We start from the raw sequence: 62260 nt of genomic DNA, 5'->3' as shown, positions 1-62260 counted from the left end.
ACACATGTATAGCGATTTATTATATGTACATATATATTAAAAGCAATATTATTATTATAGCATATTTTTATTAGAAATATTATTACATACATTTATATTGAAATTAAACAATAAATATATACTTATATGACTCATATATTTTATACATATGTATACGAATAATAAAATTTTGAATTTTTATTTTTATTCTCGTTATAATGAATTCAATTGGTATATTCTCTTGATATAACGAATTTCGATGTAACGAACTTTCGATATAACGAATTTTTTTCTCGGTCCCTTGAAATTCGTTATATCTCGAGTTGACTGATTATATAAAATCACTATAATACGATAATGATATTATTATAATAATATGAGTTTTGAATTAAACTATTCAAAATTTGAACATACTACGTACGTATTCTACATTTTTTTTTTGTGCTTCGACCATTTCAGTAAATAAATCATTATACATACCAGATACATTTAAAAAAAAATCAAAACAGCAATAACTATTTAATATGAAAGTAATATAAAAAAAAAAAAAAAATATGAATCGAAGATTTCATGTCCAGGATAACCAGACACTGACATATTTTATTCCGAAAAATTTAAGTAAATGGTCTCAGAATATTAATAGTACTAATATGATATACACGATTACAACTAGTTATCCATTTCTTAATGAAATTAATGATGTACTGTTTAAATCAGAAATTGATTAATGAAATAAAAATGGCATAGCTATGGCTTGAAAGGTAAAAAATTACAATTTATATTAAATAACTTCATAATATTAAATTTAAAAATGTTAACTAATTTTTTTACCGGGAAATGTATTTCAAGTATTAGATGATGTTTTGAAATAATATATCCTACAATTAATTCTTTGCTTAATATACTTGCTGGTTTGCCAATAAGCACGGCTTCGGCAGAACGTAGTTTTTCTACTTTACGCAGATTAGAGAATTAGAATTTACTATAAAATCCATTTTTCAATTTGCCACATTTATGATGTAGCTTATTTTTAATTTTTTTTATGTATATTTTAACAATTTTACTTCCTATAACTTTTCTGCCCATGTTATAACCATATGTTCATATTATGCTTTCCTGTTTTTAATATTTTGCTTATTGCTTTTTTTTTTCAGATTAAAAACGTGGATGAGGTCACGCATAGGTGAGGAAAGATTAATTGGTTTAGCTTTACTCAATACACATAGGGACATACATATTGATGTGGACAAAATTAATCGATTTGCGGCTGATAAAAAAAGTACCATACAATTGTTACTCTAATTAATTATAAGAACATTAAATTTACTAATAAAATATAATACAATATTTTTTTAATATCGAATATAAAGGAGTTGGATAATAATATTGATAAATTTTTTGTGTTTTTAGAACAGATATCTATTGATATCAATGATAATGTAGATATTGAAATATTTATTTTTAGGCTTTTTCTAGACAGTTTAAGTAATTCAAAAATTAATTAATCAAATAATTTATAAATATATACGGAACAATTTTAATGATCAAATTATTGAAAACTAATTTTTGAATCCATACATGTCGATTTGTAAAAGACTAGTGAACTAAAGATGTGTCCAGTTGTCTAGAACTTCCTAAAATTATTCAAAAATGTTTTGGACGTGAAAAATATTATAAATGTATAGTATATCAAAACAAATTTGGACCTTCACTCCTCAAAAAATTTATTTTCAGTTACGTCATTGTTAGTACCTATGAATCTATGATACCAATTCGCCCCCTGCTTCAATAAGCTACAGATCCGCTACTGCTTTCCCAATCAAAGTAAATTGAACAAAATATTCGACAATTTTAAGTTTTCAATATTTTAAAATGGTAATGGAGTTGGCTCGCGGAAATGTTTTTGTTGAAGTATTGTTCCAACGGTATACCGTCAAGTAATAGTCAACGGTGAAAAACCAATGATCGATAAAATTTTAAGAAAAATGAAAACGAACTCTGATAATTTCACTAAGCAATTTTAATGTTCAACGAATCGTTTTTTATACTTTTGTCGTAATTTATGAGTTTGTTTTGTATCATGTTATTATATATTTATTATAAATCTCGTTTTATTATTATTATTATGTACCACCGTCGTTCGATTTTATGATAATATTATAAACATGTGCCGAGTGCCGAGTGGAACATCTTATGCATATATATTAACACTCGGACGATATATTTTCTTCTTTTTCAAGTGTACTCGGAAATAATATTTACACGCACACACACATAATCATGTAAAGTTTTTAATGCCATTACGGTTGGTTTAATGAAATAATGTGAAAAATTGTTTTTAGACACGACACATATATTTATATTCATATATGTAGAATCGGGTAGAAGTGGTTATGTGTGTGTGTGTGTGTGTGTTTTGTGAATTGTAAGGGCGGGCGCGAGGAGCGCGGTGTATAACAGCAGGCGTCGGCGGTCGAGAGTTCCGAGAATAGATGCTGAAGGTCTCCTGAGCGTGCGTAGGAGTTCCGAGAACAGCATACACTTGCCTCGCACACACATTCTAATACATACATATATTTGTACACACAAATACACACACTCGCGCGCGCACGCGCACCGAGTAAGCCGCTCGCTCACATGCACGATCGCTCCATTTCGTACGAAGCATTGGAGCGTTAGCGATATGCGCGTTCTCCGCATGCACAAAGAATGGATAACAATGCGGTTGCGACACGCCTCCAGCAGTGCACGAACGCACATGCATTATAATTGAATATTGTAATATAATAAATAATAATAACAATAATAGATGATGATGATAATAATGACTGTAATCAATAACTTATTCGGATTTCGGATGTTGCTACCGACGGATACCACGCGCTGAATAATGTACCATAACGAAATCCTCGCGGTATCGCGCAAACGGACACCGGTGAGATCGAAGGCGGCTTCGTCCCTCCAAATGTAGTCGCTAATGTCTGGGTTCCGCCATCGCTCTTTTTGGCCGCAATACATGCAGTTGGTACTGTATTTATTAGTTGTAATTTATTATAATATTTATCACGTTCCAAGAGTCCGTCACAGGCATGCTGATTTTCTTAGTCCCGCACTCGAACGACTAGACCGTCCCCCGCATCCGCTTGCCTGATCCGATAACGCCCATCACACATTTTTCGGTACGAGATTCCTTGCGGTCTACGCGCGCCCCGAACACCGATCACCGGTCACGGTCTTCGTTTGTCGCTTTCGCCGTCGCCGCCGCTTGGACAGCTGCAATCGTCTGTCGCATTCGACGGGTGCGTGAGCGTGAGCGAGAAGCGATGTTGGGCGGCCGACGGCGGATACCACCACCGATATAAGCGGTTCACCCGTGTCACACATACGCACGTACCCATACACGCAACAAACGCACAAACGTACGTACGCATATACATACACACACCGCAACGGTAGTGCCACTAACTATATAGTGCCCGCAGTATTGGACCGTCACGCGATCTGTTACGGTCTCTGTTAGCACGGATTGCGCGTCATCGTCTTATGTCGCGCGTGTTTTCGTTTCAAATCGCGGGAACGTCGCTATCGTTTTTACGCGAATTCTATTATTTTCTCGACTCGTTCTTAATTATGAATTTTACTATTTTCGAATTTTTTAGTATTCGCATACGAATTATTAATCCGGCGTAATAATAACACATCATGCGATAAGTTTATTAATAACAATTGTTGTTCCATTGTTTTACGTAATTTCATCTCAGAGTTTCAAAAACTGCACTCGTCGTTTTCACGGAATACAATTGCTTTCATTCAGGTATTAAGATTAGGTTGAAAAAGATTTATAATTTTGTTGGCAGTAATTTGTGTTGTTATTGGTTGTATTTATTTTATTATAGCATGCATTTATAAAATATAACATTATATAATTACGATATTATTTACAACTTTTTGTAATCCAATGGATATATATATATATATATCCGTCGGACTTGTCACGGGGAGATTGTAAATAATTTAAACTTATTATTATCACAGTGAAATATCATTTTGAAACTGTACACGTGAGTGTAGAAACCAATATTTTTTGATTGTTAATAATTGTTGATTGCTGATAAATTACTTATTTCCATGCTTTGATTACCATAAATTAAGACAACCGTACATTTCAATAAAAAACTGTCCAAAATAATTAGAACGATACACATCGATTAGGTCAATTGAAAATTCCTTAAATTTTTTTTAATTGATCTAATTTAAAAACAATAAATTCTATATTGCAATAATAATTTAAGATATGCGTTAAATGGCCGTGAAATTCTTTAAGTATCAGTTTATAACAATTTAAATACCCTGACTAACGTAAATTACGTTATTTATCTAATTATTTTTTTTTCTTTGAATTTTTTAGAACTTTTTTCAAGTTGTTCATTTCAATAAACATATTAGGAAATGTGTTTTCAGTAAAAAATTATAATAGATAATGCTTTTCAAGTAGTGTATAGTTACTGGAAAGTGCAAAGAAACCCACCAACGTCATAAAATACACCGATTCCGAGTAATATTCATATTTGCTATAAATCTCAGGTCTTTAGGCTACTAAAAATATAACATTCGCAATGCTCGACTTGGAAAAATTAAAGAAGGGGACTCTATTTACTTTAAAAAAAAGAGCGTCCCCAAAACTTGTTAAGCTTTATAATTATAACATAATAATAGTAGGGAGACCCTAAAATTTCTGAAAATTAATTGGGGTACTCTGTCCCCTTGCGTCCCCCCACAAGTCGAGCATTGAACATTCGAATGTTAGTCAATCGAGAAAAAAGCTTTGTATTATTTAATTATCACGAAACATTATCATATTATTCCAACCATTGTTGTATCACAACTCTTGAACTATTCAAGCATAATTTATAACTAAGCTATTACACTTTATTGAACAATGCTTCAAATATATTGTGGTTTGGCAATATTGAAAAATTAATGAAAAACACGTATTTAAAAGGGATTTGAATCTTCTGAGAAGGCGTAAGCCCCCAAAGTCCCCTAATATCCACCTATGTTAACGAGTTAATATTTTCTAGCTTTTATTAATCAGCGCTAACTGTAGGGAAGGATAAAAGGGACAGCTGCCCAGGGCCCCATCATTTTAGAGGCTTCACGCCTTTCAAAGAATTTAATGATTTTTAAGTCTTTAATTTTTTTTTTTTTAAATTAAATAACAAGTTTTCCCTGTAATGTGAAAATGTGTATGGTGTTTTATACTCTTCAATATTTTGTTTAGTACTTATGTTGTAACATTGGTATGGTGACAGTATTATTTGTTAAATGTAAAAATGTATTTTTGGTACCTATTCATCCTTAAAAATTGATAATGACTCTCTATTTATATTTAATAGATCATCTTAATTTTTAAAAGCAAATAATAAATGGACAACTGATACCTGACCTTGTATACTATACTTAATAATAGTTTATAGCATAAAAAAAATACAGGAATATTGTGTAACAAATATTGGGATTAGGGGTACCCACCATCTCTTCAATATTTGACACGGGTAATTGACTGTTTTGGATCTATATTCACCACGCCTCTGTATTGTTGTGTAGTGTAATAATAATGAATAAATAAACAATAATATATAATATATTCTTGACTCTTTGATAATAAAATATAATATCCATACAAGGGAAAAATGTTTTTACATAAGTTATGTAAGATAGTTAAATATAAAAGTACTAGGGATTCGACTAGGACGTTCAAAATAATTTTTTTTTGGCATCACAATTAAAAGACTAGGGCCCTGTGAAAAAATTTGTCTCGAACCTCGCAAAACCTATCGCCGTTCTTTCATATATTATTTGTACTAGATACTATCCATGGATTGTTTGTGTAAAAAATGAATCAGTTTTATAAATCAGAAAATATTGCTAATATTGTTCTATAATTTTAAAATGTCTACAAATGCCTTCAAGTGCTCAGCTACTGCTGTCCCCGGGAATAACATTTGTGGAACTTATTTTCAATACATTTTTTTATTATCCTAAGAGTAGTGAACAATTTTTTTTTTTATATTAATGAATGATATACACAATTAATAATATGTAATAAATTATATTTATTGATTATTTACAATTTTTCTTGGTTGAATAGCAATACAATTATCTATAATGTCTTTATATTTAATTTGTTATTTTTGTTTCAATATTTATTATTGCAAGTGTGTTTTTGATCTCTTTTTAGATATTGTGAACCTTAAATAAGTTTTTATACATTGTACATTTAAAAATTATCGTTAGAGGTACAGTTTGAACAGGGAGTACATAAAAACATGTGTAAAGCAATATTCACATACAAGCAAATGTCTTCTAGTTCTTTTATTTTTAACATAGTATTTCTAACGATTATAGTTAATAGAGAATTTTTTATACTTTGGTCATAGCTTTGAAAATGAACACATTTATTAATGAATGTTGCATTTAAATTTCTTATATACATTGAGCACAAATCTTCAGCTGAAACACAGACTTTTGATGGTTTCATCTTTGTAAGTTTAAAAAAAAAAATAATACTTTTTTATAACCATCAGGACCTGCGCTAGCAAATATTGATAAGGGGGGGAGGGATCATAAATATATAAATTTTCTGACTACTTTCTAAAATACAATCCTACATTACTAATATTACTTAATTGGTTGACCGTGCTGTAAATTATTTGAATAAAAGTATTTGAATACTTTTTTAAGTATTGAATATTTTTTAAATATTTTCAGAATTAAGTATTTTCAATGGTATTTTAAATACTTGTTTTTCTATTTATTACTTATTTGTATTGAATACATGGTTTTTTTTTCGAACGTTTTATTTTCATTCAAAATATTTGGTTGGAAAAGTATTGCCAACTATAATCAAAGCCCGTAGGTTTGTGTAAAACCGGTTTCTAAAAATAGATATTCAATAACAAAATTTCCTTTTGTATTTTTAGATAGGTAACTGTTAATATCAGATACAATATCTGTCTAGTTATACGGGATTACGAGAACAACATAGATTTTCGCACAAATCACTATATATGCAGCTGCAAGTCTACACCGTTTTTATTTATTAATACAATTTACTAACCTACTGGCAACTACAATTACTTCAAGTTTTATTATGAGTAATTCTAGCCATAATACTGATGATAAAAGTGATTCAGAACCGCATAATACAACTCTTTCAACTATTTCTCAGCAAAATGTTAGGTTACCTTAGCCTAATTACTCCAAATATTTTTTTACAAAATAATTTAAAACTATTCCAAAGACTTTTTTAAAGTATTTGAGTAGTATTTGAAATACTATACAATTCAAATATTTGAGTAGTATCTTAAATACTTGAAAAAAAAAATGTATTTGAGTATTTATTAAATACTTTTTAAAAGTTTTCTTTACAGCTCTGTTGGTTGATGATTGCCGACTATATAAATATGCCATTCATATTGGGAGAGGGGGGTATTAATAGTGACAGTTACAAAAACTTAGACCTGCAAGTATAGGTATATGAAAATATGTGTTCTGCTTTGAGTTTACCAGTTCTGTCAGTTAACGACATCAAAACTAAAATCAATACAATTTATACAAATTATAAAAGTGTGCATAACAAAATTTTCAATTATCTATTGGGAAAATGATACATATGTATTTACGGGAAAGTATATACAGTAATAAATATATAAGTACTATTTATTGGGAATGTATAGTTAAATTATTTAAATTATTCATTCACAATTCATCATCGTGTAAACGATTTGCTTAAATGAAACAGTCATAATGAACATTTTAATTGACAAGTCTGAACCTACCTTTAGTTGTTCATTATGATGTTTTGACCTTATTTTTTTACGTTTGTAAATCATTTCATAACGATTTTCAGAACATTTTTTCATTGCAATTCTTTATGTTGAAACAATATAATCAGGTTGGAGAGTTATAACATATTTCATCAATGCTTCATATTGATCACACATTGTACATACATCAATATTGACTGATTATAGATATTTATAAACCATATTGAACCGTTGTAAATCCCCTCAAAATAGTGACATAAATGTAACTTCAAAACGATTCATTTATGCGGGCTATGCGGCTATACTACGTCTCAGTTTTATCTACTTGTAAAAATAAATCAACTAATATTTAAAAATTAGGTATTTACTTAGTTACACGGATATAACTTAAATAAAATATAACAGAAAACAGCATAAGCTACAGCAATGTTATTTGGAAATGAAAAAAATAAATAAAACTATTGTAGAACACCATCCACTTTGTGTAAAAAATTAATTGATTTTAAAGTTAATTATTTACTTTAAATTATGTTTCGATTGATATACTTGTATACAAGTATAATAAAAATTAAATTAAAATCTTTTGAAAATCATACTATTTATTGATAATGGTAATAGATAAATTGCGGTTTAAATAAATGGCAAGTCTTTAAGATTATTTGAATTTTATAAAATAAATTTGATTTTGTCGAAATAAACGTGTTCCGTAAACATTGCTGGATTCTTTTTATAATTTTCATCCGTTTTTTTTCGTTTATTTAAGAAACAGCTGTTACCCATTTGCGCAAAAAAAAAAATGGATTCGTTTTGGGTACAGCCCATTTGCGCCAAAATAAAAAAAGTATGTTTTTTCAGACAGCCCATTTGCGTCAAATTTATCTGGTATAATTATAATAAAGTGTTATATTTTTTTCTCAAATAATAATTAATTAAATATTCATGTTTAACATTTTTAGAAGATGTATACGCCAAAATATATTTATGGCCATTTTTAACAACCATTTTCTTCCCTCTTGTGCTTGTCGTGAACTCCGTTCTTACGATTTATAATTCAAATAATTAATAAATTCGAGAATATTATTTAGTGTAACGTAACGAATGTCAGATGAAATCACACTGCGATCGTTCTTTTGATGAATAACAATACAGTCGTTGCCAGATAAATTGAGACTGCGACAGCGGTGCTTTTCATGAACTGTAGCCCAAACTAGTCGCTTGCAGTGTGGTGCAAAGATCACACAGTGTGTTTCGACCGCGTGGCGCACTTCAGTTGCATCAACAATTTGTTTATTATAAATGTATAAAAATAAATGACTCGGCTGACCAATGACAATATTAATTATTAATAGATTTGGACATTATGACATTATGGAATATACTAATATATATGGATATTTACTCATTTATTCCAGTATTGTGTTCGTGTTCTTTTGTACTGAAAACGTACGCTATAAAATAAATAGTTTTATTTATAATGAGTTCAAAAATTAAAAATCGTAAAACTCATAGTTAAGCTAGAAAAATAATTTGGAATATTTTCAAATATTTTGAAGATAAAAATGAATACATGGCTAACTGTAGGTTGTATACGATGACTGCAGAAGCTACTGATAATTCTACAATGCCAGTTAAACGTATTGTGTATGAAGGTAAGAAAAACATGGATTTAACTGGAAATTCTACATCGGCTACATTTATCACTCCTGATAAAAAGGAATAATGTGACAATAATAAAAGCTTTAATTGATGGTTTTGATAAATGTTCTTTAAAGCGAACCATCACAGATAGTATACGGTTGAAAAATTGTACCTATTGTTAAATTTATTATTGAAAAACAAAAAAAAAATTATGAATTTGGGCAGTACTAGATCATTAAACGGTACTCGTTTAATATGTTACCTACCATAAAATGGTATGTACCAAAAAACTGTATGCGTGTAGTATGCTACTTACCGTAGTTATTTTTATTATATTTCATTTTATTACAGGAAATTATATTTGAGTCATTAAGATAAATAATATATTATAGCAGTTTTATAAAATTATATATTAATAGCCATTATGATATCTGATCCACCAACACCCATAATAACTTACTGTTAGATATATTATTTTAGTCTATATTGTGCCTAAGATGTGTTCGCATAAGTATCCTATTCATTGCGAGTTTTACTTTTTATTTTTTTATTTTAAAATAAACAAAAATGAATAAATCAATGCACTATTTGTACGGGCATATACTCGTAATATGTAATGAGGAAACATGTATTAATTACCTTCAAGAAAGAAACCTTCACCCAGAACTTGGTAGTTGTTATAAATTAAAAGATGGTGTTATTTGTGGAGATACGTTGAAAGAATATCAAAAAAATAATCGTAAAAGAGACTCAAATGGTGATTTATTAAAAACTATTTACTTACGATGTCAAAAAAAGGTTGTCAAACTTATCACTCTTTAAGAAAAAAAAGTCTTTTTTTTACATATTACGATAAAAATGGTAAAAGTAATAGTGATTTAGCATTAAATGAAATTGTTGAATTAGTTTGGTATTGGGTGTATCAAATACCAGTTTAAATGACCGAAAAATTTACAACAGAAACTCGTAAAACGATTGTAGACTGGAATTATTTATGTAGAGATGTAGCAGTTGCAATGTTTGATTAACGTAAGAAAATGGGTGGTCCAGGGAAAATTGTTCAAATTGACCTAGTCACTATTTCAAGGCAAGCATAAATATAATAGAGGACAATAGAGAAATGGAGATGTAATTCCAAATGTAGATGACAATGTATCAAATGATGCTGACGATATTGATGATGATCATTCGACTCAAAAAAAAATTATGGTACTCGCATTCAAGGTCCATGGATTTTTGGTATGTGTTGTAAAAATGTTGATGGGGTTATAGAACGAAGATTTTTCAAAGTGGAAAAAAAAAGATAAGGCAACTTTATTACCAAAAATACAAAATGAAATAGAACTAAGATCAATTATTTATTCAGATCAATGGCAAGCATATAGTACCTTAAAAGATATAGGTTATCATCACGAAACAGTCAATAATTCCGATTTTTTTGTTGATCCGACAACGGGTGCCCAAAAACAAATGGTCGAGTGTATATGGAGACATGTCAAAACTAAATACGTAATTAAAACCCGAGGAGGGACAGATTTGTTAAACCGATAATTAATAGAAAAATGGTGGTGATCCATTAATACCCAACACGATTTATTTGAAGTTTTCTGGATTGATGTAAAAATAGTATATAATGTATAATAATATATAATGACATATTGAAATATTATAAAATACTTGACGACTGTAAATTAATAAATTGTTATTAATATTGTTGTTAATTTGTTATTAATCAGTAAATGTTTTTTTTGTAGGTATTATTTCATGGTAGGTAGTATACTAATAGAGTATCTAGAGTATCTATATAGTATCTAACCCGCGGGCCACATCTGATCCGCGAACCTTTTTTATCTGGACCGTACTATGTTTTCAAATTACATCATATAATTTAAAGTTTATCGTCTATCGCAGCGGTTCCTAATCTATGGGCCGCGGCCCACAAGTGGGCTGCGAGCAAGGTGGTACTGTGCCGTGAACCATATTATACTAACATTATTTACACATCAGCATACATGATATTTTATATCAGCAAGTGAAGAAAATTCGTTGATTGAACATTCATGTGATCAGACTCTAAAATAATTTTTTTAAAACTACACCATTATTACCATTCTAGTTAAATATTCGGCAAGAATTTCTAGCAATTTTTAAAATTGCACTTAGAAACTTGATGGGCTATATTTCGATAACCTGTGTGTCTGTCTGAACGAAAAATTACATTAAATTATTTAATTCTTGAACAATCTGGTTCAATGATTTTTTTTTTTTTTTTTTTTGATAAACAATTGTTTTTTAATAAACAGTGATAACTAATGTATGTGCACATTATACATTTATAACTATTGGTGGGAATCAAAGATTTTCTACGAAATTGGTGGTCCGCACTACTAAAAAGGTTGGGAACCGTAGGTCTATCGATATAATAAATGTTATCTGGTATTAAACATCGTTAAATATCATATATAATATCTAGGTATACGTATAGATTTTAACCATAGTTGTTTGTACCGAACTATTTAACTATATCAGTTTCTTCGTATCATTTGAGTCGTGTGTGTTGGATCTATGATTTTCGTATATATAAATGCTAATTAAAATACATTGAATGACTTTTTTTGTTTTCCATACTCTGGCCCGCTTGATTTTAGTTTTCTTAAAATTGGCCATCTAGTAACTTTGAGTTGCCCATCCCTGCTCTATAGTATCGAACGAGATAAATTTTGCTTTCAGACACCGTCCCTAAATTTGATAATTGGAGCAATTATTTAGTTCAAAATCGTGATAATGGAAACAAAAAGAAACTTATACTCGTAATTAGTATTAAGGCAACTAAGGCTAAATGTTTTTTTTTTTTTTTTTTGGAGGGGAGGACTAAATCTCCTCTAATAATTTATAAAAAGTGGCAACACGCAATCATAAATTTACAGCGCAAAATGTTTTGTTAAAATACATTAAATTGAATAGAGCACAACCATGAGTGTCGTGCCGTAAAATTAATGCATGACATTTCAGAAACTATCACGTGCACCATAACTTTATAGCGAGGTATAAATACCGGTTTGGTTTGATAAAGCAAGGGTTTGAATATCTTCAATATAAGGACCAAAAATTAATAGGTTTATAAAATGCACTATTAATAATATAATAATTATGTTTTCTTTTCTTGTATACTTTATTATTTTGTCTATATAAATTATTATAATTATTATTACTATACTATATAATTAATTACTAGTCGAAATAATGCTTAAATTATAAATTTTTATAGCGGTTTCTTGGTTCCACATAAACTGGCCTTATACACACACATATAATAAAAATACATGAGCACAATTTTTTTTATAATGGTTAAAGTCCAAACATTTCTGAAACTGCGAAAATTTGCAAGTTATTTTATTGTTAAAAATACATAAAAATTTGTTTTTTTAAATTGTTGAGATATATAGATAAAAATATAAATATATATTTTATTTACACCCTTAAATTATTTAAAAATAACTTTATCTTTATCTTAAAGTAATAAAAGTTATAATTTTATCTTTAATAGGAAATATTTATTACGTGTCATAATTTTTATGAATTCAATACGGTCGCAATTTATTATGCGTCGGTATTTATTAACATGTTTGAAGTACGTTTAGAAATGTACGGTAAGACTCGTAATTTATTAAGTCAAATTTTTTAGTATATCAATAATCTTATGCGTTAATACTCGTCAATACATTTTAAAATTGCTCATTGATTCGTCAACAGTTTTTGTAAACTAAAAATGTATACTGATTTATGACGACATCGTTACAATTTAAAAAATAAAATATTGTTATTAACTCATCGCAAAAACCATTTTGGCTTTAAAAATTATTATTTTTTATGGCATTGAATTTCTTGAAAATTAATTATTAGTAGTTTACATAATAATAGCGAGTAATAACTCGCTATTATTTTGTAAACTACTTATCTTTAATAGTGTTTGTGACAAACTCCTTGGCCAACATAGATATTAAGTGCATAACAAATAGATATAGTAAAAAAAACTACTAATAGAATAAAAATACCTAATAACCTAAAAAGTAATAAATATCTTCTAAATCATAATAATACACTAAGTGTATTATCAAGTCTTGATAAGTATTTGATTTTTTTTTTTTTCAAAATTATAATGACAAATTGAATAAATAAGTAGTACATAATGCAGCCGAAGTAATATTAAAATAATATTAAAAATTACTTACATCGAGAAATTAGCAATAGAATTGCAATTAGAAACCAGTGCTATCAATGTATAAATAAACTACTAAAATCTAAATTACTATCAAGAATGTCCAAAATCTTGTTTCATGTTATCTGAAACCAATAATAACTTATGTAATAGACTGACAATATTCGAAAAAAAGTATTAAGAAACATTTTCGGCCCAATATATAATATAGAACATATGAAAGAAGAAAAAATGATAACCTATATAAATTGTATGATAAAAACCAATATTTTATCATATTTAAAAGCTAAGAGAATGGAATCGTTTGTGTACGTGTGGAACCAATAACGATATTATAAAAAAAGTACTGACTAAAATCAGAATAAAATACTAATAGGTAGATTGCATACGAGATGGAAAGATGTTAAAGAGAAAGATATTAAAATGTTGGGAAGAAATATGTCAGCTGACCTAGTATTTAATAGGGAAGATGGAGAGAATTACTTGTAGCAGCTTTGGTCCTTATGGACCGTTATGCAATGAGAAGAAGTAAAATCAGTACCGTAAACATAAATTAGTAAAATTCGGTCATAAATAGTTTTATTCCCATTTCTAGATAAACGTGGGTTTGTCGAGAACTTTTTAAATAGTTCCATAATCTAATCATCTGTACTAACTTGAAGAGTACAATGAAAAAAAAAGTTAGATCCTGGAAATCGTTTTAGAATATTGTTACCAATCCCGTGAAACTCGAATTCATGTATTAAAAGTCGACTTGTGAAACAGAATAAGACGTCCATCGTCTGGAGGTTTTTAATAGTATTTGTCAAACACATGATTATTGATATGTGTTTAATAATAGTACTTTGCTATCTAGATTATTACACAAACCGATTGCCGTTGCCTATAGGAATGTCTGTATTATATTTATATCAAAAATGAACTTATCTCAATTATTGTTATTTCGTCTGAATTTAACTATCAATGTTTTAAATTATTATTTTTATTCGTACGAGTATCTAGTTGATAACTCTGCTTACTGACTTCCTTGCTCGTATTTTTCTTTAAGACATGTCACCAAAACGTGTACGCGTATAACGACCGAAAGAATGCGCTGTTTAAGTGTTTTCGCGATCCGCAAGCACGCGACGTATAAAGTACGCCCACTACTTACAGTCGGCGGCTGGCTGTCGATTGTCCTCAGTCGGGACTTTGAGAGAGACATTCATTATTCTATGAACGTTCGTCTAGGATGTTTCGTGTCATTATAAAATGTGTTTACGTAAATGACGTCGTATTATTTTAAATGTCCACGGGTACTCATGATCTATTGAATATAATTTAAGTCACTGTTGACCTTAACATATGTATAATTATATTTTTCATTGACAGAATTTACAAAACCTTAAATGATTAAATAATTTGACCTACTACAAGATATATTAATTTAGTTTAAATAATATCCAAGTAAGTTAAATTAATTATATTAATAGCTTGACACGACATAATTACATAATAATTATTCCGTGGTAAATTCAGTAAAATATGCTGTATAAAGACTAAAATTTATTATTATTTTTTGTTATTATATGACTTCTATATTATTCGTGTATTATTTATTATTATTATTATTACTGTTATTATTTTTAATTGATGATTGTTGATTTTATGCAAAATTTTATTATAGATATTATCACTTCTCGGTATAGTTCGGAATTTTTCATCTGACAATAGAGTTTTATAGATGTTTTTCATGTAGATCGACAAACTTTTATCGTTATTAGTTATTACTTTGAACACTTTGTGGAAACTAGAATAATATTTTTCAAACCAATGCGGAACAAAATAATATTTTGTATAAATAATAATAATATTATAAAATATGCTCAGCTTATTATGTCTTTGTGCGTAAGAGTATAAATATAAAAAGAGTGATTATAATTCAAATATTGTGCGAAACCCGAAAAATTATCAAGGTAAAAAATAGTGTAAAATTTGATAAAAATACTGTACTAACGGACAACTACGAGATGATTTCCAATTGTTAAATTAGTTCTCGCAAGTTTTCATGATAATACAACCTTGTTAAATAACCTTTTCAAATAATTACAATCATTAACAATTTCCTTGTTATTTTATACAGATTTAGGGCCGTCTAGAGTAATAGATTATAAAATATACCTATTTCATATTTTAAAATTAAAACAATATCAAGAAAATCTAGATATAGTTTAAAATATTAATCAGTTTAATATGTACAGTATGTTATCATATATCGACATACGTATTTTCAATAATGATATTTGTGCTTGTAATAAATAAAAAATATTAATAGAATATTGGTATATAATAATATTTTTTCCTTTTTTCAATAATATGGTATAATAAGTCATAATAAATAATATTAAAAAAAAAAAAAAAAAAATTAGTGTGGTATGAATTTACAACGTTTTTAACGAACTGTAAGTTCGAAATTTGGCAGTCTCAATTTTTATTTTTGTGAATAAACTTTACCTTTTCAGAAACTTTTTTTAATTTTAATTTAAGTGAGCTTCTTTGCTTTATATATGTTTCGCATTGGATCGCTTTTAACTGTTCAATCAAGAAAAAAATATTTGGGTGGACGGAATAAAATCGTGAATCCAGTTTTTTATGAAACGATTGGCTTCATTTTGTTATTCGTTCTGAAGTCATCTGCTAAAAACTCTGTCTATATTTTTGTGCAAAATCGCTCTTATTTTCAAATACATTACACAATAATTCATCAAGTTTTTCATGTACTGATTTTATAGTCATCAACTCAACATAAAAGTTTTGTGTTATATCAGTAGATATTTCGGGGCTGAAGGTCTACCCAACCATAAAAAAGTTTAGGGGTTGTAACTACTACCCTTGAACACCTCAATGTGTGTCATTGGTCACATTCGAGAAGAGTTGGAATTTAATATTGTGTTACTCGAAAATAAGTATTTAACAGAAAAGAGTTAGATTGTTTTAGATTTTGAATAAATTCAATGTTCTAGTTAAATAATCGTGTCCAAAAACACTTGAATATTTAAATTAAAAAATGTTTGTTTAAATTTTTGTTCGAAATTGTTTCAAGTTACATACTTTCTTATTCCTCGAACATATATTTTAATTTCAAATTTTTTTAAAGTTTGAACTTCGATTTTAAAATTTGGTGATTTAACCATATTACGCAATACACATTCAATATTCATATTTTACTAATTGTAGTTAAAAATTCAAGAAATGTAGCCATGAAATTTTTTACAAGGACTGATTAATTTAAACATCTATGATATTTATAAATTTAATAGATAACGAAGATCAGTATTTTAAAATTAATCCTTTTTTCTACCTATCATGGTAAAGTTTATAGTTTATAGCCTGAGTAATTTTAGGCATGATGATTAAGCACTGATGATAAATTATTAGTTTTTGTCATATTTTGAAACCGTTGATTTATTTTTTTTATTAACACTGACATTTTGAAATTATTCTTCGAATATTAATATTAATGTTAACCTTAATAGCTAAAATTTGGAACTTACATCAATTTTCAAGTGAAAAGATTAATTGTTGTTTTTAAATTGATGACAGATTTATAATTATTCAATTAATGATTAATTTTATAACAATACCCTATGTCAAAATGTACTAAGCAAAACAAGTTTCTATTGAATCTGTATCCTGTATGCGCACTTTTCATATATGGTTTTTTTTTTAAATGAAATCCTTTTTACTTTGGCTTTTTTTTATATTGATTGAAGTTCCAAAGAAACGCGGCTTCAAGGTATTTACGAGGATGAGAATGATGAGATATATAATGTATAATATACTCCCTAATGTAATAAGACTTGAATACAAAATAAGTGACGGTTTTTTTTTTTGTATTAATGTATTTAGTCTACATATTATATGTATATTAATTTACGTTTGACAAGCTCTAATTTATTAATATACTATAATTTTAAATATGTTCGAAATTGTAAACTATTACTTTATGAGTACCTTAGGCATTGTTATCACCAAAACAGCTTGTAAGCTGCAACTAGATCGAGCAACTCGTTGGGTTGCAATCGAATTCAAATTGCATTGCGATCAATGTTCTCATTGAGGCAACTATTTTTAATTCATAAATACTGTACTTGAGCCCACATGGGCATTTATGCTAATAAAAAAAAAAAAAATCATGTTGTTTTTGGTGCTGGTGTTCAGTTCCCAGGGCTAGGCAAATTAACGATTTTTTTTAACTCGTTAAGTTATTTTAAAATAATAAAGTTAAGTTAAATTAAAAGTCAAAGATTTTTAATATTTAGAATAATTTTTACAAAAAGATGGGGGCTTTAGTATGGATGTAAAATATAAGATTAAATGTGGTTTGAGAGAAAATGGATTCAGATGGTTTGGGCATGTGAATGAGGCGAGAGGAAACAAAAGCTGTAAGATTAATTATGAAAATTAACGTTGATGGGAAAAGAAGAAGAGGAAGACTAAAAATTATATGGTTGGATACGATGAGAGCGATAGAAGGGTTGATGGTGTGTGCGTAAGGGATATAGAAAATCAAGACGAGTAGAGATTTAAGATAAGGGTAGCCGACCCTAAATAGCTGAGAGAAAGACGAAGGAGAAGGAGAAAAAAAAGGAGTTTGTAATCATATATGCGTAAGATGTGGTCGGAAACATAGGAGATGAGACCGAGAAAGGGGAAGAATTGGATGGAAAGGAGCATGTGAGTTTTATCTTACATTTCAAATTTTTTGAGTTATTTTTCTACGATGTTTGGTAATATATTTGAAAGTTAGATAACCTTTGAAGTTGGCTGTGTGGGCATATTAAAAAAGTACAAATTTGACTAGATTGTTTATATCTTTTATATCTTTGGAGTTGTCTTCTATATGTTGATTTACTTGTATGCCCATAATTTTGGTAGTTGTGGAACTGCAGAGGCCAAATCTTGGTTTTTTTAATTTTTAAACTTAGATAACTGTGTTCAGTAATAATGATAATTTTAAGATTTCTTTATTGTTGTTATTTGGTTCACGAAGAAAAGAAGAGGTAGAGGATAACTCCTTTTTTTATAGTTTTCGACGCGTTTGACATAGAAGCCCACCTTTATAAGATCTTCCATAATATCTACAGTGGGAGTTGTAACGTAAAAATTTCAGATAACGGCTGTTAGGGCTAACGTGAAGGAAGGGCAAATGAACAGTAGCTTCTATGCATGTGTACTTATCAGAAACCTTAAAATTAAAGAAAGTTCAAGCGACCTTTGAACGAAAAATCCAAAATTAAGATATTGACTTATTTGATAAACTGATTTGCACTCGTGAGATATAAGCATTTTTTTTTTTTTTTAAACTGTGTTACTATTATAAAATTTGAGTTTACGGATATAACTTGTCTTTAGTTTTACTGCAAAAAAATAGCAAAGGGTTGTAGGATTTTATTTTTAATATTTATCTATTTTTTATCAATTTTATATTTATATTTTTCATTCTCTGTCTTCGATCGATTTAACAAACTTAAAATTTTGATTTCGATTTCATAAATTATACAAAGAGCAGTCTACAGGGATCGTTGTGCTTACTTATACCGCATTATGTTGGCCAAATTCTAACGTTAATTTCCATTAGGAACTCCTTCGTTGAATTCAATGAAATTGCTTTCTCCGTCCGATTTAATACGACCGTCGTTTATTCGTTTTGTTTTGTGTTATTAATTATTACTGTACTTTCACCGAGAAAATCGTATAACGGTGGTTATGAATGAAATATTACATTAAGATTGTGTACTCTGTTTCTTATGTATTAATAACAATAATAACTATAATAATAATAGTAATAAAAATTATATTAATAACAATGAAAAAGACCTATTTGACATCGTTTATCACGCAGATATGAGAAAAAAAAACCATCAAATGTATGAATAACGCGTTTTGCAATGTAAATATTATGTCCGTTACTGTTCTACGAATCACATATAATATATTTAATACGATAACAAAAACGATTCATCATTCTTTAACTGGCGCGGCAATCCGGTCTCTGTTAACTAATTTTACTATATACATATATTATAACATATTTTTAATTTGTGTTGGTAGTTACTAAGTACACATTCATTTCCATTTAAACAATTGATGTATATACCGTAAACCCCATTAATAACAAGCATCACAACAATGTGTACTATACTTCTTCATTAACGCATTTGATTATTTACTGAAAATGTGATGCGATCACGAAATGTCACGTACGTTGACATATTTTATTCATTCGTATAATCTACTCAAATATTCCGTGCACGAAATTCCGTTTTCATAGTGCCGTCAAGAGTTTGTCTTTTCTTTTCATTCGATAGCCAAAGACACACTGAGTGTATACCACTGACGTCTTAGGATTGAAAAACAATTGCGCCACAAACAAAGCAAATTATTTTGTATTTATTTTTGTGATAATATATTATTTTCAAACATGAAGGAATTATTTGGTTTCATAATGATTTATATGTTTTCTATTGACATTTTTGGTTGGAAAATCTGTGCCTTAAATCTATAATCTAGAATTTATTGCGCATAAAATTGGACATTCTAATATTTAACTCGGATAGTAAATTAAGAAATTTAATTTTTATAATAGTTTTCACTTTTCATTAGTTCTATCATTAATATAAAAAAACCGAAAACCAATCTAAAATTAATGTAGTCTTGTCTAGAGAGCTTTTACATTTATTTTTATTAAACGAATAAAAATGTAATTTATTATTGAAAAATTGCATCTGTAATGTTTTAATATTTTTTTTTAAATAAATTTGTAAATTCAATCAGGATAATCATTATTATATTGAAAACGCATAATAAAGACTAGAGCAGTATAAACAGTGTACCTTTATTCAAAACAATATTTGCATTTTTACCATTAAGGATAGTTCGTATAACATTGTACAGGTCCTGCAGAGATAACCCTTCATTAAATATAAACATAAAAAATATCTATGATACAGACATATATCTTTTTCAATCATGTATGATCTCAGACTCCCTGTATTTTAGTCTGAGGTATTTCACACTTCTCAACTGGACGTATGTGTGAAGCTCGTCGCATCACAGTTTATGCGTATACTATATTATACTTTATTATATTTTATTATGTATAAATAAAAACTACATTTATTTATTGTTACAAATTATTTTTATTTATTTTTTATTTGTTAGCTACGTTTATTGAGCCTGAAGACATTTTATAATAATCTTTTATAAATATAATAATGGCATAATTTATAATACATTTTGGCTATTTGTCAATGTATTAATATAAGCTCATCTTGTCGGTAAGCTCGAACCGACGATGTAGTGTTTGATTCGTACAACGATCCGCTAAAGATCGAAAACAAAGCACGTTCCACAAAATAAGTGTAAAAACGTATAAGTATCGCCGGATTAGTGGACGAAGAAGATAAGGAATCCTTGTTTGATTCGTTATAGACGGTGGTGTGCATGTTTTAGTAGATTATTGTTATTTCACGCTTATTATTTAATATTAAGTAGTTTGTCAACGGCAGCGATACCATTAATTGCATGTAATTTTCATCTTCACCGAGCACATGTGCCATTCTCCATCATCGTAATTTCTATAATAATAATAATAATGATAATAATAATTATGTTGTATGACTAATTTCCTTTCAACGATAGAGTGATAATTCATACATGCCCACCGAGTATAAGGCATATACGCGCCGTTATGAACGTAATTTTGAATATACGATGTATATAATTTACGTTCCATTCGATATGTTATTACGACGATATTCAAATCGTCTTCGTGTAGTCACCAGTTAAATGCGTATATTCATTTTATTTTTTATACCATCTATTAATACGAAAAAACCTTTCTTCATGTTTGAAACACATTGAATTATTGCAACCATTAGTTATTATATACAATATGAAGGATAGAGAAGAAAGGCGTCAGACGATAAGCGGATCCTCGTTCTTTTCTATATCTATTTTAAACTTTATCGGTCTTAAAATGTTTATTTTAAGTTTGTCTATTCAAAACAATTTTTATTTTCAGTATTCAATTTTTAAACAATTTAGAATATTGTTAATCTAAAATTATATCGTATTCACCATATTTTCAAATATCTGATACATAACATGTAATAACTTCGATTTTTCTTTTTATAAGACCTATATAATAGTATACTACGGGCACTTGGTTATTTTTATCAATCATCCTTTTCCTCGTTACCCTTTCATTGTGCTTTATTATATGATTTTATAGAATTCGCCATCGTATCGCCACAGAATAAGATTTATCATACGCCTACGTCACATTTTTACCGTCATGTATTACTTTTCTGTCACTAGGCGGGATAAGTTTCCAACAAAAGTTTACCTTTCCCTCTTCCACCAATACCCGTTTCCACCAAATCATATTTCGACCGATATCTATTTCTACCAAAACAATCTATTCTAATTCTATTACAAAACACACTCGTTAAACGTATTTAGCACAATATTATGTGTGTAGGTATTGGTATAGTCTTTATTGAACTCTGTAATGAATTTCATTTTTTTTGACTTGTTTTAACATTAAAATAAAAAACGAAAGCAATTATTTAATAACTCCTCACCAGTATTGAAAAGGTATAGCATTATTATATCTATATAAGCCTAATAAATATATCTGTATATTTAAAACTCATAAACATAAACATAGTACTGAAAAAAAAAGTTTTTCTATGTACTTATTTGTATTTTTAAGTCGATTAAATGAGATAAATCAAAGATAATCTATTAAATTGATATCATACGACTTTATGAGTATTTCAGTCCATAGATAGTGTATTTTTCATATTTATAAAAAAAATAATTCATGTACTCACAGGGGTGGACTGAGAGTACTTCGGCCCGGGTGGAGAAGATTTGAGCGGCCCACATTTTTTTTATATGATAAAAAAATTTGGAACTCACTGTGCTCGTTTATCATAGGCTAAATTCTCCTAAAAGGGTGTTTAGCACCACCAATATATTCTAAAAGTAAATAATACTTATCATCAATCATAATGTTATATGATATCGTTTACTTAAAATCTTTTATGTCTATATTTAGATATTACTGAGACAAAAATGTATTATGTACTTATTTTTCAGATAACTAGTGATATACTAGTGATCATTGTGCATTTGTGCTGTTTTGATCTACTATTATATAATAAAATTCTTGATTATATAATGTACCTATTATTATTTTATAAGTAAAGTTTTATTTTCATGAATTTATTTCTGTTTATTTTAATATTTGTTTTAAAGATTTGGCAGAGTATTTGAGATTTATGGGGAGTGTGAGTGTCAGAGCCCCCCCACGGGTTACTGATAAGTTAACTTTGGAGGAACTTGAGCACCTCCAGAGTACTAAGTGGATTTGCGCCAATGTCGCTTATGATTGGCCAAGCCCGGATTATGATAATTTGGAGCCCGGCGCCAAACAATTTTAGAGGCCCATAATCATAATCAAAATATTGATGATCCACACAAATATACATCAAAGACAAAAAAAAAATTATATTCTAATTTATAAATTTATTTCTAGCTTTTTTTAGTACAAAAAATAAAAATATTATTTATATAAATAAATTTTTCTTTCTTTTTGTGAAGCAAACCCTTTAATTATATCATCGGTATTAATTACCTCTAAAATATTACTCTGAACACAAAACCATAAAATTATATACTATTTTTTACTTGTTTTTTATACGAGCTAAAAAAAGAGTTAACAAACGAAAAAAATCTATTATCCAACAGGGGCCTACTACTGTTTGATATTCGTTGTAGGCCCGGGACCACGGCTCCCCCCCCCCCTTAATCTAGGTTTGTGATTAGCAAATTTTACAGCCTCTACATACATTTATAATGACCCTAGATGGCTAGGTATTTTTTTACGTCAAATATAATTGTAGCACAAAGATTCATTAAATACATTATTACCACAAAATAGTGAATTTCTTATTTGCGCATAAATAGTTTATAATAGTAATACGAGTATAATAAGTAATAAATGAATGAATGTAATATCAAATGCTTGGAGGTATACCTCGGGTTATTATTTAAATTTAAATTCATAAATTCAACATTTGATGCATAACGGTGTATGATTCTTTTAAATAGTTAACGACTTCCGACACATCTATTTCGTCCAACAGTTTTTTTTAGTGATATTAAAAGCAGAAACTTCAAATTTTCCTGATTTAAATTGGACCTTAATCTAGTTTTAATGAGTTACAGCTTAATCAGTGGCGTAGCCAAGGGGAGGCTAAGGGGGCTATAGTCCCCCCCCATGGGCTGTGTTTATATGTATAGTGTATCTATCTACTAAATTAGTATACAATTATTTTTATTTAAGTATTTTAAACCTTTGGTATAAAATAAATTTTGACGATTAATGAATAACAGTTGTTTGTCTTTGGCATAGATATTACAGATTACTAAAACTTCTAGTTTCTACCATGAATATCACTATCTTTTTGATGGTTATCTGCAAGGTTATGGCGAATCACTATCAAATATTTAATGACGTTGTCAATATGGAAAAAAGTGTTAATATATTGAATATAAAATATTATATATTATATAAAATATTGAAATAAAAATGCCACAAGTATGTAAAAGACAAACTCAGAGAAAAAACTTTATTTCTGAAAATCCAGAAATATATTTTAAATGTTCTACTTTTATTCCTTTTCTTGACTATTTAATAAAATCAATGGATGCTCATTTAAATCAAAAGCTTATTGATGTTATGCCACTTGAAGGACTTATTTCGGCTAATTTAAATATGCATGACGATGAAAATATTATTAAAGCTGCTAAAATATCTCCATGATGATACCTCATCTACAATCAGAGCTGAGCTGTTCATACGGAGGCAACAATGAAGTCAAGATACTATTCCAAAACCGAATTCTGCTGTTGATTCACTCTCTCATTACACCAATCTTCAACCTAACATTAAAATACTTTTACGATTATTCGCCACGTTACCAGTTACCTCTTCCACTCCGGAGAGAAGTTTTCTGCACTTAATCGCTTAAAAAATTATTTAAGAAGCACCATGTCAGAAAACAGACTGAATGGATTAGCTATGGCTAATATAAATAAAAAATAGCAATTCGATGAAAGTGAAATAATAACTGAATTTGCCAGAAATTCACCTAAGAGAATACAGCTTTCAGAGTGAAGCAAGTGACTGAACACTGAAACCAAAGTTATTATTATTATTATAAATTATATATTAATAAATATTTTTAAAACTATACTAAAATGCTTGAATTACATTTAAAAACTTGGTGATAGATGGTGGGGGGGGGGTTAAGGGTGAATTATCATATCCTCTCTTACTTTACGTACTTACTAAAAAAGTGATTAGCCCCTCCCATTTAAAAATCCCGGCTACACCACTGAGCTTAATAAATGTACGTTCACACATGTATACATTTATCGGAACCATGCTTGAAATACAAATTACTATTATACTAATTGGCTCGTTGAAATGTGTCTCCAAAAAATTTTTCCAGTATAAATCGAATGTTGAAAATTATACAGTTAAATAGAATATATTATAGACATAGGAATATAATGGACGTTACAATGTTAATAGAAAAATATCTATGATAACTCTATATTTTCAAAAAATATTTTCCTGAATATACTTAAACACTTATTAGTATATATTATTGAAGGATATCAGGGAAATAGCATTATCTCCCCTTACCTTTTATCCTTTCAACCTTTAAGATTTATGATGTATAATCTCGGTGGAGCACGCATATCCAGGTGTGTGCGCACCAGTCCGTGCACACCCGTTTTCGAGAAATCTTTTCTCTTTCCATCCAACCAATATTGCAATACGTGTATAAAAAAAATAACAATTGAAATAAATTGAAAACGATTTTTTTCATTAAATGTTCAACGTGCAACATACGAGCGCGTACGCGCGCTCGCACACTTAAACATAGATATATGCACACATACACATACACGAAAACACATGCGTTAAACAAAACCAATTCAATCGCTTGATGTACACGTCTGTCAGCTTTTCTCCGTATTCGTCGGCTTCCCGAGGGCCGTGTATTCAATTTGCACAAGACGAAGGTTAGGAAGTATGTTTATGTGTAACACTGTATACACACGACATTCGTGATGTCTAAAACAATATATAATACACGTACAAAAATATCCACTGCGGTATCTAATACGAAACACGTTTCGCTGGAAGTGAATAAAAAAAAATAAATACATTTTTTTTGTCTTCTCAAAAACGTTACTTGTGCCGGAAAGCAAAATAACAACAAAACTGAATATGCCGAACGCAGCAGTCGTTCAGTAAATAAATAATAATTATAATCGTAAAATACGTTATCTAACCGAGTGTGTGTAAATGTATAACTCGTTATGTTTGAATAAAAATCGAATAAGTCATGGCAAAAATCTCAGTCAAATAAATTCCGTTCATAGGTTTGTGTGTGAAATACACTAATAAAATAAAAATATTTTTTATAAGATACTCACGCACTGTATAAATTTTAGTTTTGATTTTGTACGAATTTCTCTAACCCGCTTCGTCGTCACCGTCGTAAAAAGGTAACAACAGAAAAACTTGCGATTTTGTGTTGAAATCAATACCCAGGACTCGTGTGTAGTATGACTTCGAAATGGTTGGTAATTTGTTTTTATGATTCACGAATATATACGGTAGTACTTTAGACCACGAGAATTAAAGTTTTAAACGCTCTTCACATTCAATCTACGTTTTATTTGAATGCATAAGGTTCCGAAATAATTAGTCATATTTTCTGAGATGGTTATTTTGCACCTTGATTACATTTTAATCGACCAAAATATTAACAAAATGAAACTGGTTTGGGTTCGAGCGATGTGAAATTTAAATTCGTTTACCTTTATCATAATTCATAATACTCTAAGTCAGCGGTTCCCAAGCTATGCACCGCGGTGCCCTAGGGACACCGCGAGCACTTTCTAAGGGCACCATGGTCTACGGGTTATAACAAATAGTTTAAAATGTTTAAAATATTTTTCCTTATTGTTTTTGTAAAAACTTTATATCAAATAATGAAATATTTTCTATTGTATATTTGGACATTCTAATTTTAACCTTATAATATTTTTATGTAATAATTATAATAATGATAACAATAATTTTATTTATTTAATTTTTAGGTTTAAAAATGTATTAATTTATAATGAAGTTAATTTTAATAAAATTAATTAAATTAGTTATCAATGAGTATTTTTTTTGTTTTGTCTTTCATGTTATTCACAGCAGGGCAACGTGGCTAAATTGAGTCCAAAAAAATGCACCGCGGAAAAAAGTTTGGGAACCACTGCTTTAAGTACTCGATACTCGTGTTAACATGTCATAAACAAAGAATAAAGAATAAACAAGAACCTGTCGTCGCACTTTAACTTGTGTACAACCAACCGACCGATATTATATCTCATGTGTCTGCCCGTTACAAACCATGTTCTCCACGAACCGTAATAGTATTGTTGTATAATATGATATTGTTATCATCATTATATTTTATTAGCTTAACGATCGAATCGACACGATCAAACTATATTCATTATCAATTATATATAGCTTGTAATACTATCAAACGTTTTATATATAAATAGTACTTACAAACTAATAGCGATAGTAAATAACAGGGTCCTTTCTAACGATTTTTACCTCCTTGCCCAAACTAACCGAAAAGTTTGTTTTATGTAATTTATTTGGATTATAATACTTACTCCTCCCCAAATAAATTTTTTAATAATATTTTAGAATTTTGACCATCGCATGGTAAAATATAAAAAGAAATACGGATCTTTTCCGTTTTACGTATACCACTATTTAAATTTAAATTTCATAGATTAAACTCATACTTGTGCGTACGGTACATAGAATAATGTTAATCATATATATACTTATAATATTTTACTGATGTGTTGCCGATGTTGTTTTTTCAGTGGCGACAACGACCGTACAATTATACACCACCACGGCTGACCCACGGCCGAGCGCCGTGGCAGCAAACGTGAAATATTGACGTCGGCTGTGTAATACGGGCCATGGCCGGAGCATGTTAAACACTTCGTGTTGGGAAACGGAGCGACAGGACAGCGACCATAATGCGGTGGTACCGCCCGTCGTTCTCCAGGACACAGACAACTCACTCCGATTGCAGGCGTGCTGGATCAGGCTGTGGGATAGGTGGGCGTGCGAACAACGCAACCTGGTTCTGTACCAGATGCACATTAATCACGCGCTGTCTCGGGAACGGTCCAAGCTAACGTTGGCCGGCGGTCGCGTGGTATCGTGCAGACGTATCAAGCAGCAGCAGCAGCTGTCGTCTGCTGGAACACGGTGCAGGTCGTCTATGGCGGCGGCGGCCGCAGTCACGGCCAGCATCACTGTTCCTGCCGTAACCGCAGTGAAAGCGCCTGTCTCGGATATCTTGGTTGGTGGGCCGGACGCGGTAAGTGCGCGCGATCTGCGAGTGTTATCTACTGCGGTGGATCGGCTGCGCACGTCCGGCTGGTACTACGAAGGTGCAGACGCTCGGGTCAGTGCGGCCGGTGCATTAGCCAACATGCCGGCTGGCCGGTTCTGCGTACGTGACTCCAAGCACTTCGGGCACCTGTTCACGATGGACGTGCAAACGGGCCGCCGCGGTGACAATCGACTGATGAGCGTGCGGTTCTCTTACGCGGACGGCTTGTTTGGGCTGGACTCGATGCCACGGCGGGCCGGCGCGCTCCGCGTGCCCAAGTTCCGATGCCCAATCGAACTGATCGACTATTACGTGCGGCTGTCTCGGATCGAAGCTGCCCGCCAGATGATCGTGTACCCTGTGTGGATCGATCAGTGCGGCCAATTTTTCTCGTGGATGAACCTCTGTCGACCAATGATCAAGACCGACGCCACTGGGTTCCCGTCACTTAAACACACATCTCGGCTGGTGATCAACCGGCACAAGCGTCTGATCACTATCACTCCTACATCACTACCAAACGAACTGATCGAATATTTACTTCAATATCCATATAGCCTGTGATCTTGCATAATTTATCATCATTATTTATTACTCGTCTTCTTGTTAATTTTACTTGTAGCTATCATAGCGAATATATAAATTATTATTATGTATTTATACTTTATATATTATATAGAATACAATATTATCGGTTTTATACAATGTATAAATATGAATTTATACTGCAGAGATTTAAAATTAATTTATCATCATATCGTGTATTGATTAATATATTTCGATGTTGAATCAACTTCACAGTGAATTTGTATTCACTCGTATGAAAAATATGTACGCTATTTATACTTATGTATTTTTATGTTAAAGCATTTCTGTTTATATTATTAGTGTTTTATTTTTTATTTTTTAGATATGCGTTATACGCATGATACAAAATAGACCCACGTTCCAAATAATATGTTTTATTTATTATTAATTTGCACATATTCTTTTATTCCTATATATATATATATATATATATATTTATATTATATATTTATTATCGTATTAATCCTATCCTATATATATTATATACGAGTATATATATATATATATATATATTTATATACTAAATATTTATTATTGTAAATTAGTATTTATTTTTATTTTAATCACCCAATTTTAATGATATTTTTTTGTTTTGAAAATATATAAACACTCGCGCATAGCGATGAAGATACAATAAAATGTTAAATCAAATTGAGTTTTAAAATGTTGCATATTTACTTTTATATTCCCAATTATATTATGCATACACTTGATTCAAAATAATGATGTTTAGTTAATCTAGTTTTGTAAAAATATATAAACTACATAAAAAAAAAAATCTTGCAACAAAATAATTCTATTTCGAATTAGTAATTGCTCGTATCAGCTATATATATATGTATATGTATATGAATACATAAAAATAAAATAATGTTTGTCATCGTATCCACTTTTAATTATAATTGTTATAAATTGTTCTTTTTTACATAAAATATAAATAGAGAATATTTAATTTATTTAAATTATTAAATTAAATATACAATTTTATTGAAACATGGCTTCCCAGAAGAGATTTTAAATGAACTGATATTATTCAAATAAATACAAAATTTATCTACCAAATGACGATAGTGTGGTCACTAATAAAAATTCATATTATTTGTATTAAGCGTCATTTCAAACGAATTTTACTATATACTAATAACTCTTTCTCTTAATAATATACATAAAGATATAAACTTTTAAATATATTAAAGTTTTCAACTTTTTTTCTATGTAGGTACCATTCTAAATTTTTGAGATATTATTCAAAATATTTTTGCCGCCCTTAAATAAAATTCTACTCTTACTAAGTGGTCGGTGGAATATCTGCTTCTTTTTCACGCCCTTTAATATGCTCCTAATCATTGAATACATTTAATTAAAATATCATTATTTTATTAGAAGTTTTACCGCAGAAAAATATATGAATCAGTAAATCGTGTAAATGAATCAGTTGTCAATTTCAATTATTATTAGATTTATGTAAGTCTTTAATAAGGTCAAGTTAATTTATTTATTTTATTTTTTGAAAAAACTTTCTGCACTGCTACTGTATTATTTATTACGTAATACTACACTATAGGATATCCGTAGAAATACAAAGGATAATATATTAAAGCTCAGTTTAAGTGAAAAATATGTTGGGTCTTGGGTGTAAAGATAAGTCGTGTGTCGTGTAATGTGATCGGAGAAATGGGAGGAAAAGGTACTTCAATTATTCGAAAAGTCAACATTTTTAAATTGTTTTAAAAAGTTCTCTGATGGTACTTTGGCCCGGCTGTCTTTGGATTACCTACGTGTTCTCAAGTATAACTACTATAAACCGTTGAACGCCTAAAAAAAAAAAAAAAAATATGTGCACCAATAATACCAAAACAAAACTTATATAAATTACGATCATTTCAGATATGTTAGTAATAATTGTTAAAAATAATGTACACGGATCATAAAGCATGTGAGTAAGGACATCCATTTGGTGGGGGAGGGGGCATTTCCCCTGGGTTTTCCTATTATACATTTATACATAAAATATTATAATTATTAATTTATATTAAATATATAATACATTTATTTTGTTAGCTAAACTTACAAAATAAAATTTTACCAACGGGACAACATTTTACCACGGGAAAACGAACTCTGTGAGTCATAGATACATATCGATATAAATATATCGATGTCGATTGACCAGAGGTACTACATCTGTTCCCAGTGGCATGACGATAGGGTGGCATGATGGGCAATGAGTCATAGGCCCACGACTCTAGAGGGCCCATCAAGAATAAAAATCGTAAATTCAAAAACAAATCACTATTATTGCAAAATTTATAAATACGATTCTCTTTAAAAATAATAAATATTCTTGTAAAATTAAATTGTTTTAAAATAAAATAAATTGAATGACTGACCACGATTATATTTATAGATTATTTTATTTACCAGCCCGTCGACGTTGGCGATATTACTATATAATAATATTGAAGAACGGCAATAATAATAAAGCCTATCGCAATCGCAGAAACCGAGCGTATACATTTATATTTTATACTTAGATACTAAATTAGAACTATTCTATTGTAACCGCAAAGTTTCAATATGAAAAAAAAATTCTAGGAAAAGGTGACCATCGTTGTTACTCAATGTTCTTTTAATTTATTTTATTATTAGTCTATGAAGTTTCGTTAAACGTTGCTCAGCTCATAATTTAAATTTAGTTCTCAATGATGCTGTAAAAGAAATAACAGAAATGACAATCTTTTTTGATATTCAACGAGTTTTTGTTTTTTTTTTGGACATAGTGTAGCATGATGGCGGGTGTCGGGTTATGTGTTCGAAAATGATATGTTCGAATAAAATGTGTTCGAATGAAAAGTGTTTAAAAAAAGCATATGTTCGGATGAATTTTTGTTCGAAAACTTTGTAATTATTATTTTGATATTATAGATATTAAGATATATATTATCTATACTATAGATTCTATAGTATATAAAAATTAATAATCGTTATTAATCGACTATTATACCGTTAACCAAGGAAAGACAAACGTGTATTTTAACATTAATATAGTATCTGATATAGAGCAATATATTTTATCTACTCGTTATGTTATCGTAAGCGTAATCACAAATCATAATATGGGTTTCTGTAACATAGGCACCGACTGTAATTTACCGACTGCTGCAGTATATTTTTTATAATAATTATTGACAAATATATATATATATACTAGCTGAATTACCCGTCGTTGCCGGGTTTAAGTATATAAATGTATGTAACCTGCCAAGATTAAATTTTGTTAAATCTATTGAAATTTAAATTAATTAAGAATTTTGAAATAATATTTTATACATATTAATTTAGTTTTTAAGATAATGATTATTATCATAACCTATTCGATAAGTTATAGCTTACAACTACCTGAACCTCTCTACAGTTTGGTATTCTGTTGAATACATATACCATCTCACTTCTCCGAATATTTTACCTTTTGTCAATAAGTTCATGGTCTTTTTGACTTTGAACCGAAACACTCTTGCAATTATATCATGTCGATCATATGATCTTTGACCAGGAAGTAAGAGCTCTTTTATCTCGTCCCAGCAAGGATTACATGTAAAAGTAATAAAAAGGTCAGGACGACCGTAATGTCTAACGTAGGTCATAGCATCTTGTGTTCTTTCGTGCATGTACCTTGGCCCACCAGTAAAAGTTGACGGGAGTATAACCATTTGGCCTAACTGATTAGCTTCTATGTCTCGTCGTCCAATCGCATCTTTTAAATGAATATAACTATCTGCACGCAATTTGGCTTGGTTGTTTTTGATGTAATTTAGTCTTTCAGTTTCAATTTTGGCGTATTCATCTACCAAATATTGACTGAAAAGAGAACGATAATTAACTAAATAGTTGTCTTCCCCTTCTCTGACCATTATTCTATATGAGTAAAAACTTGATGCAGAGACAGTTTTTTTTAAGCGGTAACTTGGTTTTTGGATCGCGTTGTGGTATATTGATTGCATACCCATCATCCCCCCAACAAAACATTAAAGGATACTGCAGTGCGTCGTATGCTCGATGTATCTCACTGATACGGTGAAGTGAGTTACTTCGGTTTTCGAGGATGATGTCTCTTCGATCAAACTGTTGATCTACTAACACTAAAGCAACTTCATTTGCCGTTGGTGCATTATACCTGCCTCTATGTTCTTCTGGTGGTTTTTTATCTGCATGTATTACAACTTTAAATGACTCTGAAGGAGGTATTTTATCGATGGTAAATTGTAATGATTAATTGTAAATTATGCGGTGGCATGTCTAGTAAATCCAACGAGTTTAAAAACTCTGTTGGATAATTTACAACTTCAGTAGCATCGCAAACTGTATCTAGATTTGTATGACACCAAGTTTTCTGGTAACAAATTTTGTATCTTGAGATTCAATTCGTTGACCTCCACATTTTTTGCTACTAAAATTGCTCTTTCTGCCAGCCACTCATGATTTGTGTATTGTCTGTTTACACTGGAACATATCTGGTCAATGAGAGCATCTTGCGAATAAATGATTGTGCAGAAATCGTTCGGTAATTTTATACATCCCGTTTCATCTGTAGTAACTTTCCCATATCCAATATCTAACAATTGTTTTGAGAATCTTTTGCACGCAGCTTTTTTTGATTGAATCGAAATCGAAGTATCGAAATCGTTCGCTATCTATCTTTATATATATTTCGACCATGAATTGTTGACAAAGCTTATGCATCGTAAAATAACTTAGTCCTGATCGCGTCTAATCATCAATCGATATGCATAATAATTTTTTGAACTAACATTCTTATTTGTTTTGGCACCTGTTGCGGGATCTTTTTGTTTAATATTTATGCAATACCCGTCATTTACTACCAAAAATAAAATTAATAGTTTTTAAATAGTTTTTAATAGTTTTTTAATAATTTTTTAATAGTTTTATTTAATATAATTCATTTTCAAAAGCGCAGTTATCGACCTGGTCAAAAAATATTAAACCGATTTCAACCCTATAAATTCAAAATTTCGAAAAATCCTTTCTTAGCACACGTCTACATCATAAAAGTTATCTGTATGCCAAATTTCAGCCAGATCCGTCCAATGGTTTGAGCTGTGCGTTGATAGCAGTCAATCAGCTTACTGTTTTATATATACAGAAGATATATATTTGTATGTTAAAATATAATATATATTCATAACACTTCTTCAAAAAATTCAGAACGAGAACGAAAGCTTAATTGAACAATTTATTCAAGGCAGAATTGCAAAAAAAATTTAGGTATCCCGATAACAACATGAAGATAGAATTAAAATATTAGTTTTAAGATTTAAAAATAGTAATCAAAATAATATAGTTTTTAAGAGGTATTGCGTACAATTTAAACATTTAATAATTTTTTTACAATATAAATAATAAAGAAATAAATAATTTAATAGATGTTTTTTTTTAACAATGAGTTTAATTATTCGAACTAAAACCTATTCGAACAAAAATTCATTCGAACATATTTTTCAACGAACACTTTTCATTCGAACAAATTTTATTTGAACACGTCATTTTTGAACACATAACCCCTCGTCATGATGGCGTGTATTATCAGACTTAATTAAGGAATCTAAAAGTCAAAAATTCAAAAAGCTTTAACAAAAGTTAAATTTTGCAGCTCTAAGTTAGATGAGCGAAATAAAGCTGAAAGGATTAAAAAACAAATTGAAAATTATAACTTTACTTGCACTTAAGTTTTTCAATGTAAAATTTTACAAATTATAAACCTAACTTCTAAAATTCTCCAGTCAAAATCAGTCGATTTATATAATGCATCAAATTAATTGAAAAACTGTTATGAACAATTAAAAGAATACAGATGTAATTTTAATGATATTTTGTAAGAAGCAAATATGATTGCTAAAATTTGGTCCATCTCTACAGAGTTTGAAAAAAAACGCCGTAAAGTTGTAAAAAGATATTTCGATGAATTATGTACTGATATGCGTTTAACTTGTCCAAAAATCTTATTTCGTGTTACTATTTTTAATAGAACGTTGGACATATTAATAAATCAAATAAGTAAACGTTTTACAAATTTTCATGAATTAATGCTAAATTTCACATGTTTACAACCATCTTTTCTTACATCAGCAACTGATTTAGAGCTTTTAAATGAAGCTACAAAATTGGTTAGCAAATATGATAAAGACATATCAAAAACATTTACAAGTCAATTTTAGCTGTAAGATCAACTATTAAAAATCAAATAAGTCAACTTAATTAAATTAGAGATCTTGCTCAATTTTTAACAGTCAGTGTCCCAGAAGTATGTACTACTCTTTTATTATTTTTGATAATTCCTGTTACATCTACAAGCGCGGAACAGTTATTTTCTAAGCTGAAAATTGTTAAAGGATATTTAAGAAGTACAATGACGCAAGATCGTTTAAGAGGCCTGGCATTAATTTCAAATAAACAAGAAACAGCTCGAGAAGTTTACATTGAAGATTTAATCAATCATTTTCCCGAAGCAAAACCAAAAAAAAAATGAAATTTTGATAAAACTGGCTGAATATTACTTTAAATTTAAATATTAAATATTTAAATTTTGTTTTGCTTTGTTTATTTTATTTAAACCGCAAAAATGTTTAATACAATGTGACTATAAAAATAATATTATACTTAACATATTTTTAATTATTTGTAACCTTAAAGGGCAGAATTTTTTACGTGGCTATTTTTCGTAGAATATTCCTTATATCTCCTTCTTCCAAATTTGTAAAACTAAGGGCCAGTTGGATTATTTTGCCACGGACCTTTAAAGTTCTAGGTACGCCCTTGCCTGTCTCCCTAGATTTTTGATGATAGACGTCCATATAATACGCCATAAACAGCGGATTGTCGACAGAAAATAAAAATAATAAAAAAATACAAATAAATCAATATTAAATACAGTTGGCGTTGTCAATTATTGTTAAAAATCATTCGATAGCGGAAACCGGTGATACTAAAGACGTGTCTTCTTAACGGTGAAATTACAAGACACAATTTTCGTTGATTGGGCGTTAATTCAATGTTGTTACGAATAATTCACAGCAGCAATTGACATAAATTTTAGAAAATAACGGGAATCGGTTTGTATACGCGTAATATACGAGCAGTACATGTGTACAAAATATAAATACATAAATATGTGTTTGTCATAGTGTCATAAAAACTTTTCAAAAAACGAAGTGCGATGAGAATTAAATAATGTTGGTTCCTATTTTTCTTTCTTTTTTTTCCGAATAATTCACGTACAATATTTGTAATGCAAATTTTACGAGGTGTGGGATTTGCCGGAAAGCGAATTCCTGACTTTGTTGTATTATAATAGAAAACAAAATTAATGTTAATTTCATGCAAAGCTTTTAGTATACACATTACATACATACACATATTTATTATTTGTGTGTGTGTGTGTGTGTGTGTGTGTGTGTGTGTGTGTGTGTGTGTGCGTTTGTGTGTACGGCGTACGCTCACACCCATATAATCCAAACATACATATTCATTGTGTTATACATATTTATACGATAGAAGAAAACAATTCAATGCCACCGAAATCTATTATCTGTACATTCTAGACTGAAGATATTATTATTTACAACGAACGTGTATGTGTATGAATATGAAGATTAATGAGACTAATAAATTACATAATTATATTACTGTAATGCGTGCGATTATCGTACGATTATGCTCTCTTGCACTAGCAGTTCAACGCATCTATATACAATATTATAGTATAATGTACCATGTATGTAAATATAACCGTGTACTTAAATCCTATTTAGTATTCATCGACAAGCGGACACGATCAGTGGCTTCTAAAAAATTTTTTACGAATTAGGATGAATAAAAACTCTGAAAATATTTAGATTTTCCAGCTATTAATATGGATAAGTTTATACTGAGCTTATATTTTAAAGAATAATATTATTAGGATTTATTCTATAAACGTATTACTCCTGGGTAATGGCCCACACTCAAAAATTAATAGAGGTAGCATACTGAATGGAAAAATACCACCTATCCACAAAGTCACTTTCAAAAATAAACCCGCGGGAGCTTTACTTCCACACATTCTTAAATATAATTTTATAACCTTGTTAATAATTATAACTATAATATTAATAACATATTTAATTAGATATTAAATGTATTTTTTTAATCTTCAATTTAATCAACTTAACATTTAAGTATTAAGTATTATAAAACTTGTGAAATAGTTGGAAGTTTTTTGCGTTTTAGACGTTCACTAAGAACATTGCCTACGAATCTACACACAGATAAAGAAGATCCGACCAACCAGGGGCGGATCCAGAAATTTTTTACGGAGGGGGCGCAAAATAAATTGTTCTTATACTTACGACTAAGCTGTCTAAATTGTAACATAATATGTAAAAGCAACAAAAATTATGTTAGCCCATAGCTTTTAGTAATATATAAAATAAAAAATAGAATCAAAAAAACATTCTCAAATAATTATTTTTAAGTAGGTACTTGAAATATAAGGTGTACTAAGAAAAATAAACAACAATACAATCTTATTATTATTATTTATTGTTCACAAAACAATCTTATTTTAATAATAACAAAATATTAATATATATTTAAAAAGTAATTTTATAAATTTGCATAATTAAGTATTACCTATAAATAAAAAATACCTACATTTTTACAACACAAAATCGAGTTTTTTTTTCTTTAGAAAATCTATTTATTATATTTTCAATGTTATTTTCATTGTCGATATTAATATCTTTATGTATATATGTAAGTGCTAATCCAGTTAATCGTTCTTCTGTCATTCTAGCCCTTAACCAAGTTCTAAGTAACCGTAAAGAAGAAAAGTTTCTTTCTGCTGTTGTAACAGAAATGGGCAGTGTAACTAATATTTTAATAAATGATGTAAATATTGGATAGTAATCTGAATGAATATTGTTTAACGTTTCATGAGCAGAATTTATATTTTTAAACTCAGAATTTAACAATAAAGAATTTTCTATGAGTTTAAGTTCTCCCTCAAGCTTTGTTGATATAATATAAGGGGAACTGCTTAATTAGCTGATGTATTGATTTGACTCTTTTTCAATTGCATTATTAAAGAGATTGCTGTTATTAATTAACTGAGTCTGATTAGAAGGAACTAAAAAGTTCAAATCAAAACCTTGTATATTATCACTGTTTGAGCACCATCGCGACGAGCGTTGAGGATTCGCGAAGACCACCGTCGGCACCCCCTTTTTTACCCCTACCGGTGACGCGCACCCGGCCGCCCGGTTACGATCAGAGTGGTGTGTGCTAAAAAACTTGGTTGTTTTTTGCGTGACACGTTCGCGCTTGGCCAGCCGATAATTATCGCGCCTGCGCCGCCTTTCTTTCCGTGTGTATTATTTCCTAAGACCGATTCCTTTTGGTACTCGATTGTCGTCTGTCGTGCGTTTGATCCGTGACCGTTTGTCGATCTTGTGTGTATGTCACTGCGTGAAGTGTCAACGCGTCTTTTTTTTCGATATTGTCGACCTCGTGGTCACTTTCGCGGCCTTGCGTCCTTACTGGTATTATATGCCGGCTAGTGTTCATAAAATTTTATTACACGGTAATGATGTTATAAAACATTGCTTACTACCAATTGGACAACTATCTGAGGAAGCCTCGGAGCAAAAAATAAGCATTATAAATCTTTTCGAGAGCATTTCACTCGGAAAACCAGTCGAATTGATACAAATATTGATCTTCTTCATCGTCTAATTGTTACTTCTGATCCGGTTATATCATCAATACGGCCACATCCTACTAAAAAATGATGTCATTATCCTCCAAAGTGTTGACTCTTTTAACTCGTTCGAATTCAGTTACTTCCGAAAAAACGGTTATGATTACCGACTCAAATTTTAAATGGAATAGTGTATTGCATGTTAAATTTGCTTAATGTTTTTTTAGTATATGCCTGATAAAATATAAAAAAATCTTAAATGTTATTAAAAACTTGTACTGTAACGTTATAAGTACATTAAAACATTTAAAAATAAATATATTACATTTGTTATTTGTTTCCAGCTATTTTCGAAATTCCGCCCACTGTGCGGCGTGCGAGTTGCGATAAACTTAATAGGTATTTCGATTTCGTAAATTGGTAAACTAGTTATTTGTGGCAGTAACAGTGGTTGTGTGTTTATGTGTCGTTGTGTCTGTTGTGAGTTATTACATAGTATTACATAGTGTCACATAGTATATATTATTAATTACGCTACACATAAATATGGATACTTGGTTTCAAACTGGGTCTTGTCATAAGACGAAGCTGTCAAATGATGAAGGAACTATTAAACTAGTAGTAGTGGAACTAGTAGTGAGATTGTTGATGTGTCAAGTTTGAATATAAGAAAGAAAACTAAAATATATTTTCGTAAGTATAATCCTGACTTTTTAAAAATCGGGTTTGTATTTTTTGGTACTGAGGAGGAGCCTGTGCCGCAGTGTGTGATTTGTTTCGAAACGCTATCCAACGAATGTATGAAATTTTCAAAACTTGAAAGGCATCTATCAACTAAACATCCTGAATGTGTAGGAAAATCTCTCGATTTTTTTCAAATCAAGAAAAAAAAATCTTTCTATGACTAAATCAATTATGGAAAAATCTTCAAAACAAAACATAACAAGTATCCATGAATAATAGAAAATATTTTGACCCACCTAATGAGTCCTTTTGCATTGGTCCACATAAGTCTGTACGAATTAGTTCTCCTACATTGTTATACTTTGTAGTACTCTCACAAAATGACTTACGTTGTTGTTTTCCAATTATGCAGTTGTCACAATAAATTGTTCATCCTCGGCTAAATAATCAATATTATGTTTTGCCAAATAATTTTTCACGTACTGAATATTTTGATGACCCAAACGTTTATGCCACAATTTTAAAATGTCCTTAACTGCAATGTTCGCATAACATTCAGTTTTATTTGGAAAGTCGACTTTCACATTTAATTCGAATAATCTCCCGTTCCGTTCACCTGTACCGACTATTTGTCCGTTCGTTGTAAACACATACTTTTTACCATCTGAAGTTAATTTTAAACCTTTATCCAATGCTGTATCATATGAGAATAAATTAAATTTTAGTCCCGGCACATGTAATACGTTCGCTAAGTAATTTCTTTTCCAATTACGGTTCATATAAGTCAATATATTTATATTATCTTTGCCTGTTGCATACAAATTTGTTCCGTCACCGATTGTAACATGTTTTGTGTTCACAAATGGCTCATAACTAGAAAACCATTCTAATTTTGCGCACATATGATCTGACGCTCCTGAGTCTAATACCCACATATCAGTTAAAGTATTCTTTTCACTTGACTCACTTATAATTGCGTTTTCATTTATTTCTGATGGACTTGATTTTTTTTTCATCCATAGTCTAAAAGTAACTTTAACAATCTCTTTTGAAATGTACCTTCTAACCGCAGTAAAAACGACTTAATTTATTTTTATTATTAATAAATTCCTTTTTACCTTTATTATCTGCCATTATCTACCATTAGATTTGTTTTGAAATTTAGCTGGAAATGCACTTGATTTCTCTTGATCACTAACTTCACTTTTAATCTGTTGCATCCTTGATTCTTCAATCAATAACCGACTAGTTAAATTGTTTAACATTTTACTTGTCGCTGGGATAGAGCCCCAAGCACTGTAAAAATGTTGATATTCCTTTGGTAATGTCATTAAAATTTGTTATTATTATATTATCTGTGATAGGTTCCCCTGCTAAACTCATTTTTTTCCTAAATTTTCTAATTTGGAAATGTGTGTCGATATGTCATCTGTTGGCTCCTTTGAATAACTGTAAAAATTTTCTTGAAGCAAATGTATACTCACCTCAGACTTCTGCTCATAAATACTAAGCAGTTTTTCCCACATTTCAAATGCAGTTTCATCGTTTGTTAAATATTGCAACGAACCATTATCTACTGAGGTAACAATTACTTTTTGTCATTTACCATCTACCTTTAACTAAGCTGTTTACTTCTGCCATCGTATTTTGGCTTCCTCGTCATTTTTCTTATCTAACGTCTTTGTGGTCTTTGAACTAGGTTTTGTCCAATCACCTGAAATAATACTTCCTACCTCCAGGGAATTAAGTATGACTTTCATTTGGAATTTCCATTGCGGCCAGTTCTCCGTACTTAATTTTGTAATCTTCATCGAGTCTTCCATGACTGATGATTCCTGTATACTAATTGATTATCAAAAATTACCCAATACGACTGTTCCAACGTTCCTGAAATTTAAGACTATCTCCGACTGGTTGTAGTTGTCTGTGTTAATATGAATGTACAAATACTTCAATCATTAATCTACCTAGACTGTGTATCTGGGCCTATAACCTGTTGAATAATGAAGCTTGAGCAAACAAATGATTCAGGTATTAATATAAATAAGTAACACGACTTTATGATTATGTAAATACTGTAATATAACTATAATATAAATGTAATATACAACTGGACTATATCACTGATTGTACTCACGGTATGACCGTTTAAGAGCAAGTAGTTTATTACCTACATTGAAAATTCCTATATATATATGCACTATCGAGGTTAGTTTAACAATGAAAATGATGTCATAATCAGTAATGTTATAACTAAAAGTGAATTGCCAAATACATTATTGATACATGCACACATGTGCTTACAATAATCGAATACTAATATTAATTGTATATTTCTACAATGCAAAAGGGCTGATTATGAGAACAATTAAAAATAATACGAAATAAACAAAATTACAAAAATTACAAACAAAATTAATTAATTGTATCAAACATTATAATATCATAGATATCACTTCAAAAAATAAAATTCTTCTATAAGATATCTAAAAAAAATCCTGTCACTAGAAAAAAGAATATGGTGACAGTTACCCAGCTAGTCGTAAAAAACGACCTTAAGAGGATGGCTCACCACTAACCGATCAATCCATTGATCAAAATAGTGGGAGACACTTCTAAACGGCGGAGTGTCGGGTCGATCAATCAATATCAATTAAAAACCTAATGGGTCCAACGAGAGAGGGGAGCTCTATTATACGTCGGATCAGCTTGCCAAGGTTAGGTTACCTAATGTGATGGTTGTGGGACCGGCGCTAGTTAGTAATAAAACTCCCATTCAGTGTTAGGGCTTAAGGGGAATCAGTCCCCGCTTAGTTCCAAATGGTACGATTTCGGCCGATGCTGATGGTCTATAGACGACACAGGGTTCCCGTGCTAGTTCTCTCGGTTTCCACGCCTTCCACTGGTACCAAGTCGCTGGTCACGGGTCGGGGTACCCCACCCCAATCGGAAGACTCGGCTACTGCGAAAGCCTTGTCCTACCATGACCTGAAAGTTGCACAAAACGCTAATTTGATCCATGGTCAGTAGTTCTAAACTACGGGTAATATTATATTAATAGTTATATTACCAATTCTATAGTTAATTTCTAATATTTATATAATATTTTTTAATATTTTGGCACACACTAGAGTGGGAATGAGCAAAATTGTATGAACATCGATATTCGATGTATTGACATATCGATTTTTAAAATATCGATGTGTTCGATGTATCGGTGAAAAAACATCGAAAAAAATGTTTTCCCTCTAGAGCTGCCATCTGTTGCACACCTTATTATCTGTACAGTGTACTATTTTCTTGATTAAATAATAAATTCAAGAGTTAAAATAACATTTTTTAAATACATATTAAATACTTATAATCAGGGCTCGTAAGTTCATCCATTTGTAATTTTCTTTGCTACATCGGAAAATATGCTAATTAAGATAAAAATCCGTTTCATAACAATGGTAATAAAAATCTAGATTTTAATAGTGCATGTTTTTGTATGTTTTGTGTGTATTGGCGTATCTGGCATATGCAGTCAAGTCGCGATAACTCGAATCTCGATAATTCGAAAAACTTGACAACTCGAATTGTGTTTTATTCCTCTAGAAAATTCTTCCCACATAAATTAGTTAGATATCTCGAATACATATCTCGAAGTGAATTTTTATCCCCCTTAAACTTCGAGTTATCGTAAATCGACTGTAGTTGATTTTTTTTTGACCACATATTATTTTATGTAAATTCAGCGAAATCGTTTTTTATGTAAAAAAAACAATTGGTCAATAAAATTTTTAATTTATTCTTATTTAATTTTCTGAACTTGTTTATAAAATCTTAGTATAATCTTAGTATTTTATCAATATTTTGATTTTTTTATGACATTAAATTTTATAAGTTAAAAGCATTACAATTACCACTCTCCTCCTATTGACATGTCTATTGCAATTTTCGTTGTAACGTGTGGTCATTAATTATAATTTTAATAAAATGTAAGTCAAGAAAAAATATGACTTTTAAAAATATTAATGGATAATTATTATTATTTTAAAAAATGCTTATATATTTTTTTTCGTGAATAGTTAAGGATTTTTAATGCATATTCGATCAAATGTTAGTGCATTATTGCATGCTTATTTATGCGTTTTTTAGTGCATGAACTTACGAGCTCTAATTATAACTGTATAATATATACTGTACAATGATTTTTGTATACTTCATACTAAAATAATACAAAAAAAAAATTCGAACATTTCGAAACAAACATTGATATTTAATCGATTAATTGAAAACAAATCATCTATGTTAAAACATCGAAATATCGACCTAAAACATAGAAGTTTTTTGCCCATAGAGAGTGTGTGCCACTGCTCCAAGGCTTTTTTTAAATTAATTACAAAAAATTACGTGTTAAATTCACAAAAACCAAGGAAGTTAGGGAAATAAATCTGTTCTCCAAATTATCTCCACGAAAGCGTCTCTGCACATCGTATTGCTTTATTGATACGATTGCACGTTAATTAATGATAGATTTTTTTCTTATCGTCATACATGCACATATTTGGCACCAGTGATTAGAGTTTTATTATAATAATGCATATTATCGTTTCCGTGAATTATGTTTCTTCTTGGATATCCGTTGCGCGGTCATAAGTACATCGTTAAATTAAAAAAATAACATGTGTAATGAGTCGAATGAAAAGCAACATAACAGTCGTGTAATCATGTATTTACATATATAAATATATAAAGCGTGTGTGTAATATGCTATTATAATTTATATTGATATAATTAGACTACGGTGCGGCCAGTTATTAATAATCGTTTTAAAATTAATGATTATAAATTATAATAATAATACAATAAATTCACTGTGGTTATAATAATATAATCGCTTAAGATAATACGTGCCACACCTATTCGACACATAGGAAAGAAATGTTTATATAATTTTTTTTATAATTTTTTTATTCATTTATTTTTTTTTTATTTTTTATTTCCAATAACATGTTTAGCCGTTGATCGCTTATTAATTTTTCATATTTAATTTCCATACTAATTATTTCCTACCGCGTATGCTTCAAAACCTTCCGACAAACAATTTCATATGATATATAATATATGCACACAGGACGTGACGTATAAGAATGATTAATTATTATATTTGAAAGTTCTATGAAAAATTACTCAAAAAAATAAAAATCGGGGGAAGGTTCTTTTTTTTTCGTGGAATTATGTATATCATCGTATACCGAGTGTTAAAAGATTTTTTTTTATCGTATGAACGTTTTCGAATATCAATCTTTACGAGGAATTTCTATATTAACTACATTAGAAATATATTTTCATTATAATGTAACTTATATAATACAATAATACAATAGTTTATTTTGAGAATATATCAAAATTTACATAAGGGCCATTTTAGTGGTATGGTATATAAGTATATTGTATTCGTTAAAATATATTAGTTATCTGATATGTATACCTACCACTATACCGTACACCTAATAGTTATTATTTCCGATCAGTCAACCGTGTACATAATATGGTATGGGGCGACTCAAGAAATTTTCTACGAATTCTAAAAGTATTACTCATTTCGTCTTAAAATCAATATAAATTTGTCGGGAGTAAATTATCTATTACCAAAAGAAAAAAAAACCTGAAATTCTTGAGTTCAGTGATACTAAGTAAAATTCGAAATATTAAGAATAAACTACTTTAATAAATTAAGCTTGAAACATTACACTTATAAAAATTACCATCTTTATTGTAAATCCACTTTTTAGAATGCCATAATTATAAGTGTGTATAATTTATAAATATGTATGCAAGATTTTTATTTATAATAATTATCAACAAGATATCCCACAAGTATTGAAATAAATATAATAAAATAATCATAAAGCACATAAAATATTCGTTTATTATGTCTAATAATAATATTTAAATAATAACTAGAATAACGCATTAATATTAAAATGTATGAGCAACAACTAGTGTTTCACTAATCTTTTTTAAGAGTGACGAGCAACTATAGTTTTATTATTTTTTAACAGTTATATGCATACAACTTTGAAAAACAAATATTTATTTATTTATTTATTTATTTATTTATTTATACGGGCAGTTGCCCAGATACAAGAAACATAGGTAAAATACAGTTTGTTATGAATTAGAAAATTATGCTATTTAGATACAAATTAAAAGTATTTACAGTTACATATGAAAATATATCAACATTATACTTATTAACTAATTGCATGCATCTAATAATAGGAGTATTTAAACCATAATTCGTGAACTGAAATGGAACATAAAAAGTGCTTGACTGTCTAGTGTTGCGACTTGGAACTGAAAAATCTAATTTAGATAATAAAATTGGGCAGTTTATTTGTCCATTTAATAATTTAAAAACAAAGGAGAGATCAAACTTTTTCCTTCGAATTTCCAGTGGTTCGAGATTTAAGAAAGTTAACAATGGCTGATAAGAAGAGTGAGGCTGGCGGAAAATTTCACATCTGAAGGATATTATTCTTAAAAAACGATTTTGAATCGATTCAAGTATTTGTTTTGGACCTAACGTGCTAGATGACCAAATTATTGAGTTATAATCTAGTACTGATCGTACATGTGAGCAATATAACGCTTTCAATGCAGTTGGATTTTTAAAGTCCTGGCAACTACGATTAATAAAACCTAGAAAGGAGGAAGCTTTATTCTGGATACTAATATAGTGGGAATTAAATGTTAATGACGTGTCGAACAGTACACCTAGGTCTTTATTTTGGTAGACGCGGATGAATTTAGAATTATTAAAGTGATAGTTATGTAAGTATGGAGTGCGTTTTTTTAGAGAAGGTCATTACTTTACATTTAGAGACATTTAAGTATAAATTATTAAAGTCACACCAATTATATAGGTAATTCAAATCATTTTGTAATAACTCAGAGTCATTTGAATTTTTAATGATACGAAATAGTTTTAGGTCGTCGGCATATAATAACATACGAGATTCAGAAAATTTAATATCATTAATGAATAGATTAAATAAAATAATTAAATAAAGCATACAAAATGCTTAGAATTTGCTAATTATGTGCTTAAAAATTATATTGATATAGAAAAATTTTCTCTTTCAATAATATCCTAATATTACAAAAAAAAACGACAAACGGTGCTGAATTTTATCACAGTCTACTTAAATTTGAATTTTATGTATGTACAGTATGAAAACTATTTTTAAAATACTTAAAATATTAATTCTAATTACTTTATATTCTTTAAATTGATGTTTTAATAGATCAATAAGTGATTAATGAAGCGAAAATGCGAGAAATTTAGAAGCAAGGATTTGAGTTGTGGCCATAGGGAGGGGGAGGGAAAAACTAATTTTTCTTTTATACAAACTTAAAAATAATTTACAGTTCATTACCTAAAGTTCTCGTTTCTGTTATAATAACAACATATTATAATGATAAGTCTATCATAGTAATTTATATTCTTAATTATTTATACATAAAATTTTTTAAATAAATCAATGTATTATATTCAAAAAAATACGAGTAATGGGAGGGGGGCGAATGCCTCCTTAGCCTCTCTCAAATACGCCCTTGTTTAGAAGAGAACTGAAGCAATGCAGCGAAAATGCAATCGAAAACGAGAAGCCAATTTGGTATATTATTACTCGATTTTATTAACAGATTATAGAAGAATATAAAGAAAAATGCCATAAATAAATCAAAAAACAGAAAAGGTCCTAATGAACTACCAACAGAATTACTTAAGACTTTGACCAATTCCACTTGCATCACACGTTTAATAGAACTATTTAATACTATATACGACACTGGTCATATACCAAATGACTGGCTACAATCCACATTTGTAGCAATACCTAAAAAGCCAAACGCAAAGAAATGCAATGAATATAGAACAATCAGCCGTATGAGCCACACACTAAAAATATTCTTGAAAGTTATTCATGCCAGAATTTACAAAAAAGCGGAGAAAAATATGAGTCAAGAACATTTGGGTTCCGTAATGGACTTGGAACTAGAGAAGCTTTATTTAGCATACAAATACTTATTCAACGATGCCGTGATATCAACCAAAAAGTATATTTGTGCTTTATCGATTTCGAGAAAGCATTTGAGAAAGTGAGGCATGAAAAACTGATTGAAGTTCTACGAAAAATTGGTATAGATGGAAAAGACCTACAATTCATAACAAACTTGTATTGGCATCAACAAGCTAAAATCAGAATAATCAATACACTCTCTAATAACTTCAGAATTAGGAGAGGAGTTCGACAAGGATGTATCCTTTCGCCAATACTTTTCAATCTATATGCAGAAGAAATTATGTCAGAAGCATTGGAAGATACGGAAGAAGGTATTAACATAAATGGGAAGGTTATTAACAACCTGAGATATGCAGATGACACTGTACTGATAGCTGGCAGCATAGAAGACCTACAAAAAATACTAAATAAAGTTACTACAGCTAGAGAAAACTTAGGCCTAAATTTAAATGCCCGAAAAAACCAAATACATGGTAATTGATAAAGAACAAAATCCGACAAATGTCCTCAGACTCAAAAATGTCCCCTTAGAAAAAGTAAAAAAAACTAACTTATCTTGGACAGTCATTAATAGATAACTAGGATCATTCTCACGAAATAAAATGTCGTATGGAAAAGGCCAGAGCAGTTTTTGTGAAAATGAAAAATATTTTCTGTAGTCATCAACTAAGCATGAATCTCCGAATTAGAATGATTCGTTGCTATGTATTCACCGTACTTCTTTATGGAGTAGAGACTTAAACTCTATCAAAAGTTTCGATTAATCGAATTCAAGCATTTGAGATGTGGATATACCGCCGAATATTAAAAATTAGTTGGTGCGATTACATAACAAATATCAATTTACTAGAAAGAATGAATAAAGAACTTGAAATAGTGAAAACAATAAAATCACGAAAACTTCAGTATCTAGGACATGTTATGCGTCATCCAGAAAAATATAATTTACTACAATTAATAATTCAGGGTAAAATAGTAGAAAAAAGGAGCCGTGGAAGACCTCAAATTTCTTGGTTGGACAACCTCCGAAAATAGTTCAATACATCAACAATATCTTTATTCAGAACAGCCATTAATAAAGATAAAATTACTAACATGATTGCCAACGTTCGTTAACGAATGTGGCACTCGAAGAAGAAGAAGAATAAAGAAAATCAGGTTTAAATTTGTAAAGGTCACACCACTACCGACATCTAGGTAATTATAATAATAATTATAATAATAATAATAATAACTGACACCAGTTTCAACGACGCCGACCAACTAAGGCGATCGCCGTACAAAGGTCAACACGGACCAACGCTGCACACAACGCTATCCGAATTACCGAAAGATGGCGCAATCGGACCAAGCCATCACAACAGCCACCGAACACCAAGTTTACGGACGTCTCAAAAACGTATCCGTCAAACGTTAAGTCCCTTAGACTTAACGTTCAAATCAAATAACATCACACACCAACCATTGTACACGAAATCATAAGGTAAACCAGATAAATAAGTAAAAGCATGCTCAATGAACAGCGGTGCTGCATCGGTACGGATAACACGAACATACAGAAAGAGCGCCGCTGTACACCGTTCAGCATCAGCATCGTCTTCCGATTACCATGGAAACAACTCATTGGTCACTGCTTTCACCCGGTAAAACATTTTGTATCAACATCCGCTTCTGGCACCATATTCTGGAGTTGAATAGATGTTGGTGCATAACATGGAATAACGACTGTAGCATACCACGCCGTCCACCGACTACCCACCGTACGTACTCTTATTTGCCGTCTATGCCGATCACTATTTAGCCGTCCGTGCCAAACGACAGCAGTACATTAACAACATACCGCAACCAGCCATATACCAGTCTTGTATCACGGGACAATCGCACACACCATCTCGTGGATATTAGAACTGATCAGTATATTGGTATATATTTCTAGATCTAATTATCTGATATAAAATTATAAATATATGTATTTATTTTTATGTAAAATACATTTTTTTCTTGTAAATTATTTGTTTATTAGATGTATAATAAAACTAGCTAAGGAATTTCAACAAAAAAGCACACAGCGTTGAGTTCTTTACATATTTTGAACCCATATAAGTAATTACAATATTCATATTTAAATTATTACATTTTTATTGTAAAACACCTCCTCAGGGGGGTGTTAAGCAATTAACACTACGGGTGTGGCGAACCCGGGGCCCCGAGCTGTGGATTGAACTTACTTTAGTTAGTTGGTTCATTCCACCCTTACTCTGACCTTAATTGGTTGGAGTAATCAGACCCTCCAAGAGGAGGTTGTCGTAAGGCCAATCACCTTACACGCAAAACAATATGATTACGAAACAACGATTAATATTGCCTCGGAACGTGGAGATTACGGATTTATGTATTGGAACTTGGAATGTGCAATCAACGTATAGGACGGGAACATTGACGACAGTCGTATCGTGTCTTGAGCGATACAGACTGGATATAACAGCAGTTCAAGAAATAAGGTGGGACGGATCTGGTAGTATAAAGTCACAAGGAAATACAATTTTATATAGCAGTGGAGAAAAACACGAAAGAGGAGTAGGCTTTATTATTAAGGACAAATTTTTGCCGAATGTTGTCAAGTTTGAACAATAAGTGATAGAATCTGCTATATAGAATTTAAATGCAAATGGTTTAACATAGTAATTGTAAATTGTTATGCGCCAACAGAGGATAAAAGCGAAGATGTAAAGAATGCTTTTTACGATGAGCTAGACAGAGTTTGTGATGGGCTATCTTCGGGGAAGCCAAAAATTATCATTGGTGACTTCAATGCGAAAGTCGGAAGAGAAAGGATATACAGACCAACTATTGGAATAAACAGTTTGCATAGTGAGTCCAATGAAAATGGAAACAAATTGATCTCATTTGCAGCAGCAAGAAACATGGTCATAAGCAGTACAATGTTTCCGCACAAGAACATCCATAAACAGACCTGGATATCACCCTGTGGAAGGATAAAAAACCAAATAGATCACATAGTTGTTGACAGGAGAATAAGATCAAGCGTTGAAGATGTAAGAAGTATGAAGGGTTGTAGTGCGATATCGGATCACTTCCTGGTAAAGGCAAGGTACAAACTAAAAATTTCAGTGAATTGGCAGAAGAAACAGAGCATCAAAAAAATTAATAGAGAGCTACTAAATAGAAACCAAGCAAAGGAATATCAGGGAAAATTGAACAAATACCTTTCAAGCGCTGAACATGAAGCAAATATAGAAGAATTATGGGGAAGAATAGAAAAAGCGGTTAAAAGAACCTCAGAAGAAGTTTTGGGTTACGAACCACAGAGAAGGAACAAGCACTGGTTCAATGAAATGTGTAGAAAGACCACGGAAGAAAGGGATAAAGCGAGATTAAAAGTGCTACAGGACCCAAAAGAAGAAAATAAAAGAGAATTAGCCATGAAACAGAGAGAGGTAAAGAAGACAATTAGGATGAACAAGAGAGCATGGGAAAAAGAAAGAGTACAACTCATAGAAAGTAGTAGAAAGAATAATGCTCGAGTCTTCTTTGGGAAAGCGAATGAAGTTAAACATGGGTTTAAACGTAAAACATCAATGGTTAGAGGAGAAAATGGAACGTTATTGACCGATAACGGAAAAATAGCAGATGAGTTCAAAAAAAATGTTTAACACACTTTTAAACCAACCTAGTGAAAGGACAATTATAGAAGAACGTGCAACAGTAGAACAAAACATAGAACCACCATCAAGAGCAGAGGTAGAAGCTGGTATTGAAATGCTCAAAAACGGTAAGGCAGCGGGAGAAGATGAGATAATTTCTGAATGCCTTAAAAAGGGAGGACAACTACTAATAAACCAGCTACATAACTTAATTACTAAAGTTTGAGAACATGAAGAAATACCAAGACCGTGGCGTACATCTGTTTTATGTCCTATTCTTAAAAAGGGAGACCCCATGAATTGCAAAATTTATAGGGGAATCTCCCTTTTGAACACATCATATAAGATACTGTCTAATATTCTACTTACTAGAATCAAACCCTATTTACGAGAAATTATTGGAGATTACCAGGGAGGGTTTATGACAGGGAAGTCAACCCAGGATCAAATACATGTTATTAAGCAAATGATCGAAAAAAGCCATGAATTTGACAAAGATATACACCTCCTTTTTATTGATTTTAAGGCCGCATATGATATGGTGAATAGAGAGAAACTATGGAGCGCTATGTACCAATTGGGTATACCTGAAAAGTTTTTAAGACTAGTCCGTGCTTGTGTACAAGGATCAAAGTGTAAAGTGAAGTTCGGAGATGCCGTATCGGAGGATTTTGAGGTGGTGACAGGGCTTAGACAAGGTAACGCCTTGTCCCCAGCTCTTTTCAACTTAGCATTGGAATCAGTCGTAAGAGATACCCTTGTAACTGCAAGTGGAATTAAAATTGGAATTGACAAACAACTAATTCTAGCTGCCTATGCAGATAATTTAGTGATAATGGCAGAAAATGAAGAAAATCTAAAGGAGACAACACGAAATTTACTGGAAATCGGAAAGAAAATAGGATTAATTATAAATGAGGATAAGACAAAATATATGGTAGTAACTAGGAATAACCATAGAGGGGGACACCTGGATATTGGGGAATATAAGTTCGAAAAAGTAGATGATTTTAAATACCTAGGAGTGGACATCAACAAGGATGCAAATAGCCACGAGGAAATAAAGATTAGATTAGCAGCGGCAAACAGATGTTATTTTGGATTGGTCCCTCTATTTAAATCAAAGATATTATCATGGAAGACAAAAATAACCCTTTATAAAGTACTAGTAAGACCTATAGCTTTGTATGCATGTGGGACGTGGGCCACTACAAAATCGGATGAACTAAAATTGGCCACCTTCGAGCGGAAGATATTAAGGAGAATCTATGGTCCAAAAAAAAATAACGAAGGAGAATACAAAGAACAAATCAGGAGATCCAAGACCTGTACGGAGAACCGAATATTAACAGAATTTTAAAAAGTAGTAGGCTGAGCTGGGCCGGGCACGTGTGAAGATCGGAGGGGCCAATTGGACAGGCTACGAAATGGAAGCCAAATACAAAAAGGCCTAGAGGACGTCCTCGACAAAGATGGAAGGATAGAGTGGTCAAGGACTTGAGGGAACTTGGAATAGAGGATGGGGAAGAGCTGGAAAGAGACCGAGACAAGTGGAGGCAAGTGGTTGTTGCGGCAATGGGCCTGAATGGCCTGTAAACGCCTAAGAAGAAGAAGAAGATATTTTTATTACTATTTTTATATTTTATATATTTGTGCGGTATCGTGCTATTTTTTATGTGGTATTGAGTTATGGATTTTGTGCGGTATTAGGTCATATTTTTGAGGTAAATGAAAGGGCCACCGATTAAAATTAATATTAAATTCTTTAATCAAAAGTAAGGTATAGACGATTGTCTTCTTAATATCAGTGAAAAGTTTCCTCTCAGCTGAAGTCCAGAGATTTAATGTTTAACCACCATTTAGAAGATTATGAGATGAGAAATAAAATGAATTCCTAGTAATTACAATTAGTTAATTTACCTAAGGTCTTAAGCAGAGGTTAAAATTTTAATTATTTCATACTGCATACTTTATGTTAAAATATAAATATTTTAGACTTTTTTTATTCTTTAATTCCTTCCTCCAATATCTCAATCATACATTTAACTATATACTTATAAATCTTTTTCCGTATTTTAATATTGGTATTCAGGATTTTATATACTTAACATTTAAAATGTGCTATTGATACTATATTAATGATATACAAAAATGTTAAATTTTATACAACAATAAACAATTATAAGTATATAAATTAAACGTATAAATGTAATGATTATTTAATTTTTCAATTATTATTTAGGATACTTTTTTTTTATTGTGGTGAATTACAATGGTGACCTATTTCTATTGAAAAATATTACCTATTCATTATTTTTGGCTCACAATATTTACCTGATGATAAATCATCATTACTTTAATAAAAATATTTCCAAACTAATCCTAAAACAATTTTATAACGTAAGAATATTTTAAAAATTATAAATAATCTTCATTTCTCATTGCTTTAAAAATACCTGTATATTTTTTAAAATGTTATCACCAAATAATTGTAATCAATTATACATTTATTATTAATTATATTATGTATTTATAACTCTATGAATTCTGTGTGAGGTTAGATTACATTTCTTATGATATTTTTACAAACTTACACAAAACCATAGAAATATATTATAAGTGTAGAAAATTTATAATATATTATGCGATATTTGCTTAGAACTGAAGCTTTGATGACATCTCTATTGTGTTTTGAGCGATACGAGATGGATATAACTGCTATTCAAAAAGTGAAATGGACAAGTTCAGGGAGCTTGAAATCTCAAGGAATGAATCTACTTTACAGCGGTGGGGACAAACATGAACGAGGTGTAGGATTTATAATTATAGAAAATTAACTACCACAAATTACAAATTTCAAACCTATAAATTACCGTCTATGTTACATAGAACTTAAATGTAAGTGGCACAATTTGATCATAATTAACTGTTATTCATCCACTGAAGATAAAAATGAGGAGATAAAAAATGAGTTCTATGACAGTTTAGACATGCTATACAACTCTTTACCAGCTGATAAACCGAAAATAGTTATCAGAGATTTTAATGCAAAAATTGGAAAGGAAATGATATATAAACCAACAATTGGATCTGAAAGCTTATATGTAGAATCTAATGACAATGGTTATAAATTGATCTCATTTGCAGCTGCAAAGAATATGACTATAAGTTCCACATGTTTTCCGCACAAGAATATTCATAAACAAACATAGTTTTTGCCATATAGATATGTAAGAAACCAAATAGACCACATAATAATTGATTTACGTATTAAGTCCTATATAAAGGATTTAAGAAGCATGAGAGGGAGAAGTGCTATGTCGGATTAATTCCTCGTAAAAGCAAAAATAAATATCAGAATATCAACAGAGTGGAGAAAGAAACAGAAACACAATCGGTAAATAGAGATGCACTGAAAACATCAACAACTAAAGTATATCAAGAATGTCAAAATTACAGAATATACAAGGAAAACCAAATATAAGTGAAACATGGAAATAATAACGTTATACAAAGTCACAGTCAAACCGGTTGCTCTGTATGCATGTAGTACACGGGCCATGACAAAATCGGACGAAGGAAAGTTAGAAGTGTTTGAAAGAAAGATGTTAAGGAAAATCTTCGACCCAAAGAGAAATGAAGATGGAGAGTATGAGGTGAGAGACAACAGGGATTTGGATGGTCTATACAAGGAACCTAACATCGTTGGGTCCCTGAAGAGCACGAGGATAAGTTGGGCGGGACATGTGTGGAGGTCAGAGGGAATAATTGGATCAATAACTAATTGGAAACCCGACACTAAGAGGCCTCCAGGACGCCCCAGACAAAGTTGGGTGGGTAGAGTACAAGAAGACCTGAAACTCCTGAACGTAAGAAACGCAGAAGAACGTGCAAACGATAGAGAAGAATGGAAACAATATGTTGTTGTGGCGATGGGCTTTAAAGGCCTGTAAAAGCCAAGAAAGAAAGAAAAAACTATAATTTTGATCACTTTAATAATAATAAGTAATCACTTACAAAATTATATTTTCAGTTATTGTGTATTACTTACCCTTAAATATGATAAAAAATTTGGTGTATACTATCAATACACCGTATTTATAATTAACTTGGCCTTTCAAATAATCTAAAGCACATGAAATTGGCTTTAAAATTACAAACTCTTCTAAATACTCTATACATAAATATTTAAAAATGTATTTTAATTTTAATATTTTTATTAGTATTTTAATATTCGAAAACAGTATATAGTTTTGTTTTATAAATAAAAGTTTCATTAATCGAATCAAATAATGAATTCCTTCTTGACGGACAAGGATAATTTAAAGAACAACTTAATATACGAATCTAATGTACTAACCTAATATACCTCGTACTTTTTATAATTTCAGTAAATTTTGGATGTCTCGATATGTTCCACAAATTATTGCACTTTTCAATGCCTTCTAAATGTTATCTATGAACTGGTACATCTTTAATAGCTTTAAGGATAAGTTTGAAGTATGACTGGCACATTTCAAATGGCGAGGTGGCAACATCTCATCGTTTGTATTCCATTATAAGTATTATCAAGAACAATTGGTCTAAATAATTTAAGTTGTTCATTTATCTAGTGAATGCCGACAAATAATGATAAATTACCTCATATTATTATAAGTATAACATCGCGAATTAATCTTTAATTTGAGTTATTAAATTATAACATAATTTTTTAATATATTTAATATCTCTAATTATAAAATGATACTAGATACATATCAAAAAAGTATCTAAATACAAAATAAAAGATATAATTGTATTTCAGATACGTATCTTAAATACTAGTATCCAAGATACTATCCAGATAAGCTGGGTACATTGGTTTTAAATTTAACTAACATCTTCCAATCAATGCACTCAAATTTTTGTATGTATAATATTATTATGTATGTAAGATGTATATAGTGATTACATTGTATAACTGGATAAAAAAATTGACGTATTAATTGACATAAAATATTTTCAACAATCAAATTATCATATTTGAAAATAACGAAGAGACAAGATATTTTATGATTAATACTTATAATTGCAAAGAAAACTATTTTATAAAAAAATAAATAAGCATTTCTGCAAATACTGAACGATTTATTAAATACAGTTAAATCTCAACTTATACGATCTAAAGACAAAAAAGTAAAAAAAATATGTGCTTTACAAATACGTTACTATATATACTAAACTTTAATTCAAAAATAATTATATAGTATACAGTATGTAAATTAATTGAAAATTTAGTAGTTATTACTCATAATATAATGCAGATATTGAAGTTCCGTTTTTTTTTACATAATATGTAACTTATAGCCCATCTTTTACCATGGTGAAAAAAATCCAGAATTCAAAACCGCCAAAAAAAATTTTAAAAAATTTAAATAGTCACTTTGTAGAATTACTTATAAGTTACTCAGATAATAAAAAAAAATTTTGAAATCGGTTGAATTTTAAATGAATGAGAGCTCAAAAATAATCAGCAAAAAGCAAAAATATTACAAAAAATATTAATGAGTTGTGTTTACTTCATTACCTAATATCATATTATTAGTTATCTATTTAAAAGTTTAAAACCATACAATTTTACAATTTGCTGTGGTTTTTGAAAATATAAACTGCTTTCATTCATTCAAAGTTCAACCGATTTCATAATATTTTTTTCTCAGAGTGACTTGTAAGTAATTCTACAAAGTGGCTGTTTTTTAAATTTTTCCAAAAAAAAATTTGGCGGTTTTGAATTTGGTATTTTTTTTTCCATGGTTAAATATAGGCTATCAGTCTATATATAAAGCTATAAGTCACATATTATGTTAAAAAAAATGGAACTTCAATATCTGTATTATATTAGGAGTAATAATTACTGACTTTCCAATTAATTTACATACTGTATATGGATCTAGGCCAAAATAGCGGTATCGTCTGCATAGGTTCCGAGGATAGTATTTTCAGATGTGGGCAGATCTGATGTGTAGATAGTGTATAGAAAAGGAGCAATGTCGCTGCCTTGAAGGACCCCAGCCGCAATAGGAAATTGTTTCGAGTGTTCGAGGTTGTGGCGGACCTTGAATGTGCGGTTGTCTAAATATGATTTTAATATTAGGTAGTAGGGGGCAGGAAAAAGAGTTTTTAATTTGAAAAGTAGTCCATCATGCCAGACAGTGTCGAACGCTTTGGCTACATCCAAAAATAGTCCGGCACAGTATTTTTTGGTTTCTAAGGCAGTTGAGATTGTGTCCGTGGCCCGGTGTAACTGGTGGATTGTGGAGTGGTTTGTGCGAAAGCCGAATTGGAAGTTGAGTATGTTTTTATATATAGGTTTGTTGGTTATTGTTCCTGGTGTTGTTTTTAGATTGTGCTAATTTTTTTTTCAAGTCAATGTGAGTTTGGCACCCTTTATAGTTAGCCGGGTGACTACCGTTGCATAATGCACAATTAGCAGGGGTGCTCCGGTCCTTAGTGCAATCTATTGATTCATGTTCTAAGCCACATTTAACACAACGAGGAGCGTGATTGCAATATTTGCGGGTGTGACCGTATGTCTGGCAACGATGGCATTGTGGAAGATCTTTTTTTTGGGTGAGCAGGTTCAATTTTGACTTTCGTGTAACATAGTGTTGTGATTTTAAAAATGTCGGAGTTGGTTGGTCCTGGTTCTAGATCAACAAAGAAGATTGGTATGGGAGTCTTAGTTAGCTTATGAGTAACAGGCATTATATTTCTGGTGTAGAATCCGTTTAATAATAGTTCATTTTTAATAGCGGAGATATCGGTAGTAGGATGTAAGTTTCTAATTACTGCACGATAAAGTTTTAATTATTTTGATTGAAACGAGTGAAAAGAAACGTTAATTTCCTTAAGATATTTGATCACTGTTCTATACGAGTCAGAACTATATGTTTGTAATTTAAGATCTTTTGTAGAACTTTTACAATCGAATCCAGAGGAGTCAGTTAATTCTTTTATTTTAATGCAGAAATTGTTGAAATTTAATTGCGCTTGTATAAAGATAGGAGGTGGCTTAGAAGTTTGATTGGTTTTTCCCGAAATTTGCTCAGTTGTGTTGTCCATTGCGTCGTCTTCAATAATGAATGCAATCGGGGAAAATCGATTTGGTGATATGAATATATTTGGATCGGTTTTTTTTTGAGGTAGGTGAGATTTCATTAGGAGATCTGTTACGTTTGTTGTTTGATTCAACTGTTTGCCATAAGTCAGAATCGGAATCAGATAGCGGTGTATCACTTGTAGAAGCTTTTTTCGCATTTGTTAATTTTAAAGGTGGGATTGTTTTCTTAGGTAATGACTTGCCGGTGGTAGTCATAATGAGCACAGGTATTAATATAGCAGTCCCCAACGACTGCGATAGTAGGTGACCTTGGGGCCTTCGCCGGTATGGCGACCGGAGTTAGTGGACTTTATACGATAAGATTATATTATAATACATACCAATTAAGCGGTGCAGGGTAGCTTGACTGTAATGCTATCGAGAGCCATAAAAACGATGCGTGTAAATTAACGTGTTGACTCAACGACGTCTAGACACGAACTGTATTATATAATTAAAGATAATAATTATTAATAAAATAATATGAACCAATAATAGATGCAAATCCCCTGTGCCATCCTTCTACAGCATTGTTTGTTGTTGGAAGACCATTTTTGACAGAATAGTGACAATTCCAAATATCAATTTGATATCTTGGTTGGCGTCGAATTTTTCGTCTTTCTATTATTTTTCCTACCCAGTTTTCCTCAAAATAATCCAAGAATGGAATTAACAGGTCTTCATTGTCAACATAAAATTGTGTTTCTAAAATTTCTTCATAAATGTTAGTAACGTTATCAGGAACATAGGCTAAAGCAGCTAGCATACGAATATGAAGACCAAAGTTAGGATTATTAACATAATTTTCGACTAGACCAACATTTTGAATTAGTCGCCACATACATTTAGAAAAATGAAAAAAAACAACCTTGTTGTTCAGCATGTGGAAAAACGGTTTTGAATGCATTTATTGAGGCATGTTCAAAATCTACGATCTCGTATTATTACCGATGTAGGATTTAAAGATGGTTTTATTTCTAATAAATATTTAAGAAAACGTGTATATATTAATTAAGATTTATCGGTTAATAATGCATAAATGGTAGGACTAACTGTTTGGTCACCCTGTTGAATAAGTACATGAATAGTGAATAACTGATAAAAAAGTGAAGGTACCGTTTTAAAAGTTCCGTTTACCAACCAATTAGTTGATCGATCCATCAATTTTAAATTATTTTCGGTCAAAAATAATAAAATTCGATCCTGTGATGCTCCACTGTCAAATATTAAAAATTGTTCTCCTTTTATCGTTTTAGTATACTCATCAGAAATTTTTTAAGTCACTGACTGTTTTCGGAATAGGCGGTGCACATTGATTACGTATTCGAACGATACGTATAGTGTGTTTCAAATGATGAACTGAAGGAATTGCACCGGCTACTCTAGGTACTATTTGTACAGCACTGATTATATCATGTGGAGTAATTTGTGTGTGAACAACCGCTTCTTTAATCTTATTCATAGCCATTTTGCATTGAATTTTACACGGATCGGGAACATGATTATGAGAGTTTTCCTTAGGTTGACTTTTAATTTTTCCGTTAATCGTAATTATTTTACCTTTATATGAACTTTCTACGCAACACCAATATATTGTGTTATTTTGTTTTCTATCTTCACGATGCAAGAATCCACTATACAATAATAAATCTTTAATTTTATTACTTTTTACAAATTCCATTGAAAATAATAATAAATATGTTTTTTTTTTTTTACACTGTATTTTTCTAACGAACAAAAATAATAAATAATACAATCTACACACTGACGCACTGAACTACAACTGTATTAACTTGTGTCAACTCAAATATAATATGATTGACACTTTTATCTAAATTTCCAACATATATATAATATCTAAGTTACATAGTAATTAAGATAGTACATTGACGACGACTTGATACATCCGTGGTCAAAGTCAATTGCATCAGATAACGCTGGTAAAAATAGAAAGAAATTTATATGTTCCAATTTATGATGTCAGTAAGTTATCTTGATAAATAATGAATTGAAAATGATTGAATATATGTAATTTAAATTTAAGTTTCGCTATTATGCATGATCGCTTATTTAAAAATTCGCTGTTTTTATTTTCGCTATAATTAATTCGCGATTTTTATATTCGCCGTTATTGTTTCGCTATGTTGGCCGGATACCACTGTATATAGTTGTTGGTGTAAATGATAAATGTTAATTTTAAAATCATCTAGTATTATGAGTATGTGTACAATTTACAATAAGCACTATTATTTATTATTGTTAAAATTAAAATATTCAATTTTTAGAAATTAAAAAATAAAGCATCAGCATCGAAGAACTTATCGGTACTTCGTTAAAAAATGTTTTCAAACTGTGAATTTAATAATATTATATACAGAAAATAACTTCGCCTTATTTTAGCTTATGGTAGATTTAGAAACTACTGAGAATTTTGCAGCTTTGATAAACTCGAAGCATCATCTGTGTATCTAATTTCCGATCGATAAAGGACTATTTGGAACTTTTTGAAAACTTCCTGTACTAAAAATCGTCTTTTGAGAAAATAAAACATTATTAAACCAATAACTTATCCGCCCTTCTAAATATTAATAATATTTATAAGTCAAAACTCATTCTCTATTCTATATTAAAAAATATAAATATTTATCCATCGTTAAAAGACAGAATATACAATATGTACGTTAATACATTTATTAGTTTTGAGTAAAAATGAGAATACTCAATTTTGGGTGAATATTATATAGTTATCTTAAAGTAAATACGAAATAATATATAACCATTTTTATATAACTAATTGATGCTTTGTACTGATAGATGATTAACTAAAAATATAGAATTGTTACCAAAGATAATTTTAGAGAGATAAATTATGATGAATTAAATATTATAGGAAGTTCAATAAAATATACAAATTAAAAAAAAATTATATTAAATTGGGTTGCTCCGTTTAACAATTATGCTATACTTAGTATTCAATTTAGCATGATGTGTCTTTTGAGAAATACTAGTGAAATATATATAACTAGATTAATTACTCGGCTTCACCCGTGTGTAGTTTTTGTTTTCTCTAAATGAAATACTTAAATAAACACACGTTGTATTTTAAAGAAAAAAAATTATGAAAAAATAAGTGCTAAAAAGTAGTAGTAGCTGAATTATAAAAAATAATAATAATATTTACAAATGATTCTATACACATATTATTAAAAATGATTCTATAATCTTTATACTTATATATATATATAAAATAACAGGCCTTTTTTATGTTTCAATTCTATGATAATATAATTTAACATTTATCCAACCCCCTCCATTCCCTCCATAAAAAAATAATTAAAAATTGAATAATGTGATGACACTCAGGAAGGTATTTGGAACTGTAAAAAAAAATTGGAAAAATGTTAAATAGTATTGTCACAAAATTGAGACATAAAAAGTTCTGTTCTTTTATATATAAGGATTATTATAGCATAAAATAACCTACGGTGTGGAATATTATTAAAAAGTATTGTTTGGAAAAAACAATACAACCCAATTTAATTTTGAATTAAAAAATTGTCTTTTATATTACCATTAATTTTTAAAATAAAATTTCACAGTATTATCCCTCGTGTACCTATATTTAAGTTTTTAGCTAATAATTGACCAAAAAAGTTGTTATTCAAAACATACCTATAATTTATTCTGTAATGTATAATTGACAATTATTGTAGCTTATAATTTAATAATACTCTGTTGTTTTGTAAAAGCCAATTCAATTTTAAATAAGTTTAATTTGTAGTATTTTATTTAGTCTTAAGAAGTCATTTAAATAACGTTTTATGAATATAATTTAAAACTACCGCAGTATCCGATTATTTTTCATAAATTCTACGTTTTGGATATAAAACTTTCAAAAGCTAGTTTAAATTAATTTTTAATGCAAATAAAAAAATTTTTATCGTTAGATAACAGATTGTAGCATTAATCATTGTTCGTATTAGATTTATTGAAACATGTAAAATATATAACTTTTGTCTTAAATTTATTATAAATCTGTAGTCTGTACAAAACTAACTGAATGAATAATCAATGCAATGTAATGATTAACTATCAAATTTAACATGTTAACCTTGTTAAAAAACTAATATCTTACTCTTATA

General features: G+C 30.0%; 3 protein-coding genes across 7 annotated transcripts; 2 read left to right on the top strand and 1 right to left on the bottom strand.

The window, feature by feature from the left end:
• The first annotated feature begins 3446 nt into the window (after nucleotides 1-3446).
• Nucleotides 3447-28909, top strand: LOC112683553 (cytokine-inducible SH2-containing protein-like). 5 transcript variants are annotated; one of them, XM_025554626.1, is made up of 3 exons: nucleotides 3447-3793; nucleotides 27005-27216; nucleotides 27694-28909. In XM_025554626.1, the coding sequence occupies exon 3, from the start codon at nucleotides 27807-27809 to the stop codon at nucleotides 28779-28781; it is 975 nt and encodes a 324-aa protein (XP_025410411.1). In that variant the 5' UTR covers nucleotides 3447-3793; nucleotides 27005-27216; nucleotides 27694-27806; the 3' UTR covers nucleotides 28782-28909. The 5 variants fall into 5 exon arrangements, with proteins under 5 accessions (XP_025410411.1, XP_025410409.1, XP_025410410.1 ...); XM_025554624.1 differs by having other exon boundaries at nucleotides 27002-27216; XM_025554625.1 differs by having other exon boundaries at nucleotides 27002-27222.
• Nucleotides 28910-45822: 16913 nt separating this feature from the next.
• Nucleotides 45823-51206, top strand: LOC112683537. Its single transcript, XM_025554600.1, has 5 exons — nucleotides 45823-45864; nucleotides 46943-47349; nucleotides 47526-47788; nucleotides 50025-50937; nucleotides 51011-51206. The coding sequence occupies exons 1-5, from the start codon at nucleotides 45823-45825 to the stop codon at nucleotides 51204-51206; spliced, it is 1821 nt and encodes a 606-aa protein (XP_025410385.1).
• A 7366-nt stretch (nucleotides 51207-58572) lies between these two features.
• LOC112683564 lies at nucleotides 58573-59747 on the bottom strand. Its single transcript, XM_025554645.1, has one exon. The coding sequence runs from the start codon at nucleotides 59023-59025 to the stop codon at nucleotides 58573-58575; it is 453 nt and encodes a 150-aa protein (XP_025410430.1). The 5' UTR covers nucleotides 59026-59747.
• Nucleotides 59748-62260: the final 2513 nt, after the last annotated feature.

The sequence above is a fragment of the Sipha flava genome, unplaced genomic scaffold, assembly GCF_003268045.1.
Source record: "Sipha flava isolate LNK unplaced genomic scaffold, YSA_version1 229_pilon_pilon, whole genome shotgun sequence".
Lineage (NCBI taxonomy): Eukaryota > Metazoa > Arthropoda > Insecta > Hemiptera > Aphididae > Sipha > Sipha flava.
The sequence above is the reverse complement of the archived record's forward strand: the minus strand, read 5'-3'. Positions and strand labels throughout refer to the sequence as shown.

Excerpts from the sequence above, each read along its gene's own strand:
- LOC112683553 (XM_025554623.1), top strand. The coding sequence starts at position 27,807 with ATGTTAAACACTTCGTGTTGGGAAACGGAGCGACAGGACAGCGACCAT.
- LOC112683537 (XM_025554600.1), top strand. The coding sequence starts at position 45,823 with ATGACCAAATTATTGAGTTATAATCTAGTACTGATCGTACAT. Across the intron at positions 45,865-46,942 it reads ATCTAGTACTGATCGTACAT|AAGAATATAAAGAAAAATGC; the intron begins GTGAGCAATATA and ends AACAGATTATAG. Across the intron at positions 47,350-47,525 it reads GCCGTGATATCAACCAAAAA|AATTAGGAGAGGAGTTCGAC; the intron begins GTATATTTGTGC and ends TAATAACTTCAG.
- LOC112683564 (XM_025554645.1), bottom strand. The coding sequence starts at position 59,025 with ATGCATTCAAAACCGTTTTTCCACATGCTGAACAACAAGGTTGTTTTT.